At 47.6% G+C, this 70046-nt stretch overlaps 3 protein-coding genes and 1 long non-coding RNA gene across 20 annotated transcripts in view; 2 read left to right on the top strand and 2 right to left on the bottom strand.

Moving 5' to 3' along the window:
- Positions 1-506, top strand: part of SLC45A3 (solute carrier family 45 member 3) — a 21606-nt gene extending 21100 nt beyond the window's left edge. For all 16 annotated transcript variants that reach the window (XM_045536554.1, XM_045536544.1, XM_045536538.1 and 13 more), the window contains one exon: positions 1-506. This exon is cut by the window's left edge and continues 1266 nt beyond it. The gene's annotated coding sequence lies outside the window, so the exon portion shown is untranslated.
- Positions 507-9370: 8864 nt separating this feature from the next.
- Positions 9371-16147, bottom strand: LOC123627111. Of its 2 annotated transcripts, none has more exons than XR_006731140.1 (3): positions 15104-16147; positions 12293-12457; positions 9371-11898 (listed from the first exon to the last, which is right to left on the bottom strand). It is a non-coding gene; the product is annotated as an uncharacterized LOC123627111 (long non-coding RNA). The 2 variants fall into 2 exon arrangements; XR_006731141.1 differs by having other exon boundaries at positions 9371-10977.
- A 265-nt stretch (positions 16148-16412) lies between these two features.
- On the top strand, positions 16413-30247 carry ELK4 (ETS transcription factor ELK4). The gene is made up of 5 exons (XM_045536536.1): positions 16413-16583; positions 22405-22620; positions 23915-24790; positions 25551-25667; positions 27395-30247. The coding sequence occupies exons 2-5, from the start codon at positions 22414-22416 to the stop codon at positions 27491-27493; spliced, it is 1299 nt and encodes a 432-aa protein (XP_045392492.1). The 5' UTR covers positions 16413-16583; positions 22405-22413; the 3' UTR covers positions 27494-30247.
- Positions 30248-40428: 10181 nt separating this feature from the next.
- Positions 40429-69414, bottom strand: MFSD4A (major facilitator superfamily domain containing 4A). Its single transcript, XM_045536535.1, has 10 exons — positions 69092-69414; positions 58504-58702; positions 57510-57770; positions 54278-54446; positions 53734-53849; positions 52578-52751; positions 47631-47778; positions 43429-43499; positions 42112-42232; positions 40429-40692 (listed from the first exon to the last, which is right to left on the bottom strand). The coding sequence occupies exons 1-10, from the start codon at positions 69319-69321 to the stop codon at positions 40637-40639; spliced, it is 1545 nt and encodes a 514-aa protein (XP_045392491.1). The 5' UTR covers positions 69322-69414; the 3' UTR covers positions 40429-40636.
- Positions 69415-70046: the final 632 nt, after the last annotated feature.

Genomic DNA, 70046 nt, shown 5'->3' with positions numbered 1-70046 from the left:
AAATTGCCTAACCTAGGACCTTGGAAATTCTACGCATCCCACCTGATATGCCAAATGCTGTTACCCAAGGTTAGGGGTGTTGAGGGAAGGTGGAGGGTGGGGCTTCAGGTCTCACCAGCTTCCCTAACCTCCTCCCACTCCTCACTCCCCCTGCTGCCTCTAGGGCTGGGCAGATGGAGGCACTGCCCTTCGCCCGAGCCCCTGCCTTTCCCCACTGGCTCCACAACCCGCTGTTTGGGGCTATTGCAGGACCAGAAGCACAAAGTGTGGTTCCTCAAGCCTTTGTCCATCTCGGCCCCCGGGGATATCTGTGCTTGGGGAGTCTCACACGGAAACTCAGGAGCACCCCCTGCCTGAGCTAAGGAGGTCTTATCTCTGGGGGGTTTAAGTGCCGTTTGCAATACTGTCGTCTTATTTATTTAGCGGAGTAAATATTTTATACTGTTTGTGAGCAATCAGAGTATAATGTTTATGGTGATGAAATTAAAGGCTTCTTATATGTTTAATTGGCATGTGTTGTCTTTTCTGAGGCTGAAGAACCAGATCTCTCTAAAATCATTCTCAATTCCCAGTTCATGGGGACCTTTGGCTTTTCGCAGCTTCAGTTCCCAGTGCCACCAGCAGATGGAGCCATAGACCAGCACTCTGTGTGTCCACTGGGCGAGGCTGGCTGCACCCTGGATTGGGGAGTTGCTTTGGGAGTAGGGGAGGAGGGTCAAGAGAGTCTGAGGTGCGGGAGGATGGGGACGTTTTCCTTCTCAAAGGGCTCACTGTGTGGCTAAGGAGATGGAGCAAGCCCCCATCGACCACAACAGGGACTGTACCTGGCATGTGCGTGGCGAGAATTTTGACACCACTGTGCCTTGGTTCATGCCCCTTACGCTGGTTCACACCCTCTCCCGTTTCCTTCACCCTTCGTGCCAGGCTAGTACTCAGGTTATGGTCACTGACATGCACCAGAGATTCTTGAGAAATGGCTGAGTCCATGTCTGGGGCAGGAAACATCCAAGATGAACTTGAGCTACCTTGTCTTGCCTAAAAACAAGGAATATGAAAGGCTATTGGAGTCAAAGAACACAGGAAACACCTTGAAGGTGATCCCATTGGCCAAAGACGGCACAACTTGAGTCTCAACGAGAACACTGACTACAATGGATTGAAGCACAGATAGATACAATTCACAAATTTGTAATGATAGTAATAAAAAAAAACCTCATTGGTCACCTTTGGTGGTTGCTAGAGCACCATCTCGTTATTCCAAAAATTGGTAAGTGGTGGGAAAGGATTATCAAGTATTTATCATGCTTTTCTCATACACACCACATTTCAGCATAACCAAATAGCTAATGAGGAAGATTTTTTTCTTTATGGAAGAATACCTACCAAAGGAGTGACAGAACTAGAAAATTTTGCAATATCTGACAAAATAGGACCTGGTCAGTGATCATCAATGGCGTTGGTAAAAGATTGAGAAACGTTACAATGGATGGGTCAAGCTGACGCCACCTGAACATGCTGGTTAGCATCACTAGGAGTGGGACAGCAGGGCCTGTGTGCCTCATGAGATGATGTGTGGGGAGGACACAGCCACCTGTGAAGTGGTCTTACCAAAAAATAGAACAAAATCAGAATCTAATCAAGCCTCTAGATCTTATTAGCACCTGACACGGGGGAAAAAAGAGGACAAAGAAGAACATCTTAACCCTGAGGATACAGTCAGCCAAATACAGATTGAGGGCAATTCTATAGGAAAATGAATGGCATTGCAACTAAATGCAATTTGTTAACATCAGTTGGTTCCTGATTTAATCTAAACAACTAAAGAGACATTTTTGAGGCAACTGGAGAAAATTGCACATGGACTAGGCAATGATAAGGAATGATCATATACTTTGTTGGATATCACGGTATTGTGATCAAGTGGTTCAAAAGTCCTATTTCTTAGAGATACACACTGAAGTCCATACAAGTCAAGTGAAATTGGCACATGCTTTAAAAATATCCCAGGGGTCAGGCAAGGTGGCTCACGCCTATAATCCCAGCACTTTGAGAGGCTGATGCAGGAGGATTGCTTGAGACCAGGAGTTCAAGACCAGCTTAGACAACATAGCAAGTCTCCATCTCTTAAAAAAAAAAATCAGCTCAGCATGGTGGTGGGCACCTGTAGTCCTAGATACTCAGGAGGCTAAGGCAGGAGGATCACTTAAGCAGAGGAGTTTGAGGCTGCTGTGAGCTATGATTGGGTCACTGCACTCCAGCCTGAAAGAGTGAGACCCTGTCTCTAAAAAATAAGTGTCAAAAATAAATAAAACAAGCCCTTACAGAGGTATTAACAGTACTGAGCACTCTGGAATTTAAGGAACAGGAAGGCTGGTCAAGGTTGGCAGGGTCTGGGACATGGCAAGGCAGGGAAGACTCAGGCTGCTACTAAGTTGGTCATTTTTTTTAACAACACAAAAAGTTAAGTTCATGCCCAATATTTCTGAGTCAAATTAAATATTACAGGGTTTGTATTTACTTCATGTTATATCTGTATCAATCATTTTGAAATTTTCGGTTCCTTAGTAGTATTACCATAATTACTTACTTGCTTTATCCTTCAATCCACAGAAGTTTCAAACGTGACAATAGTAATATTGCTAACAGTAACGCTACTAAATGCAATTTAAGATTTCTTTGTGGTTGTTTTTGTCCTCAGGATATATCCAATTAGGGAAGTATAATCAAAATGCTGTTTTAAACTTTTTATCATGGAAAATGTTAAATACATACAAAAGCAGGGAAAGAATAATATAAAGAATTCCAGTGAACCCATCACCCAGGTCCAACAATTACCAGCTCACGGTCAACATTGTTTCATCAATTACCGCCCCCCACTCCTCCTACATAACTGAAACAAATCTCAGATATTTTATTAGAAAGTATTTCAGAATGTATCTCTAAAAGATAACGGATTTTTTAAAAACCACAAGGTCACACTACCATTGTGCCTAAAAATAATTCTTTAACATGAGCAAATATCCAGTCACTGCTTATATTCCGTCTCATTGTTTTTGTATAGTTTTTAAAGATTGGGACCTAAATTCCATACATTGCAATGGGTCTGTATCTCTTCAATCTCTTGTAATCCATACATACCACCTCAAGTTTTAAATTTTTCCTTGCAATTTATTTCATAAAGAAACTGTATGGTTCTTTAAACTATCTGCATTCCCATGGTGATATCTGACATGTTTTTATTGCCCCTATATTTTTGGTAAATTGGTAATTAAAATTAGAGACCAGATCCGATTTGGTTTGTTTTTGCAAGAATACTTAATAGATTTGTGTACTTCCATACGAGGTGGCAAGTATTGTCTGGTTGTCTTTTTCTTTTTTTTATGTCGGTCATTGATATCTTAGATCCATTGTTTCATAGGGGTTATAAAATGATGATCTATCTTTCTTCAACAAGCGCTTGATTCCTTCCCTGTATTTACCAGTTTTCAAAATAATTGATTCCCTGCATCACCTAATGGTGACAGAGATTTTTTCTGCCTTCGTGTCTTGATGTACTCACAGATTTAAATGGATTTGTTGTGTTTCAATCCTTTGCAGTTGTTCTTACTCATGTGCAAATTGTCCCCATCTTTGGCCAGTGGGAGCCTCTTCAAGTTGATTTGAGTCCTTTTGACACAATCTTAAATGGTTTTTGAAAGCTTCTTTGCTTTCTGGCATGACTAGATGTCCAGGCTTATCTTGTATTTTTCCTGCCACACACCTGGAATGAGCTATTTCTTCCAAGGGTCTTTGGTCACCTTTTGTGGAAATGGTATTTGGAGACCATAAACACCATGGGCATCAGTATTGTTTGTTGTTCTTGGGTTGGTCGTTGGTTTTAGGCCTTTTCAGTGGACAAAACTAGGAAATATTTTTTTATACATGTAAATACATTGTGAGTTTATACTGATAATTTTAAGTCAAGTCCAGAACTATGTATCTTGTACATATACGTGTATCTTCTCTAATTTCTCCCACATTGGAACAGAGCTGAAGGCCTGGCGCAGAGGCTTTTGGCATGTGGTGTATGTTGAGGGTGATGTGAGAAGTACAAGAGCCACCAGTGAATGTCAATGTCAGCCTGTCTGTGCCCCCAAAACACAGAACCTGGCCACGGGCACATTCGTCCTTTCTCCCTCAGGACAGTCACCTCCTCACTTTGCCAAGTGTTTGAGACTCAGCAGGGCACATAGGAGGAGACCGGGAAGCCTCAGGGAGCAGGAAGCTCAAGGGCACAGAGCGTTTCTAGCACAAGTCTTGGGACCAGCTAAACCAAGGGCATACTGGTATTTTCTCGAATTTAAATCACATTCCTCACAGAAACACCAAGAAGTACAGAAAGCAGGGAGAGAAGCAGGAAGAAGGGAGACTCTGGAAAGGAAGCTGCAAGTAGCCTCAAAAATGTCTTTTGAGTCCTCCATGTGAGGTCTCAGACAAGTGCAATCCAGCCCTTGCCCTTAAAGACCATCTAATTTACATGGAAAGGAGAAAGCACATGTGAACCAATGTGCATAGACGTATCAGGCAGGATGTAAGCAGAAAATGCAGAACGTGAACCACAGATACTAGTGGAGTTTGGAGGAGGGAAAAATATTTCCTGTGGGGAGAGGAGGAGGGAGCTGGCTGTCTCACAGCCCCGTCTGCCCTCATCATCCTGGGTCCTGCCCTTCTCCCGGGGTTCTGACTTGGGGTTTGATGGCAGAAATTAGAGAGAGTGGGGCTGGGGTGGGCTTAGGTGGACGGTGCCCTATCCTACCCTTCATGCATCCATGGATCTTCCTTTCTGGCCTGGGGTGTCCCTCCCTGCAGAACCAGATACAGTGAGTTGGATAGCATCCCCCAGGTAGCTTGGATCTCAGGTTACTTCTCGTACTGCTGGGGAGAAAGCCCTTGGTTTCCAGGGGCAGATTTGATTACAGTAGCCTGGCAGTTTTGTCACCATTGGTGGAAGGGCTGTTTAGAGCTGGGACTTTCTGACATCCAACACTGTCACTAGATCTCCACGCACACCAGGAAGCAGCTTGGTATACCCTGGCAACAGAAGCACTTGGCCCCAGTCTGCCCCTTACTGGCATTTGACCTTCAACAGTTTACTCTTCTGTGTGTACAAACGAGGGTATTAATAGGTCATCTCGCAGATGCAGCTGTAGAATTCCATGACTCCACAGTTCTGTGTCCCCTTCCCCCAATAGACTATTTACCATTTTAAAGTCCCTAATTAATGTGCTCTCCCTTTCATGAAATAACATCTGTCTCTTCCTTTCCTGTATGCTGGGGCCATGGGCAAAGGAAAGACACCCACTGGGGGCTCAGGTGGGGCTGTGAGGAGGCGGACTGGGGAGCAGCTGCCCACCCACCGAGGGACCTGGATCCTGGAGGGGATCTAGATGCAGGGGACACTGCACAGGCTGGCCTCCTCTCAGTGATGTTGTTACCAGTGCCCTGCGACTAGCAGGGAGGTGGCTGCTATATATAGACTGTGTCCACCCCCACTTATGTTGAAACTAACACCCAGCCAGTGTGATGGCAACCGGAGGTGGAGCCTTTGGGAGGTGATTAGGTCATGAGGGTGGAGCCCTTATCAATGGGATTAGTGCCCTATAAAAGGTATAAAAGAGGCCTCAGGGAGTTCCCTTGCTCCTCCTCTCGTGTGAGAACACGGTGAGAAGACAGCCTCTGAATCAGGAAGTGGGCTCTCATCAGACATCAAATCTGCCAGAGCCTTGATCTTGGACTTCTCAGTCTCCAGAACTGTAAGAAATAAATTTCTGATGTTTATAATCCACCCAGTCTATGGTATTTTGTTTTGGCAGCCTGAGCTAAGACAGCAGGGCAGACACTTCTTTCTTTCAGGGACACAAACAGGTCTGCTAAGATGATGTGACTTGCCCAGAGGTATACTGGTTCAGGGCTATTTTTTGTTCTACCATCACCAGTTTTAGAAGGTGGAGGTGAGGGGTGTATAAGCCTCTGCATTTTCTTTGCAGCTTTTATTTACATCTAATATCCTTCCAAAATAAAAAGATTAGGTTTTTTGTCTTTTAAAAGCAGAGAATTTTGACCCACCTCATCACCTTCTCATACACACCAACCAACCAACCAACCATTACGGTTTACTGAACACCTGGTAGGTCTAAGGCACCATGGTATATACAACTGTGGGCGGCGTATGAAGATGTGTAAAATGCAGTCCTTCCTCTCTGAGTTCTCAGTTCTCTCCATAGGAAAATGAGACATATTCAAGTAAAAAGTTATTTCTAATAGTACAAGGCAGTTTGACAAGTGCCAACAGTACACGGAAGTACAAAGTTGAGGGGAGTGGGGAGAAACAACCACTCAAGGATGTTTTTAAAATAGGGATAAAAATGATTTCCTTCTATTAAACAGGTTCAGAGTGTTTTTGACATAATGAACTCTTTCAGAAGACATAAGCACTTCAACTGATTGATAAAAGTTGAAGAAAACACATTAAATAGATAAATTGACAGACTGAATAAAGCAGATTGCCTTCCATAATGTGGGTTGCCCTCATTTAACCGGTAAAGGCCTGAATAGAACAAAAAGGCTGGTCCTTCTTTTGAGCAAGAGAGAATTCTTCCTGCCTGCCTGCCTTTAAACTGGGACGTTGACTTTTTGCTGCCTTTGGACTCGAACTGAAACATCCGCTCTTCCTGGGTCTCGAGCTGCTGGTCTTTGGACTGGAACCACCATAAGCTCCCCTGGGTCTCGAGCTGGCCGGCTCAGGCTGCAGATGTTGGACTGTCAGCCTTTGTAATCGCGTGAGCCAGTTCTGTATAGTAAATCTCTTTACATGTATATAACACACACACGCACACACACACACACACACACACATGTCCTATCTGTTCTGTTTCTCTAGACAATCCTAACACCACGTGACAGTGCTGCGATGGGGGCGTACACAGAGGGCCCCTGGGTTTATTTACTAACATCAAATAAATCACTGACCTCCGGATTCCAGAGCTGGGGACCAAACCATCCCCCTCAGTTTACAGATGAGGAAACTGAGGCCCAAGGTGGAAGGTTCGTCCCACTGCACAATCTGCCAATGTCACCTGTTGGCTGATGTTTAGAATCCCCTTAATTGGAGACCATAATTAGAAATAAGACTTAAAATGCAAATATCACTGGGAAAATAAGGCACTGACATGAATGCATATGAAAATATAAGCAACTGGATGAAATGTTTCCCTGAAGAGCAAATTTTGATGGAGGAAGGCAGGATAAAAAGATAAATGTAGTCCCTACCCTCTTGGGGATCCCTGATTAAGGAGTTTCAGAGATGTGCACAGCAAACTGCACAGTTAGCCTAGTTTGGTTCTTGGAAGTGAAGGAAAGAGGCATTTGGGACATGGGGGACAGTACAGCGGGGGCAGGGCAGGCCCACAGGCTTCTCTCCTCCTTGCTCTGTTGAGAGCTGACCCAGACCACCGTAGTCTGTTATGCTGGGAAGCTAAACCATACGCAACAGGGGGATGGATGGCTGGAGATGGCCCAATCCTTAATTTCAGTGAGCTTGTAGAAAATTTCTGAAAATACAGACTTCTAGCATTAGCACTGCATCTTTTTCACAGTGACATTTTTATGCATGCAGCTCCTTCCTGGCTGCACGGGGCTGTGTTGTGAGCAGAGTGGGTGGCAGGATGTGTAGGGTGGAGTGAGGCAACCAGCAGCCTATTTGCAAACTGATGTGTAACTTTCTTGCTTTTTGCTTATGTAAAGTTTATGACTGAGTTTTCATTTGGGGTCAAGGGTTTGTAAGAGAAAACCATGTTCTGCCTAATCCGGCCATTATTGTCATTGTGTTTCCTATTGAGAGCAAGGGCAACAGGCAAGATGGTAAAGGTACTTGGAATCCCATCACGGGAGGTGGGCATACGCCCAGCTTGGCAAAGAGACCTCCTGAGTAGCTGGGACTACAGGTGCGTGCCACCGTGCCTGGCTAATTTTTTAAAAATTTTTATAGAGATAGGATCTTGCTATGTTGCCCAGGCTGGTCTCAAACTCCTGGCCTCATGCAATCTTCCCACCTCGGCCTCTCAAAGTGCTGGGATTACAGGCGTGAGCCACCTCACCTAGACACATTTTTCTTTTTTTTTTTTTTTTTTTTTTTTTTTGAGACAGAGTCTCACTTTGTTACCCGGGCTAGAGTGAGTGCCGTGGCATCAGCCTAGCTCACAGCAACCTCAAACTCCTGGGCTTAAGCGATCCTACTGCCTCAGCCTCCCGAGTAGCTGGGACTACAGGCATGAGCCACCATGCCCGGCTAATTTTTTTGTATATATATTTTTAGTTGGCCAGATAATTTCTTTCTATTTTTAGTAGAGACGGGGTCTCACTCTTGCTCAGGCTGGTCTCGAACTCCTGACCTCGAGCGATCCACCCGCCTCGGCCTCCCAGAGCTAGGATTACAGGCGTGAGCCACCAGCGCCCGGCCGACACATTTTTCATTTTGATAAATCAATTGGCTTCCAAACCAGCAACAGTTTGTGAGAATGAGGGGGCTGGAAAAATGTCGACAGCAGGAATGGGAGTGGAGAACAAGGAAGGTGGTGGGTACTCAAGGGTCAGCTTCCTAGGGTGAAGGAGCTGCAAGAGCAGTGGTAAGAAGGCAGGAAGTCAACAGGCACATTTGAAGGACTGTGAAGCTGTCATCCCCAACACACTTGAGAATTAAATGCTAAAACTGGTACCTACTGGATGAGCTTATATAGAGGCAAACGCCTTCCAGGTTAGAAGTAGGACTAGGAAGAGGTGACAGAGTTTGACTGGAATCTAGGACACTGTTTTAAGATAGCTAAGGAGAAGGTGTCAGCAGAAAGGAGATGATCAGTAGCAAACAGGAAGAGGGGACTAGACAAGGAAGGTGTTGGGGGTGACCAACCCCACACTGTTCAGAAGGGGCTCTCTTGCCTGTGGCAGGCGCAGCCCCGTTGTGCAGCCTGCACACTGAGTTATCACACAACGTTTGACTTATCCCACCAGCTCCCTCCGCCTGCATGCCAAGTAGCCCGAGGGTCATGATTTGGCTTTTTACGTTAAATTTCTCTACAGGAAAGCTATGGGACAGAAGGATCCCTATCATAGCACTTATCTCAGTGTTATAATTATTTGTCAGTCTACTACCCTAGACTGAAAGTGTCCTATATTCCTCCCTCCTAGCACAATGCCTAGTATACAGCAGGAACTCATGAAATATTTGCTGAACAAACAGGAACATTCACATGGAAGGAACAATCATATCTAATTGGGGTGGAAGTGGGCAGTGGTCAGGGGAAGCACAGAAGAAATAACATTTGAGAGCTGGCCCTTCCTTGAAGTGGGAGTTCTTTATTCAGTATTTACTAAGTCCCTATTTTATCCCAGGCACTGCAGTGGCTAGAAGACACTGGGTATACAGAGATGGCAGACACAGTATTTGTCTTCCAGGAATTTCACGGGCGGGAGATGTTCCAGGCTGAGGCAGCTATATAAACAAAAGGCTGGAGTCCTGAAAGTACCTGATGCGTTTGAGGGGCTATAGTTTGTGAAGGTGGAGATTAGGCTGAAAAAGGGCTCGACAGTAAAAGGTCACTAATCAAAATAGGGAACAGCGGAAGGTGATATGGCCTTTAGACCTTGCCCTTTATGGGTCTGCCAAGCTAGAGTTTGGACTTTATCCTGCAAGCAGCAGAGAAATCAATCACTGGACACTCTTAAACAGTGACACAATCAAATGTGTACTTCAGAAATTCTCCTCGTGATAATGTGGAGGATGGGCTGGAATGCCTGGTTACTGGGAGACAAGTTAGAAGGCTACTGCAATGGTCCTAGCAAGAGATGATGAAAGCCCTGGGGACAAGCATGAGGAAGAGACAGATGTGAGATATTCTAGAGGTACCTATATCAGGCCATGGTAACCAATCATCTGTGGAGGAGGCAGAAAGGAATTGTTAGGGATGATCAAGGTGTTTAGGCAATGCTTTCAGCTGAAACTGGGAAAAGGGATCTGGTTTTGTGCAGCAGGTATAGGTCATGAATTCAAGCTGTGTGTTCTAAGATGGAGGACATTCAGGTGGAGAAATCCTGTGGGAAACTGGACCCAGAGTTCACAGGAGATGCCAGGGATAAAGGTGAGGGGTCATTAGCATTTGGGTGAAGAATGAAGGCTTGGAGAGAATGGGTCCCTCATGGGAAGTGTGTTGAGGGACAACAGACCAAAGATAGAACCCTGAAGCAAGGACAGAACCTTCTTCAGAGCTGGTGTAAGAGAAGCCCCCAAAGAGATTCAAAAAGTGGCCAGAGAGATCGGAGGCTCATGGAGGCCAAGAGAGGAGAGTGTCTCTGTGAGGCACCAGGAAGAGACATCTAAGCCTGCTTTGGAGGTCAGAGGATGTTCACCTAAGGAGGTTACATCTAAACTGGTCTTGAAAAAGAGTAGGAGGTGGCAAATGGGACAATGCCTAAAAAGGGGATGTCAGATTTGGCAGTTAGGATGGCTGTAGCCTTTGCTAGGGAAGAGACAGTCATGGGGACAGTAGACAGAGCCAGTAGGCTAAAGAGTGAGCAGGCGGTAAGAACATGTAGGTAGTAAGTACAACCCATTATTCTCATGAAGTTTGATACCGAAGGGAAGGAAAGAGGAAAAGACAGGCTGATACTTGAAGGGGAAAATTCTCTTAGAATGGGTGAGACTCAAGCATGTTTACCAGCAGAAGGAGAGGGAGGTGAAAGACCAAAGACGAGACAGGCAACCGTAGGTGAAGCAAGGCCCATGGGGAGGCAGAGGCAACAGGCTCAAGTTGCATCCATATGCACCTTTTTTCTAATTTTGTGCCTCTGAGCTTTGCCATGCCATTACCTTCACCTAGACGATCTCTTCATTCGGTAAGGCTTGACTGAACCACTCTTGGGGCAGGGATTGTTCTGGGAGCTGGGCTGCAAAGGAAAACAAGACCTGGACTCTCATCTCCAGAACTCAGTCCAAAGGCTTGAAGAAACAAACAAGAAATTTCAAGTTAGTGCAGACAGTGCTGCAAGAAGGGTCCGTACCGGACATGATGGGAGACACTGGAGGTCCCAAACCCAGTCTACAGGGTTGAGGGACTTCCTGGAGCAGGTAACATCTGAGCTGAGACCTAAAGTAGGAGACACCCTGGTGGGAGAGAGGAAAGGAGAAGGCATTCCTGGCTGAGTGTTTTCCCTACATCTGCCCTCGCAACTTTCTCTAAGTCCTAGATACCTGGAGTGCCCAGTATGTTCTCTGGCGGGAACGTGAAGATCTTCCTGATCCTCCTCCTCCCTACGCTCAATATATGTCATTTTTACCTCTACTGAACACCCCGTCCTATATGTGGTGGTTTTACTGCCTCATCTACTGCAAACTTATGAAGAGAGGAGCCTGGTCTTAGTCATCTTTGAATCTCCTAAAGTGTCCAGCACAGTGCTCAGCACATGGCTAATGCTCTAAAAATATTTTTTTGATATGAAATCTCAGGCCCACCATCATAATTAATAAATTCTCAGGGGGCCATTGGCAGGGTTAAGGCATAGATGTAAAAAGGAAAAGGAGAAAGTAGGCACAGGAAGAAAATTAAGGCTTAGAGAACAAGAGAAAGGGCCGGGAAGGGGAGGGGAGGAAGCAGAGATAAAGTGTACACACAGTGGGGATCCAATTACAAACGAAATCTAAGCAGAACTCTTTGCTCCATGAACCCTTCTGTTTGGATTCTTTTCCATCATGAGGAGAACCCCCCATTCTCCCTCTGCTTGACAGGTCTCCCACAGGAATGTGATTCGTAGATATATCTGATCAGTTGCATGCAGCACAGCTGTATCTTCTGAGAAGCAAGGGCGGAGCTGAGAGAAAGAAGGAAGGAAAAAACCTACCTAGCCAACAACTTTCCCATTTTACAGAGTGAGTCTAGACAGAACTCAAATTTTCTTCCCTTGAGAGTCAGAAGCAGGGACTGTGGGAAGTGGTGGCTGTGTCACACTCCTGAATTGGGTACACAACTTGCAAGCTAAGTTCTCTAGCACAGCAGAACTAATTTTGTTTTGCTACTGGATATATAAAGTAAGGAAGAAAAAAGGTGGCATTGCACATTTTTTAATTACCACCAAGTCTTTCAGACTCCACCTTTTCCAGGAAATGTTCCTTCATGCAGTGGGAGGTGGTTATTTCACCCTCTCTCCAATCCCTCACTTGCCTTCCCTCATGGCAACACTCAACCCTGTTTAGAGCTGCACTGACCTCTCCATTTGTCTGCCTGACTTTGCCTCTCACATCACCTCGGATCCTTAGCTGAATTCTTTGCCCAGGTCTGTAGGATCAAAGAACTCTGAAAACGATGGAAGTCGTGGGTAGTAATGATGGTCTCTGAGGGGGTCAGTGTTGGCAGTCCACGACTGAAAATTCCTAGAAAAAAGAAGAAATCCTCTTTGAGTTTCTTCTATAGTAACAGCATAACATTATATATCGGTGGTTCCTGAGTTACTTTTAATTAAAGGAGAAAGTTTTTTTTCCAGCCAGTGATTATAAAATATACAAGAGGAGAAGAAATCCTTCTTGCTTAAAATTCAGAGCAATCTGTATCCTGCCAGGAGTTGGTCCAACCATCAGAATCTTAAACAGTTACCCAAAAGGTGGATTTCATAAGCTTTTGTCAATTAAGGAACATCTTTTCCAAAGGGTAATTAGAAATAAAGTGATAAGTTCTCTTCTCTTTCTCTAGTACATATCACATATTAATTTTTACAAGCCCAGAAAAAGTACATTTACCAAAGACCAATAAAAATATTTCAGGTTAAAATATTAGTGGAGGAGGAAAGCAGACTGGCTGTAGAGACCAAAAATGAAAATCGTATGAAGTTAGTTTCTGAGCCCTGTCTGTGACAAGGCATTAAACATATTAGATAGTTGCCAAGCCCTAAGCATGTACCTGCAATACTCAGGTCTCGTCATGTCCTCTCTGGGAAAACAATGTATAGTGTGGAGATTACCTAGGGCTGAAAGATGTTGCCATGAGCTTACCTTGTAGTCTAGAGGCTACAAGTACCTTGTTCTAGGACCTTTTACTGGTGTTTTCTCTGGACTTTGAATACCCTCTGATTGTAAGTCTTATTATCAGGGGTGAAATTTCTTTGCCCAGAATAATAGTCTTGGTGTAAAGATATTTCTAATCATCATTTCACTGATTGTATTTGGTAAATTTTGGGGCCTTGACAAGTAGTGGCATTTGCAAATGCTGCCAGAGTCAATACACAACTAGCCGACATTTTATTTTCAAAGATAAATTCTCCTCTATCTAAGATTTCAGTCCACATAAATATAACAACTATAGGGTCATTTAACAAGAGGTCATAGTTTAATCAACTGCCTTTTTCTTTTACTCTACGCATCACAGACAAGAAGTGAAAAGTGTAAGTCTCTCTTATTTTTATTTTTATTTTTGAGACAGAGTCTCACTCTGTTGCTGGGGCTTGAGCGCCATGGCATCAGCCTAGCTCACAGCAACCTTAAACTCCTGGGCTCAAGCGATCCTCCTGCCTCAGCTTCCTTAGGAGCTGGGACTACAGGCACACACCACCACATCTGGCCAATTTTTCTATTTTTAGTAGAAACAGTATCTTGCTCTTGCTTAGGCTGGTCTTGAACTCCTGACCTCAAGCAATCCTCCCACCTCGGCCTCCCAGAGTGCTGGGATTACAGGCATGAGCCACCACACCTGGCCTCTCTTATTTTTAAAGATGTTGAAAGTGAGGCCCAGAAAGGATAAGTCATAAGGATTTTCGTAGGAGGACCAAGCCTCAAATTTAGGAAGATCCAAAGGCTAGAACCCAGAAATCCCTGATTTCTATTCTTACATCACAGTCATGCTGCAATTTGCTTCACACTTGTCCCCATCTGGGGTTGTTGGTGCTCCCTTTGACTTAAAGGATGTCTTATGTCACATGCTACAAGACATTGTCTGGGACATTAACAGGCAAGTGGATGGCTCCACGCTTATTCAGTCAGTCATAATCTAAGAAGTATTTCTTTAAGAAAAAGGATATTAGCTAGGGGTAATGATGAGGCACTGAAATAAAAGAGAGGGAAGGGGGCGTTGCCTTGAGAAAAAAAGGATGGTAACTAAGTGTTACTGGGATAGGAAATGTAATTAAATTAGGGGAATGTGGTGGCAGGGCTGGGCTAACTGTAATTACTAAGAAACACAATCTAGGGCAGGTCAGGCAGAAAACATATATTTAAACATTATAATAAAATTTACAAATTTTATTTGGGATAGCCCTAAGTAACTAAGGCTAAGACTGGGAATCCATTTATCTGGTGGAAAAATGACCAAACCAGATAACAAAAAAGCAGTCTTTTTGGTTGACCAACATAACCACTATGGAGTTTGCACAAAACAGAACCATCTGTTGTGTGAGGAATCATGGAGAGAGATTCTGTATTTATAGAATCCTGAGTGGGAAAACCAGGCACATTAATTAACATTACCCCCCTTCTCTAATTAGAAATCCACTTTTCTTCTATTTTCTCTGCTGTCAACATGTACTGCGTTTAAAAAAAATAAGTCAATTTAAAAGCAGACAGGCTCGCTATGACTAATTTAAGAACTCTTAAAGCAGGCTCTTTTCCAAAAATACATTGTAATTGACAATACTGTAAGCTCAGTCTAAAGGCGAGATGACACAACTACTGACCCTGAGGCTGAATCAGATGTTTACTGCTAGTTTGGGCACAGCAGGGTAGTCTACAGGAGATCTCCACAACGATTAACTGTTTTTGGTACGGGGTTTTGCAATTAAACTTCTCTTTAAACAAACGTTTCCAATGGGTGTATCTTAGCCTACTTTAATAATTCTTATTTTTCCTCTTAGTTTCTAAGATGGAAGTTGTTGCAAGGAAAATTTTATATTAGGGTCCAAGATTGCTAGTGCTTTTCAGATACTGCATCTTCAAGACACATATTTCTTAATAAAAATACATTTACATACTTTGGTACAATTATTTTTGAAAAGCTAACATCTTTGGTAGAGTTGCTTTTATAGGAATAGCTACCTGTGTATTATAGTTTCTCCGTATTATGGAGGAGGTTGGAAATCAAAGGAAGTGATGATTCTCTTCCAAAAACCTACAAAGAGATGATAGGATCACACTCCATTCAGTGAATTTAATTAATTTCACCATAAATTCAATTGTAGGGGTGGGGGGCCAGGCAAAAATAAATGACATCACCATTTACTGGGTGTCTACAACGTGCCGGATAATGCAAATAGAATACGTCATCTATTTCTTGGAGGTTTTGTTCAGCAGTCTCGGCTTATTGACTCTACATCCCTTCTGCCGCTAAATTGTTCAAGCAGCTTCTTGTACCAAGTGTGACCCGGTTCCTTAAGAATCACATTTAATGACAGCCTGAGCTAGAAACTCTGCTAGGTGATGTATGCACCTTATATCTCCTTTAGTCATTACAACGACTCTGAGAGACTGGGTTCCCTAACTCCACTTTACAGATGATGAAATTGTGTTTTGGAGAGGTTAAAGTTGCTTAAGGTCGCTGAGGGGTAGAGCCATAAATGGAGCCCAGGTCTCTGCCTCCGATGCCAGAGCAAACTTTTCCCGCCATGCCCGTGTTTCCATTGGTGAGCGGTCTCGGGCTGGAGAGCCACAGGGCCGATTTAATATTTATCAAGCGTTTGTAGTGTCCTGGGATGTGGCACTTCGTGAGAAAGCTGTGGCGGCACCAACTTCTCGGTTCACGCAGCGAGGGGTAAGGAAGAGGAGCGGCGCGGGAGGGAGCAGCCCCCACACTGGAGCGCCGGACAAGAGAAGTGGTCCCCCCGGCGGGCTGCTGGCCGGCGCCACCTCTTCCCTGGGACCGAGGAGAGCATGGAGGGGCCCCAGAGCCCAGGACACCCTGGGGAGTCCGAGGTCCCGACACAGGGGGCAGCTTTGGTGCTGCGCGTTCCGGACCGGGCCCTCCGGGAACTAGAAGCCACCGGGCCGAGTGCAGCGGGGAGTGGCCAGTGCAGAGCTGCAGGAAGCACCCTCGCCGCGCCCCGCACCGACCCGGGCCCCTCCAAAGCCGGGCTCGGGGTCGCGGCCCCGCCCCCTGCCCCCGGAAGTGACGCGCGGCGGCTACGGCGTCCGGGAGGGGCCCAGGCGCAGCCGGGGGGTTCGAGAGTGGCGGCGGCCGCCGAGCAAGTGGCAGGCCCGGCCGCGGCGAGGAACGCCCCGAGCGCGCGCCCGCCGGGTAGCGGCCCGACGACCCGCGCCGCCGCCGCCGCCGCCGCCGCGTGCGGGGGCGGAGAGGGCGGGGCGCGAGGCGCCGCGGCGGCTGTGAGGCGGCGGGCGATGCGGGCGGCGGCGGGCACCCGGCGGGCTCCCCTCGGCCGCTGCCGCCTTCTCCGGCTCCGCCGCGGGGGTCGCAGCGGCCGCCGCGCCGTCCTCGAGTTTCCCGCGTGAGGAGGAGGCTGCGGTCGGAGAGGCGCATCGTGGTCGAGGCAGACGCCGAGAGGGAGCCCCGCGCGCGGCCTCGGTGAGCGGCCGGCGCCGCGCGCCCCGTCGGGGTCTCGGGGCCGCCGCCCCGCGGGCCGGGGCCGGGGCGGGGGCCGAGGGGCTCGCGGCGCCACCGGAAGTGGGCGCGGGGGCGCGGAGTGCGGGCGCTCCCCCCGACCCGCCCCCGGCTCGCCCTGGCGCCGCGGCGCGCAGGTGGACGCGGGAGCGCCGCGCTCCGCTGTCGTCGTCCCTTATTTGGTGCCGCGCGGTCCCTTGGGCAAAGGGTGGCAGCGGTTTTTTTTGTTGTTGTGTTTTTTTTTTTTAGTGGGTGGGGAGGAGGGGAGCAATTCTGACTTACTATAGTGACAGGAAATTGGAAAATGAAAGTACAGTAATTCAGCGCCTACAAAGGCCGGGTGAGGTTGCGCCTCTTCCCCCGGACTTTGATCTCCGGGGTACGCGGCCACCCGTGTTTCTTCCTCTCCCCGAGCTCGCTATTCATCCGGTGTCGACTTTCATTTCTGTTGCTGCTTCTTTCCAGCAACCCTCCTCCTCCTTTGCTCTCCGCTTAATGTACAGCTGCGGCGATGCTGGTAGCCCCATCCCTAGGGAGGGGAATCGAAAACACTTTTTGAGGGCGGAATATTAACCGTCCTTGGAAGGAAATAAGAGATACCGTTGACCGAAGTAGTCAAAAGATGTACAGTTGGCTTTTTTCCAAGCGATTGCTATTTGAAGTTTAGAGCATTTAGATAAAGATTCTGGAGTTTTATTCCTCATCACAACGTTTTGCCCATCTGTTTGGTCGGTGGATCAGATCCTCCCTCCTCTTTTCGAACGGCTCACCTCCACGCCCTGCATGGAAAACTCGGTGCTTCAATATTTAGGGCTGGCAGTGGTGTTTTCCTTAAAATATAGTATGATTCAATATTTCCCCCTCAGGAACTCTCTTTGATTTTATTTAAACATTAAAACTGCATGAGTGGAGTCTGTTACATTCTTAAGAAAATATTCAAGTTTTATTGTAATGTAACATTCTTAAGGAAATATTCAAGTTTTATTGTAATGTAACAGTATACGTTTAATATTCTCTCTGTATAGTGTTCTGCACAGTTAGATACATCTGGTTACTTTTTGACTACAAGATTACTTTGATTCAGAACTAGGCTTGATACATTTCATAACTTGGTTTTGTTTTATTTAAGCAGCATGCTGAACAATTTGGAGACTTATTTATTTTTTTGGGTCTTAGCTACTGTCTCTGAAAAATAGTTGGGCTATGGGTCACCACAGCAACTGGACTATGTGTATCACAAACATGTTTAGGGTGGAAAAGGTTTCGTTTAATAAAGACTTCCTTTCCTTAATAAGTTATTTCAACATGTTCCATCTTTCATTTAGCAAAGGGATTGTTCTTCTATCTTTGAAGTGTTAAGATGGAATCAGTTATGTTTTCAGCATTTAACCTCTCAACAGATTCCTTCATTTGGAAGAAATGAAGCCACTGCACCTGGCTTCACCTATGTAATTTTTAATAACTGTCTTCTGGAATTTTTTTTTTCTTTTGGCTCTGTCATCCAGGCTGGAGTGCAGTGGCACAATCATAGCTCACTGCAGCTTTGAACTGGGCTCAAGTGATCCTCCTGCCTCAACCTCCCAAGTACCTGGGATTACAGGCACAAGCCGTAATTTTTTTCTTTAGTTTGGAATTTTTTTCTTTAGTTTGCTTTTAGGTCTGAGGAAATCATTGAAGTTCATAGTTAATACCACACTTTTAGGAACTAAAATGAAGAGTTTCAGTTTAGCTATATACCAAGAAGTTCGCCACCTTTTCAGTCAAAAGAATAATCTGATATCAAAATTAAGAAAATATTTCTTTTAAGTACCCATCGAAGATGTCCGTTTTATATCTTTGTTAGTTCTTCTCAAAACAATTCATTTCCAGTACTTCAGTCCAAAACCTTAGTGCCCTTTTTCTTTTACTCTCAGCAGCCTTCTATCCTAGATACACTGTAGTCTGCTGAAGAAACATCAGCATTAGGGTTAGGTTCTACCCTAAGGTGTCCAACAGCTCCACCCCACTGATAACCAAAGGGGAAGGTGGAAGTTAAACCTGTACGGCCTTGGGAACACCCGTGTTTTGGGGAATCTCCTTGGTTGCCATTGTAGGGACATTAATTTGTTATTTTTTGTTTTTTATTTTTATTTATTTATTTTTTAGCAATATGAAAATTAGGCCAATTAGTAACTTTACCATGACTGTTTTTTAGATGTGTAGCTCAAGTATCATAAACTTGTGGGGCTCAAAGATTATCTACATGGTAGGTACTAAGACTCCAGGATTTGGGTTTTGAATTTTTTTCAAAAACAAGTAGAATTATAGGCACCACATTTGTAGTAGGCTAGAGATTCCAGTTCTCTGCCTGTCTTCCTTTCTTTCTCGTGTCATCATCTCTTACACATGCATATTCACGCCCCTACCCCTATAAGCATTCTTGATATGAAGGCAGTGTCTGGAAATGTGGAAATTTAGTTCTTTGGTTAAACTAATATTTGCTAGGGAGTAGTTTTAACAGGCTTGCACTAGCAAATAATTGTTTGAATGGGAAAACTGTGTAGTGAAAAAGTAACTTGCCATGAATAGACTTCATTAGAAGAAAGATTTGTCTGGTAAGGTCAGAGAAATGACAGGGAACCCCTTGCCCCCTCCACTGTACTTAATGGATATAATATAAATCCACCATTTTAACTCAGCTTAAGTGAGGCTGTGGGAAACTGATTTCTAGTGGACATCGTTACTTAGCATTAAGGTAGCACTTGATATTCATGGATTATTATCATATCTAAAATGTAATATACTTCTTTACAGTCAACTGGCTATGTGAATGCGTTTATCCATCCTGGGAAGTAGTTTCCCTAATGAATAGAGTACATGCCTGTGTGAAAGAGACTTGGATTCATGGCCTCAGCTTTTCCATGAACTCTGTGGCTATGAGAGGCATCTCCCCCTTCCTGTTCCCTATTATTTTACCATCTCTACTTTTGGATGACTATCTTTGTACAACCTGCTTCAAATAATCCTGTGAGGATTATTGGAAGACATTTGAGTGTCTTAGAAAAGTTAGAGATACCAAGATATTTTCGATTCTCATTCCTTATCTCCACCCTTTTTCCCTTTTCAGAAGTACACGTAGTTGACCGTTAAGGATCCCATCCTCTGTGAGTTGTATGTTGTAGAATTAGTCTTCTCAGGCCTAACTTTTGTAATGTTTGTTGTGTTCGGTTTGCTTGTTTTAAACATCTTTGTTGAGATTAATCCACGTACCTAAAATTCACCTAGAGTGTACAATTCAGTGGTTTTTAGTATGTTCACAGACTTGTGCAATCATCACCACAGTCTAAGTTTAGAATATTTTTATCTCCTCCCTAAAAAAACCTGGAACCTATTAGCTGTCATTTGCCATTTTTCTCCCCCACCCACTTTAGCCCCCAGCCCTAAGTAAACATGGATGTATTTTCTGTATCTGTAGATTCGCCCAAATTTCATATAAGTGGAATCATATAATATGTGGTCTTTTGTGGCTGGCTTGTTTTGCTTGCATAATGTTTTCAAGATTTGTCCATGTTGTGTTTGCATTTCATTCCTTTTAATGGCTGAATGATATTCCCTTGTATGAATGTACCACATTTTATTTATCCATTCATCAGTTGATGGACACATAGGTTGTTTCTACTTTTTAGGTATTGTGAATAATACTGCTATGAATGTTCCAGTATAAGTTTTTATATGGACATTTATTTTTATTGCTCTTGGGTATATACCTAGGGGTGGAATTGCTGGGTCTATGGTAAACTTGTCCACAGTGGCTGTATCATTTTGCATTCCCACCAGCAATGTATGAAGGTTTCAATTCCTCCACATCCTTGCCAACATTTGTTATTATCTGTCTTTTTCATTACAGCCATGTTAGTAGGTATGAAATGGTTTCTTACGTGGTTTTGATTTTCATTTCTCTAATAACTAATGATGTTGAGCATCTTTTCATGTGTTTATTGGCTATTTGTATATCTTCTTTGAAGAAACGTCTTTTCAAATCCTTTGCCTATGTAAATTTTGTTTTTTAGTTGTAAGAGTCCTTTATGTATTGATAACCTTGGCTACAAGTTCCTTTTGTGATACATAGTTTGAAAATATTCTCCCATTTTGGGGTTTGTTATCTCACTTAATGACATTGTTTGTAGCACAACAGTTTTAAATTTGATGTAGTACAGTTTACCTGTTTTTGTAATTTTAATGGAATTGGTTTAATTTGTCTTCAAAATCTATTTTGACCCACTGAGATCTCATTCCTAGAGAAAGGAAGGGTTTTTGTTTTTGTGTGTGAAGATACTCAGTCATAGGTTTCTTAGAATAAGCTTGTATGTATTTGGCCAGTTTCTACCCTTAAGAATTCTTCCTAATAGACAAGATATTTTGCAATTCTACGAGGAAAATACCTTCGGGAGAGCATTTCCTTGCTGTTTGAATGCTTAAACCAACTATTATCAACCAGGATGACTTTGACCCCCCGGAGAAATGATTGTGTCAGTGGGGCAGGGATGCTGTTGAGCAAACTGTGATGCACTCACAGGACAGCTTCCCACAGCAAAGAGTTATCTGGCCCCAAATACCAATAGTGCCAAAATTGAGAAACTCTGGCTTAAACAGGAAGATCCTAAAACTTCAGATACTGAAGAATTTTCCTTTAATCCATGTCTTGGTAATCAAAGGTTGCTAATTAAATAAAAGGAGACTCTATGCAGATGGAATCCCTCTAGACAGAACAGCGACAGAACTTGTAAATTAAATGAGGGAACATTTTGCTGAATCCTCAGTGTTGCCAATTTGTATGTCAGTTGCATTTATTTTATTATTATTTTTTTTTTTTTTGAGACAGAGTCTCACATTGTTGCCCGGGCTAGAGTGAGTGCTGTGGCGTTAGCCTAGCTCACAGCAACCTCAAACTCCTGGGCTTAAGTGATCCTAGTGCCTCAGCCTTCCGAGTAGCTGGGACTACAGGCATGGGCCACCATGCCCGGCTAATTTTTTCTATATATACTTTTAGTTGTCCAAAAAAGTTGTCCAGATAATTTATTTCTATTTTTAGTAGAGATGGGGTCTCGCTCAGGCTGGTCTCGAACTCCTGACCTCGAGCGATCCACCCTCTCAGCCTCCCAGAGGGCTAGGATTACAGGCGTGAGCCACCGTGCCTGGCCTGTTGCATTTATGATAATGGAAACTATTTGAAGGAGAAATACCAGTTGGAACAGAAGTGTATTATTCCCTACACCTGAGCCTCTGGGCCACCCTAAGACACACACATAGACACTGACTGGTACACATACACCCTGGCAAATAAAGAAACTGGGTTGATTTAGATAGATTCTGAAATGGTATTCTTCTGAGAGAAAATGACAATGAGAGTTTAAGATAAAATTTAATAACAATGATACTCTAGTGATTGACAGTCATCGACCCGCTCCTGTAATTTATGGAACTAGCTTTATCCTCCTTGCAAGTTACTTGTTGCTTAAGACTTAAGCAGCGGGGTATGCTTAAGAGTTTGGACTCCGGATCGAAATTTCCTGGGCTTAAATCTCAGCTGTACCATTTACTTGTGTGACCTTGGACAAGTTACTTAACCCTGTCATGAATCACATTTTTCTTATGTAAAATGAGGATGCAGTAGTATCTATCTTGTACGAGTGTTGTGGGGATGAAATAAATTAATACACATAGAGCACTTAAAATAGTGCCTGACATAGTCTTAAATAAATGTTGGCTGTTAATACTATCACATATCTTATCCATATTCTTTCAGCTCATTGCTATGGACAGTGCTATCACCCTGTGGCAATTCCTCCTTCAGCTCCTGCAGGAGCCTCAGAACAAGCACATGATCTGCTGGACCTCTAATGATGGGGAGTTCAAGCTTTTGCAGGCAGAAGAGGTGGCTCGTCTCTGGGGGATTCGCAAGAACAAGCCTAACATGAATTATGACAAACTCAGCCGAGCCCTCAGATACTATTATGTGAAGGTAATACACTTCCTGGTCTCGATACTATCAGAGAACCTCAAGACAAGAATTATTCCTTCTTTTCTGTTGAGGTTATAAGTGCTAATGTCCCAGTTTATTTTAATCCAATTTATTTTATAGCTTCAGCAATTTGGAATTAGAATACAAGGTGTAAATGTTCTAGCTGTATTTCTACAAACCCTTATTCATTAGCCTACTCCCACTACACATATTTTATTCCTAATTCCATTTGTATTTAAAAGAGTAAGTACAGGATTGGAATATGAAAAGGGAAATTTGAGATTCTTTTTTTGTTTATAAGAGACAGGATCTTGCTACATTGCCCAGGCTGGACTCAAACTCCTCCTCCTTCAGCCTCCCAAGTAGCTGGGACTGTAGGCATGTACCACCACACCTGGCTTGTCTCCTTCACACACACACACACACACACACTTGTTTTTGTAGCTTAATTTTTAGTTTAACCCAGGGAACAAAAATTAACACCTTAAAGAATAGCTATTAACGCATAAAGTTGATTTCTTAGTTAAAATTATATTTTTTTGTTTAATATCTTATTATTTTGAATACATTCTTGGGGCACTGAGGTAAAATAAATGGCTCCAAAGGATAGAATTAGAATGAGAAGCTGAGAGATCCTAATTCCTTTCACCTTTAAGTGGTTGATCTTATCAGCTTTCTTGTATGGAGATAAGAGATAAGAAGGAAGTAGGAACCTTAGCAGGTGGAATATTCTAAATTCCTTTTTGTGTACTCAGGATGTATATGGTTTATACCTTTGGAATTGAGATTGCAGTTCATTAAGTCTGACTTACACGGATACTGGGTTGAGAGTGTTAAGCAATTAAAATCTTTGAGCTTTTATGTAACATATTAGTTTAGTTGTTAATAAAACATTTAAGTGTTCTTGCCTTAACTTCCCCTGAATAGTAGGGACTGTGTTTGGTATGGCTAGATGGATTTAGAGCAGGGGTTCCCAACCTATGGTGAGTTATATGATTATTTCATTGTATATTGCAATGTAATAATAATAGAAATAAAGTGCACAATAAATACAATGTGCTTGAATCATTCGAAAACCACCTCCCATCTCCCAGATCCATGGAAAAATTGTCTTCCATGAAAAGGATCCCTGGTGCCAAAAAGGTTGGGGACAGCTGATTTAGAGGATTTAGAAGATTTTAAATAAGCTATGCCTACTTCTTAAATAGAGAACCTTGTTGTGTCAGCTTTTTTATGAACTGTGGGTTGCAAGTTTATAAGAAAGTATAAGAATGCTTATTTTATTTACCTACAGAATATCATCAAAAAAGTGAATGGTCAGAAGTTTGTGTACAAGTTTGTTTCTTACCCAGAGATTTTGAACATGGATCCAATGACAGTGGGCAGGATTGAGGGGGACTGTGAAACTTTAAACTCTAGTGAAGTCAGCAGCAGTTCCAAAGATGTGGAGAATGGAGGGAAAGAGAAACCACCTCAGCCTGGTGCCAAGACCTCCAGCCGCAATGACTATATACACTCTGGCTTGTATTCTTCGTTTACTCTCAACTCCTTGAACTCCTCCAAGGCGAAGCTTTCCAAACCAATAAAGATTGAGAATCCAGCTGAGAAACTGGCAGAGAAAAAATCTCCTCAGGAACCGACATCATCTGTCATCAAATTTGTAACAACACCTTGCAAAAAGCCACCAGTTGATCCTCTTGCTGCTGCCATTTCAACTGGCCCAAGTATTTCTCCATCTTCAGAAGAAACCATCCAAGCATTGGAGACATTAGTTTCCCCAAAACCACCTTCCTTGGAGGCTCCAGCCTCTGCATCCAACATAACTGCCACTTTTTCTCCCACGCCTCCCGTTTCATCCATACCTGCTGCTTTGCAGGAGCCTCCTCGGACACCTTCACCACCACTGAGTCCTAACCCGGACATCGACACAGACATCGATTCAGTGGCTTCTCAGCCAATGGAACTCCCAGAGAACTTGCCACTGGAGCCTAAAGACCAGGATTCAGCTTTGCCAGAAAAGGACAAAACAAGTAATTCATCAAGATCCAAGAAACCCAAGGGGTTAGAACTGGCACCCACCCTGGTGATCACGGGCAGCGATCCAAGCCCCCTGGGAATACTGAGCCCGTCCCTCCCCACAGCCTCTCTTACACCAGCATATTTCTCACAGGTAGCTCACTGTTTCTTTTCAGTGCCACCATCGTTTGCCTTTATTCACCTTTTAAAACAAATCCAGAATTTATATTCTTAAGTTCACTTTCTGTTAACTTAGATAGGTTTTAGGTGACCCTGTGAAAGTAACCTAATTCCTCATCTCAATTATGATCGCCAAAATAAAAAGTTTGGAGTCTTCTCTTAAAAAAATTCATTGTTCTACAAGTAAATAAATATTTTGGTTTTTCCACTTCCTTTTCTTTCTCTCTGTTGGTCATATAAAACTGGTTGGTATCTTATAGAAAAACAGTGATAATATCAAGTTAGAAAACAATAGGGCTTGAGAACCTTACGAAAAATGACTGGTGTGATGTTGAGTAATAAGTTTGTACAGTTACATTGGGTATTTATTAACTCGCTCATCTCATAGAACATTTTAATAGACTATTCCCAGACCCTTTCATTATTAAGGAAGGAACATGTTGCTGACTTGGTTACCCATTATTCCTTTGTACCTGAATTCTGGTTGGTTTTTTTATTTGGGAAAGACTCTATAATAAAGTTGGATTAAAAAAATAGTTATTTTGACCTTTATCTTTCCTAGGTTGTAAAAATAATTTCTGAGTTTTTCATCATGATAAAATTTCAGACTTGGAGAAATTTTTTAGTGGAGAATAGGGCAATATTTGGGTTTGGGGTTATTTGTATGTGATTGCAAGGATAAAACATAGTCGTAGTAAGTCGTTTAGTGAATGTTTTTGTCTTGTGTGTTGCAGACACCCATCATACTGACTCCAAGCCCCTTGCTCTCCAGTATCCACTTTTGGAGTACTCTCAGCCCTGTTGCTCCCCTGAGTCCAGCCAGACTACAAGGTGCTAACACACTCTTCCAGGTAAATTTCATAAAAGTCTGTCTCTTGTGTTTGGAGCATGTTAAATGAAGAAATTGGCAAAAAGGCAGTGTCCCACTGCTCAGTTTATTCATTATGAAACTTTAACAGATACTCTTAAGGTTTACTGTTGAATTTCCAAATGTTAATTTTCCAGCCAGCAAACAGCTTAGATAAATATTCACAGCGAAGTTTCCTTTTCATTGTTTACTATTATGTACATTTGAGTTAGACCAAGAATTGTTCAACACTGTAGTTGATTTAGAGCCCACTCAAAGTTTTTGTCATTTTAAATGCTAGAAATTCTCTATTAAAAAATGTATATATTTGTATATACACACACACATATACAAATACGCATGCACACACACACACAGATAAGGCATATCTCTCCACATAGAGTCCCTCTTTTAATTAAGAATTCTTTTTTTAAAAAATAGAGAAAGGTCTTGAGAATGGCGTATCAAATATTCCCATTTCTCCTCATTCAAAATTAATATTTATAAACATTTTAAATATACATTTTTAAACATGAATATTATCCTTTACCAAGATGTTAGGAAAGGTCTTGTCCTTCCTAATGGGTTTAACCATTATTTCGCCCAAAACATCTAGACTTTATAACTTTTTTTTTGATCAGTTCATTTACTTATTCAGGGGTGACTATCCCTGAAAGATTTTCTTACATTTGTAATTCAACTTTTCATTTGTTCTTTTAGAAATGAAATGGTAAGGAAAAAGAAGAAAATTAAAAGTCTTTCCCCTTCTGCTTTTATTTTTTTGCAAAAATCCCTAAATTATTAAAGAGAGTGTTGAGAATTTTATGTATTTCATTTTTATGTTTCTTTGCCTCTCATCAGCAGGTAGTTGAGTTATAGAGTGATTGGAGACCTTAAGCAAAGTCATAATGCTCCTGTAGCTTCAGCCTGGAATCTTCCTATACAGTTGGCTTCAGACTTCTTGGTGGGGAACCCTTTTCTAGGATGAGCACCTTATAACTATTTGTACCTTTCTGGACCTCTTTTTGAGTGTTCGTGATTTACTTTATAATTGAATTACAGTCTACAGTGTATATTATCATTTACTGAACCATCTAAAACCTTCATTCAAGGTTAACTGTAAACCTGTGTACGTAGGCTATGAGGGAAGGTATAGGTTTGTTCTTTGTTTCCATTCCATCGAGGTAGGTTGGAGAGTGTTAATATTTAATATGTTAAGACAAACTTTTTAAAATTCTTATTTATTTGTTTGTTTGTTTGGAGATGGGGTCTCACTGTGTCGCCCAGGCTGGAGTGTGGTGACTTGATCATAGCTCACAGCAACCTCAAACTCGTGGGGCCTCGAGTGATCCTCCTGCCTCAGCCTCCTGAGTAGCTATGACTAAAGGCACCTGCTGCCACACCTTGCTCATTTTTTAAATTTTTTGTAGAGACTGATCTCACTGTGTTGCACAGGTTGGTCTCGAACTCCTAGCCTCAAGCAATCCTCCCACCTTGGCCTCCCAAAGTGCTGGGATTATGGACAGGCATGAGCCATCACACCCCACCGAACTTTTTTAGAAAAGGTTTTTGTTATGACATCATATTCTTTCGTGATAAACAGTTACTGCCTTTGTCCTGTGAGCCACTGCAGAAGGCTGTTGTGTTTCGCCTCAGGAAATATAGTAGGGACAGAAAGTGAGAGTTCGGGTTGAGGAATAGGATGATAATGTGTTTTATTTTCTTTCTCAGTTTCCTTCTGTACTGAACAGTCACGGGCCATTCACTCTGTCTGGCCTGGATGGACCTTCCACCCCTGGCCCATTTTCCCCAGACCTACAGAAGACATAACCTATGCACTTGTGGGATGAGAAAACTGAGGAACAAAGGAACAGAGAGACATTCAACATGATTGCATTTGAAGTGAGCAGTTGAAAGTTCTACAATGCTGATAATAGACTATTGTGATTTTTGCCATTCCCTATTGAAACGCCTTTTTAGGATTCCCTTTGAATAGGACTCAAGTTGGACTATGTATAAAAATGCCTTAATTGGAGTACAAACTCCACCTCTCTCTCTTTTTCCTTTCTTTTTTTTTTCCCCAGTTTAATATTTTGAGCTTTGTGCTAAAGAAATTTTTGGTGGCATTTAGCAGCCATACATTACAAGAGCAATTAAGAACAAAGTTACTCGTTTGGGAACTTTTGGCAAGGAAAAAAATTGTGCTGAGAGTCTGTTATTTAAAGAAATGTAAGTTAAATGAATTGGCATCTTTAGGACTAAGCGTCTCTTTTGAACTACTAGAAGTGAGCTGTTCATAAGCAGTAGAAGAAAAAGAAGAATCATTCCTATTCTTACAAAGTAAGATTGGAGCAGTACTATTGGGGAGATTCTGTTTTGCTGTGAACTGTAACATGTAAGCAACTCCACAAAAAGCCATCTTGTTTACATTTATTCAGGGTGGATCTCTTAGCTGTCTGTATGATCTTGTCTGAACCTGTCAGCAGGGCATGGAGCTAGTCTATTTCAACATAGGAAGATTTTTAAACCTAGGGTTTAAGACAGTTTTTGGAATATCCAGTGAGAATATGGGACCCCACATCTAGCATAGATATGTTGTCTGCTCTCTGAGTGGTATAGGATACAGCATGGTAAATGATGACTTTTAGGAGAATGAACTTGGATTTTGAAATTTGAGGCATCTATGAGTAAAAGATTGAATTGAATAACTTAACACATGGGGCTTTTCCCAGGTAGAAGATGGCAAAGTGAAGGACCTTTTCTCTTTCCTCTTTACCTCATTTTCTACTATATATTTATCATCTTTCCTTGTAAATTTAAGGTTGTTAGAAGTTGTGACAGTTTTAGAGATGTAATTAGGAAGGTGAAATGCAAAGTGAAGCCTCTCAATCAGTAGTGAGGTAAAGATGTGCTTATTTCTTTCAATTTTCTTTTAAATTAGGGAAGAACAGAGATCATTTGGGAATGCTCACACGTAGGTATTGGATTATTTATATTACTAGTGAAAAATGTAGGCCTTCATCTCTATATTACCAAATTTATAAAATATTACCATGTGGTAATCAATGCCAGGTGCAGACAGGTTTGTTGATTCACCAAACTGAGTCAGTACCATGAATATCACAGTGGAATCTTTTGACAAATTTGGCTTTAAATTCCAGGATGAAATGCTGCCACCATCCATCACCATCACCACCCTGCCCCACTCCAAACTAGCCGTTTAATCCTGTAATTGAATCACATGAATTAAATGGAATGAGGGAGTAAGGACTTGAGGGCTCAAAATGACTGATATAAACTAGCATCTTCCAGATGCACAATATTTAGTTTAAATTTGTTTATATACAGTGTAGAAAGCTCTTCTATAAGACATCAGTGCTAGCTAGTTCATTAGTAGTAGAAGGAACATAATTCAGTGAGCTGCCTTTATATGTGTCATGTTGGAGACCTGTTACTGGTTCGTTTGTGGTTATCAGCTGAAAGTTGTATTCCTGAGATGTGCAATAGTAGTGTTGACAGGTAGGGTTTAATAGTGATGGGGAACAGGCAGATTGGACTTTTTTCCCATAGTGAATTATTTAGTTTGCATGTCTGTTTGAAATTAGACCTCTCAGCAGCACTTTGGAATAGTTTTATTAGCTTAACATTTTGTACATTAAATAAGTAAATATTGATGGTTGATTTAAGTAGATGTTTTAAATTTTGAAAGCACAAAGGTATTTTATCTTTTCGAATTAAAGGAGAAAAGCCATTGGTTTGTTTTCACAGATGATATCTTTAATAATTAACTATCTCAGCACAAAGGTGCCTTGGCACCAAGGGCACCATTAAAACTCAGTCAAAGCATCTTCCTGGGAAACAGTTTTAGTGGGTCTTTTCTAGAAACCTATAGCTAAAGCCTCCGAGAGGTGTGAGGCCTTCACAGCGTGATGATGATGATCTGCTTTCTCTTTTGAGATCAACTAATTTGAGGAAGTGTGTGTGTCCGTGTCCATTTTTTAAGTCAAAGTTTACAACCTTAGTGCAAATGTATGAGGCAGACAGTTCTATTTGTAGACTACCTCCTTCTTGGAAGTCTCAGCTTCATATTCTTTTGAATATCCACAGAATTCTTGTTAGCGTCAAAAGGTAACATACCACTTAAGATCAGTTTTCACTGGAGAGACTTACAGTTGGTAGCTGTAGCTGGTGTCCATCACTCATCAGTAGCTGACATGAAAGAAGAGGAGCAGGTTGAATGGGGTTTTGAGACATCTGTGATCTCTTTGAATAGCTTTTTCTTCTGCTCTGGCCCCTACCCACTCAGTTGTGTGCTGCAAAATGACAGCCAGGATTCCTGAGGTGGGGTGTGGAGGGAGAACCCTGAGTTTGTAGCATTTGCTGATCTCTTTGCTGTAAGTTACTCCCCCTGTGGCTGATTTCAAGCCCCCACCTTGGGTTGGAGAAGGGTTGTATACATGGGCTCAGAGCCAGTGCCAGCAAACCACTGCATTACTCCACCCAAGGGTGGATTTTCATGTAATTTCTGAAATAACTTTTTCTGGTTCATATGCTGATTTTGTAAAATACAAAATTAAAACCATCATATCTGACTTCAGTAATCCTTTGGTTTCACTTTGTTGCCCAGGCTGGTCTTGAACTCCTGGGCTCAAGTGATGCTCCTGCCTCAGCCTCCCAAGTAGCTGGGACTACAGGCTTGTGCCGAGAGCCTGGCTTTGTAATCCTCGTTTTTTAATGGTTTGTCACAGTGCTTTTGTGATGTTATGTTCCTTGTGTCATATTTTGTGTTTGAACAAAGGTGGAAACTTCTATTGATATTTTTAAAAAAAATTTATACACAAAGAATCTAGATTCTGAGAATACTCTGTTAGGAAGAAAAGGAATGTAGAGGCCCTTAAAAGGTCAACCTTAAGCTTCTTAGAGTTAAAATTTAAGCTTAATTTTTCCCCACATATTGATAGTTAAAATATAGGTATGATTTTTTTTTCCTTCAAATTTTGATGGGGAAAGTAAGTCCACGAGCCTATATAGGGTACTGGATTTTTTATTTGTTTATTTTTTTTGAGACAAGGTCTCTCTCTGTCACCCCAGATAGAGTGTAGCGGCATCGTCATAGCTCACAGCAACCTCCAGCTCCTGGGCTCAAGCCATCCTCCTGCCTCAGCCTCCTGAGTAACTGGGACTATAGGTGTGTGCTACATCACCTGGCTAATTTTCCTATTTTTTGTAGAGACGGTGTCTCACTCTTGCTCAGGCTGGTCTTGAACTCCTGGCCTCAAGCCATCCTCCTGCCTCGGCCTCCCAGAGTGCTACGATTACAGGCGTGAGCCACTCCGCTCAGCCTGGAATTTTTTTTTGAACTGGAAATTTTCTTGAAGATAAACGTACTATATTAGAGATCAAAGAAGGCAAGACTGTTAAATAAATCAGAGGCTTGGAATTCTGGAGCTGTAACTCCAGTCTGTTTAACTCCAGGCTGTTGATGATATCACTTCTGTTCCATTCATACTGGGCATTGTATGATATCTAGTCTAACAACATTGTTTCATCCTGATCTCAGAATTTGTACTATGAGTCTAAATTTCTAAGAGATAGCTTTATATTTCTAGTGAATTTAAGCACAGTTAGAGATGCTTAGTGGTATTTCAGAGAATCAGTGCCCAGCCTTTTTGAACAGAAACCTTGATCAGTAGAAGTTATTTTTTTATTCTTTTTTTTTTTTTTGAGACAGAGTCTCACTTTGTTGCCCGGGCTAGAGTGTCACGGTGTCAGCCTAGCTCACAACAACCTCAAACTCCTGGGCTCAAGCGATCCTTCTGCCTCAGCCTCCTGAGTAGCTGGGACTACAGGCATGTGCCACCATGCTTGGCTAATTTTTTCTATATATTTTTAGTTGTCCAGCTAATTTCTTTCTATTTTTAGTAGAAACGGGGTGTCACTCTTGCTCAGGCTGTTCTTGAACTCCTGAGCTCAAACGATCCACTTGCCTCTGCCTCGCAGAGTGCTAGGATTACAGGCGTGAGCCACCATGCCCGGCCAGTAAAAGTTATTGAACACAAAAACCTTCCCTATTAAAAATTGATGCATTACAAAACATAAGAGAAATTAAAGATGGCATGAAAAGTAAATATTGAGTAGCAGTTCTAACATTTTCTTCCTACACCCCAGGAGATCGTTTTGCGCACCCTCCAGAAGCACACACTCTTCTTAAAGACCACTGACTCAGGACATCACTTCTGACTGTAATCTTGGGAAAAAAAAAAAATGTATACTTAGGATACATGGAGAAATCCTAGAAGAGACTTGGGATTTTTCAGGAGAGCTTGTCATGAACTTTTGAAGTTTCACATTAATTCTTTTTCGTAAATTGCCAAATAACCCATTACCAAATGTTTTCCAGAGCTTCCTGCATATTATTTTCAACAGCTTGTTGTCTCCTTTATCTTCATGTTAGGTATGACTCTGATTTATTTTTATTTTACTAGTCCCTTATGTTAATATTTTACCAACAAATTCAGAATTTTTTCAAGTTGTTTTATGCTAAAAATATATGCCAACTTCCATTTTCTTGCTGCATTGAGTTTTTGATTTTTAAAATTTGTGACATTTCAGCATCTAAGGAGTACTTTTCTTGATAGGTCTGTCCTATTCATCACTTTATTTGGAAAGTTAAAATGACTGCTCATGAGGTAGTGTGTTATCTGAGGGAATGATAGAATATATTATTTCTGAAAGAGGCTTGAGCAGTTGTTTAGTCCATATTTGTTTAAGTGAAGTGGGGAGGTCAGCCACGGTTGTCTTTCTTCAGCAGATGCTCTGACCAGAGACTGGGTTTTAGGGAAAGTATTTTGTTAATTATCTTCTTGGTTTGGGATCAACAAATAAATGTTGTGTTACTGTTTTTCTAATGCTGCTGGCCTTGTGTGAAGCAAGGTGTCCTGATATCCCTCTTATGTCATCTTAGAATCTAGAATTCTTGTGGGTGGTAGTGTGTTAAGCAAGAAAAGAAGGTGGTTTGATTTCACTTCTTGTACTTGGTGGAACTTGTTACTATAAAAGTCATATTTTGACCTGTAAACTGAGCAAATGTGGAAGGTGAATTGATGGTAGTATAACTGTTCCATTTGAAGCTGTCAGTTTCTTCAAACTACTTTTTTGAAAAAAAAAATTGTGTTAGATTGATAGCTTGCCAGAAAATAGCAATTTCTAGGGTGCTACCATTCACGTTTAGTCATTGTGAAAGGTGGAAACCTACGGTGGTTTGTGTGAGAGGGGAAATATTGGCTTTAAACAGAAACCAGGAAATTCATGCTGTTGTTAACATAATTTTAAATGAAACCTTTAACAAGAAACTTAAGAGGGACACAGTGAAATGTAGTAAATATCTTGAGTGCTAATCTTTTGGGTATAATACACATCAGAAGGTTTTATGAGGTTTAAAACTTTACTTTGAAATATTTAATTGGGAGGCTACAATATTTCTTTCCAAGACATTCTGATTTAGTGGCCGAGTATATATATGTGTGTGAGTATATATTGATGTATTGACTGAATATGTGTGTGTGTATAAATCTGTTTTTGAGAGGGAACATATATTATTCATTCTCTAGACTAGGATGGCTCCTAGTCTGTTTTATACTAAAACTAAAGAAAAAAAATTTTTTTTGCTGCACTTTGCAGTTGCCACTTTTTAAAGATTAATGCTTTGCACATATCAGTAGGCCTTAAAAACTAATTGCTTGCCAACATTTTAGAAATACAGTACTTAACATGTGACATACTCTAAACAAAGTCATTTTAAACTCTTCTCTTATGTTCATGTATTATTGAGCAAATAAGGATGTCTTTTCTTAAAATTTCTACATTACATTAGCTTTTGTATAAAATCTTTATTAGGTTGTATTGTTTCTCAGAGAGGAGGTTTATACTAGAAGCGATATTTCTAAAATACAGAGATTTGTCTATGAATTGGCATAATAATGGAGGAATTCTGGTATTGCGATCTAACTTATCCTTTTAAACTGTACATAATTAGCATTAGCAGAAGTATCCAAGTAGAGTATTTTGGGCTGAATGGTCTTCTCAACTTTGCCTGTTTCCCATCTCACAAAGGCCCACTCTGGTTCTTGTCCCTTCCAAGAATTATGAGCCATGCTCAGACAGGCCTGGGATCTTCTGGATGGGGTAGAGGTGGAGGCGGGGGTGCCCTGTGGCTGGACCAGAGATCTAGCCAGTGGAATCATTCAAGTATGCCTGCTTTCTGGTGGGACTGCCATAGACTGGTGTTAAATCACTTGGCACTTTCTTGGGCACCATTATTAGCACTGTTTTGTTTTTAATAACTGGAAGCATTTAGTGGTTATTTTGTTTGTTTAATTTCAACTTAAGGCTATTGAGGGTCAGGGAAGTCAGGTTTATTTCTCATTTATGTTTTCTGGAACTTTAAGGGGATTTGGAGAAGGGGTAAATGGATTACCTAATGAGCCATTCTTCTAGGCTCTGTAAGGTATGCTCTTTTGGCTAGGATGTTTTAAAATAATTTACAAGCTTTTAATATTGTGCTTTGTAGAAATTTATGATTTTTAAAAATGATTTACAGTTGATAGATTACACTTTTTGTGAAGTATTCAATTTTAAGGTGTTTTTCTGTTTAATCATTGTTGCTTATTGTCTGTCATGTGGGGGACAACAGTCCTTTCTAAGACATTTCAGTTTTTGTTTTTTGGGGGGCAGTGTTACCGGTGGCCGTTGTATGTACATTCATTGCTTACATTGATCGTTTATGCAACCGAGTAAGCATTTTTATAAACTCCCTGTTCAGTATTAGTGAAGTTAACTGAGATGCATATATGTAAAGGTAGAAATGAATACAGTTCTCACTCCTCAAAGCTATTTATTTGGTTTAGCCCTGGATCTGTTCTAATCACAGTCATACCTGTTTTTTCACTTTTGCCTTCTGGCAGTTTCATTTATCTTTGTGGATAGGAAAGATTAAATATTAAACCCAGTCCAGTCATTTTGCCACTGGTTAGCTTTGGTTTGAGGCAAATAAGATTTTTGATTAAAATTATTTGCTTAGAATTATGCCCTTTTTTCCAGATAATCAAATTGGCTAAAAAAAAAAAAAAAGAAACGTGTATAACTTTACATTTTGAAAAACAAACTAATAATTTTCCACGAGCCCTACTAAACCTTCTAAAAAAAATCCTCCTTAGAGACAATTAGGAATGAGTGCGATTATTGGGAAATAACTGTAAGATTATTTTAAATTCCATATGCCACGTGGTTTAACCACAATGGCACTGGCAGTTTATGGGCTACTAAGTCTGGACATCACTTAAAAGATGGTAAGTAATAAACTCTGGAGTTTCGTTCAGCCAGTCTTCAGTTGAGAAGAAGAGCTTGTCTGCCATGGGACTGTCGCGGTGCGTCTCCATCGTGTTAACACAGGAGAGAGGTATTACCTTGTGTGTATGTCTTGGTTTGCGATACGTGGTGATAAGAACTTGTCAGGGTGCTTTCCTCAAGCCTGTCAGCTCAACTGAGAAGACAGTTACTTCATTGTTTATTTTCTCCCTTATTTTATTGAAGTCTGTATATCACCTAATAGCTAGTAGCCACCACTTGGTATAAATAGGTACTTATATATAATGCAAGTGCACACTTACCCAAAGGAATGAATAACTGTTAAAGTGTTATTAATAACTTAACTAATTTCAATGTAATTTACACTAGGGAGACCTTCATAGTATTAAAATCATCTTTTTTCTTTTCTTTTTCCTAAAAGAGCAATGGAACATTTATAAAAATTCACATTAATTGTTTATACAGCTAGAGGGAAACTGCCATATCATCTAGCTAAGAGTCTGACTTACCTGTTGGGAAACAATGAGATGTTGTTGTTTTAGGTTGATGAGGGTGATTGTAGCTTCAGTCTTGAATTCTATCTGTATGCAACAAAGAAACTTCAGAGAGTTTAGGTAGGTGAGGAAAAGGGTGCGCTAGCACTTTGAGGGCTTTCTAATATGCTGCTTTTAAAAGAAAAAGTGTGGTTGCTACTCAGTGCGTCTCCAGACACGGCAAGGGGTTGCTCTGAATAACCAATCAGGTGATCGTTTTTTCTATCACTTTCCAGGTTTTATGCAAAAATTTTGTTAAATTCTATAATGGTGATGATGCATCTTTTAAGAAAGATGATACCTTTTTAAAAAATTATTTTATGTAAGAACTGACAGAGGAATTTGCTTTGTATAATGCAAGCTGGCTTTAAGAAAGCACTGTAGCAAAATTTACTACAAGTCTAAAATTACACAGATATGTTAATAGATATATGTGCAACTAGATATGGACAACAATTGTATTTTTTTAAATAAATATTTTTAACAAAATGATTTTCTGAATCGGTTATTCATTTTCCTTCTCTCACATCCATTGAGGTAGTCTCTGTGTACAGTCTTTGTGTTATATTTTCGTCCACGCTAACTGTGGGTAAGGAAAGACTTTTCTTAATGGTTATCATTAAAACCTGGCTTTCAACTATTCGATATCTATCTACATTAAAATATTTAAAGCCTAGATTGGGATAGGTGGCGAAGCAGGAGATTTATAAAATGATTGTTGACGTAAAAGGAATTAACGGAGAACTGACTGGCTAGAAAAGTTATTCACCATTTGAAATCTTTTTTACTTAAAAAATTTATTTGCATTTAAAAAGGGTTTTAAATAATTTAATCAGATGCTTTTATTCTAGCCTTTGTAAGGAGCAACTTTTGCTTATTTCTATTCTAGGCACCGTTTCTTCCTCTTGTTTTTGAGATAGGAACCTGGAGACTTGGTTCATTTAGCAAATGAAATTAGGCTTTTTCAGAACTGGGTCGAAATAATATACGTAGGAGAAGGTGGGGCTAATAGGTGGCAAAATCACATCAGAGAGAGCTGTTCCATATCTCTAGATGGAAATAAGGGGACAGAGTGACAGATTGTTGGGGGAACAGTTCATGAGCCCTGGTGAAATGTCGCGTCACATGGTGGGGCAGTCAGCACTGTTCAGCACAGTTGGGTGCAGCCACCTGAGAGGACTGTTAGACTCTCCCCAAACCACCTCAAAATGTGTTACTGAGAGCAGTAGTCCCGCGAGTTCCAGTAAGTTTGGGAAATGGCATCTTCACTTCTTGGAGAATCAAAATGTATTTGGCATTACCAAAAGCTCCAGGTCCTTCAGTTGAGAAGCCTGTTTAAGTCACCATTTTCTAAGCTTTCTGACTGTGAGCACATCCTCTTTTGAGAGGCATGCCTATTTTGCAAGCCCTTTGTGTGTTTTATTGATGCATCCAATGACAAACTATTAATAATACCCTAATATTGGGAAATTTTCCAGGGCTGGCATTATCAGGTAGGAGATAATCAATGGTCATAATATTTCACACTGATTGTCACTACAAAGCATTGCACTGACTGGAATACACTCTGTAACTGAAGGGAGTCCATGAAAGTGACTTCATTTGGATAACTCAAAAATAAGACAACAGTGTATAATATTGAAAAATGAAACAGGAGCGGCAATCCGTAACAGCGGTGCCAGCCGGTTGGCAAGCACTGGTGCTAAGGAGGTCGTTGGAGCATCAGAGTCCGTTTTATGACTCCCATGTTTGAATAACCACTGTCATTAACCAAAACCCCTCTCTCTCGTCAAGGTCACTTTCCATGTTGTCACATCCAGTGGTTGATGTTCAGTCCTCATTGGACCCCTTGGCAGCACTGACTAGTTCCTCCTTCTTGAGATACTCTTCAGGAAACTGCATTTTCTCCTGAACTTTCTCCTACCTCTCTGTCTTCTCTCATTGGCTCTGCAGGAATCTGTTCTTTTTCTGAACCTCTAGATGTTGAGGAGCAACTACAGGGCTCAATCTGAGGATCTCTCTTGACATGCACCCCCTAGGTGGTCTCATTTCTTTTTGGTGCTCTATTACCTCTGCCCCTGTGGCATGTTAGATATTTATGTTTGCTGTCTCTATCTCTTCACCTACAGTGCAATCCCTGTGAGGCAGGGACTTCTGTCTTACTGCTGTATCTCAGCACCTAGATGGGTTGCCTAAACATAGCAGGTACTCAGGAAGTCTGTTTTGAATGAATAAATGAATTCTCTCTAAAAGACTTCTGCCACTGTATCTTCCTTTAGTGAATCAGGTATGGTTGATGGGTTAGATTCCCATGTCCAAGTAGCAGAGGAAAATCTGGGAACAGGGTGACTCCACAGCACTCAGAGATGTCAAAATTCTTGAGAGTAGGAAGAAAGCCCTGCTTGCTCTGTAACTGCAAGTGTAGTGTAAGAACCTGTCTGCCTTCCCCTTATTCTGACCCTACGTAACAGGGAACAGTGGCTCTCAGCCCTCCTGAGAGTTTTGTTTCTTCCGAAATAGCCGTGTGAACCTACAGTATGAGAGCAATCTGTCTCTGGGGAACATCAGGCCATTTGTTTCTGAATCTCAACTGTCCTTCATAATGGATAACACACTTATTAAGTTTAAAATATTTTATTATAGGAAAGGTAGTCTTAGATTTGTTTCATCTTGTTTTCTATATTAACAAATTAATCATGATCAACTTAGATATAGCCATTGGTTCTTATTTTTAAATCTGTATAAAAGATGTTTTCTTGAAAAACCACAAGAAAAATACAACTGCTTTCTCTTTGCCCAAGTCAGTCACTCACTACAGTTAGACTGCGTATTCAAATTTGGCTGGCATCTAATACTTGTATTTACAAACATAGTTAAAATTATACTCCTAGACCACCAGCTTTCAAAAGAAGTTGGATTTGTTTGACTTGCAATAAATAGGTACCAAACATACGAGCAATTCTAAGCCGCTTAGGAGGAGGTGTTAAAAATTGCTAACATTTATTAAACAATTTCTATGTCAGGCATATAGTAAGTGCTTTAAACAAATTCACTTAATCCTTTCAGAATTCCTTTGAGGTAGGGTAGGTACTTTTAGAAATGCCACTTTACAGGTGAAAAAAGTGAGGTTGGAAGAGCCTCAGTCATCTGCCCAGGGCCACACACAGCTAGACGGCGTGGCCAGTGCTTCAGCCATGTTTCTCTCTCCAGCCAGATTCTCATCACTGCTGGGATGCTGGTGGTGAGAGCTGGCCAGCTTGACAATGCCCACAGATCCAGGAAAGACCCTTTCGTGCCACAGCACTTGGGACAGGTTACCGAGAACCGTGATCCACTTAATTTTTATATTTATACACGTACATTTGTATATACAGAGAGAAAGTGCAGGCAAGCCATGCCATAGCTACTGTAACAGCCACTTCACAACGGTCAGAAGTCTCAGCATCCTTATCCCTGTCTAAGCTGGTGAGTTTGCATTCTCCCTTTGTACTACTGCTGGATTTGTTCTGGGCAGGAGCTGAAACTCTTTGGCGGACACTGCACAGCTTGAATTGCTCAGTAGTCCCAGCTTTGTCTTCAAGAAAAGACCCAGACATGGTATAAAGAGTTTTTTTTCCTCTGTAAAAAATGTAAAATTTGAATTAGATATTTTTGGAAATTCTTTGTGCTGTTTTTATACCTTTTTTATGCTAGTCAATGTCAGTAGAGAAAAACAGAATATCCATCTCATTCTCCCAGGCAATTTCTGGACCAATTAACATTGATTATTAGCAGTGAGTATATTGGTAAATGTTTACCAACTGGCTCTCCAGGGGAAGAAAAAAGACATGATTTATAGCTTTTGCCAGTTTCCATGGTGTAAATACTTCCACTATGGCTGATCTCAAGCTACCAACATGCTGTCACAGAGAGAGGAACTGGGAAGAGATGTCCAGTAGCACACCATTACATAGTCATTCTACCACACAGATGCCTGGACATAAATAACCTCAGGAGCATCAATATAATAAAGTTAGGAAGTGTTCCTTTTTGACTATTTATTACCTTTGTTTTTAGTATAGTTTATGTAACATGTTTATATATTTTTATTTTAATAATGGCTGCATTTAACAAGCAGCTCTCAAAATGAAAATTTTATTTATTTATTTATTTTCAGAAACAGAGTCTCAGTCTGTCACCCAGGCTGGAGTGCAGTGGCACAATCATAGTTCACTGCAGCCTCGAACTCCTGGACTCAACCAGGAGCCTCAGCCTCCTGCGTAGCTGGGATTGTAGGCTTATGTAACCACGCCCGGCTAATTTTTTTTTATTTGTATTTTTTGATTTAGAGATGGGGTCTTGCTATGTTGCCCAGGCTGGTCTGGAACCAGTGCATTTCAGCACTCCTCCCATCTTGGCCTCCCAAGTTGCTGGGATTACAGGCGTGAGCCACTGCGCCCAGCTCAAAATGAAAATTTAATGGCTTTCCTAAGCTGGTTGAGCTAGCCCAGCACACCACTAAATTAGTGTCCCAAAGATAGCAAGATGCAACTTTTCCTTTTGATATTTTAGAATATAGGTAAACTATGGATATCTGCAGCAGGAATTTGAGGGACTTTGGACTATTAATAAGTGAAAAGCACATAAATCCTTTGAGCATGCCAGGGGTTTGTTTTGCTTCATTTCAATATATATCTATATATAGCAATGATCATCAAGCTTTACAATTTCAACTGATTTTTTTCAAACTTCAACTAAGAGTGATCTCAAGTCCATGCATGAGGCGGCAAATGGAGTGAAGCACGTGGCTGTCTTCTTCCTTCCCGTCTGGGGGTCCTGGACCGCTCTTGCCAAGTCTGAACCAGAGAAGAGGAGGGTATCTTGAATAGCCAGGCAAACTTCTAATGATTCTGATCCAGGTACCAGGATTCAATTTAATTTTTTCTACCCAACCAGGTATTTAGCAGAGAAGATTTGAAAAAGTCGTTGAGAGGTTGCTCCCACTGCCATCCCCAGCTTTCTTAAACAGTTTGGTGGCGTTGGTGCTCAAGAGGCTGGGAGGCTGGAAGTCTTCGCTTGCCTCCTTCACCCACTTTTACCTCTGGTAGCACTCAGAGCTTTCCGTTCCAAGTGATCTGTCTTGGGTAGGAACTACAAAGGAAAAAAAAAAAATACCCAAAACAGGTGCATGTTTTAGAAGTTCTGATTAGTCACAGCAGTGATTCGTTCTGAGAGCTTACCCAGGCTTTTTTTTTTTGAGACAAAGTCTCACTTTGTTGCCTGGGCTAGAGTGCCGAGGCGTCAGCCTAGCTCACAGCAACCTCAAACTCCTGGGCTCAAGGGATCCTCCTGCCTCAGCCTCCCAAGTAGCTGGGACTACAGGCATGCGTCACCATGCCTGGCTAATTTTTTCTATATATTTTTAGTTGTCCAGCTAATTTCTTTCTATTTTTTTTAGTAGAGATGGGGTCTTGCTCTTGCTCGGGCTGGTCTCGAACTCCTGAGCTCAAATGATCCACCCGCCTCGGCCTCCCAGAGTGCTAGGATTACAGGCGTGAGCCACTGCGCCCGGCCTTACCCAGGCTTTTTGTTTCTCTGCTACTCTATGGCCCTTTAGGGAGCAAAGTGAAAAGTCAGACCAACTCGTTCTGGCAATATGTTGGCGGAGGCAGTTTGTTGAGACTAGTGTTTAAGGCTTAGGGAATATGTTTTTTTTTTTTGTCCCCCATGAATAAGGAAGTGTTACTCATTTGATGTTCAACAAATATTAATTGAACGTGTGTCTTAAATGACACTCTGCAGAGTGCCAGGCTAGACGACAGCAGCACGGCCATCTCAGAAGCGAGGCTGTAGTGAGTGCTGCTTGCGGGACCCCTGTTCTTCTGTGCCTTTGTTCTGAGTGTTTAGAGGGGGCCAATATCTCCACCCAGTGAGAGAAGCTTTGGAAGCTCCGCACACAGCCAATCACACAGCCAATCCCGGTACTTTGAAAGCTCTGGGCGGAAGGGCAGGTGAGGGCTCAGCCTTATGAAAATAGCCTTGGGACTGCCCCTGCCTGGGGTCTCCAGCGGGGAGACTATTCTTAGGCGGTGTCTCTGCCCTGAAGGAGCCTTTCTTTGCCACTTGGCTTGAAGGACTTCTTTTTGAAAAAGAGATTTGGACAAGAGTCAAAATCCTGAACTGCAAAGAGATGGCCAATTAGGCCGCTGGGCCGAGTTCCAGCCAGGGAGTCAGGCTCTGCCTCTCAGGGCCCCGAACAGGCTGGGAGGGGACTCTGGGCCCCGGCTCCACCGCGTGGTGGATGCAGGAAGCCAAGCTCGCAGTGCAGGCCCCTCCGCTAACGAGGGACTGTGAGTCAGCGACCCGCTCCCGCCCGCCCTAGGAGCCCAGCACCGACAATGGCAGGGAGAGCAGGAAGAGGGGCAGAGGAAGCTGTAGAAAAATAAACACTTCCTTGCATTTTGCTTGGTACAGAACAGCATTTCTGGCACGTTAAGATCCACGGAACCTCCCCCCGCCTCCCCCTGCTCTGTGTTCCTCCTCTTGTGTCGAAGCGGATTCTTTCCTTACCTGAGGGGAGCCCAGGGTGCATCCTGTGGAAAAACAGCAGCAAGATGTAGAAGGTGAAAGCCAAGCAGCCAAAGATCACGCCACAGACCAGGAAACTATAGCTGCCCTGAGCCTGGAAGATCTGCCAAAGGGGAAACACAGAGAGGGGGCCGTCAAACCTCCGCGGGGAGACGAATTGTGGGGAGCGACCTTCCCGGCTCCTTGGCAGGGTTCTCGGTCAAGTCGAGGCCCATCACGCCGACAGAACCCAGGGAGGAGGCGGGTCTTGGCCTTGTTTCAAGGTTACGTGCCTGGAGGGGGCAGGAGTCCTGCTCTCAGGCAGGGGTTGGACCTGGTAACCTGCAGTCTCTTTCAGCTCTGAGTTCTGGAACCTTCTGAAAAATCTCCATATCATCACTGTAACTTCAACCCTACTAGGTGTTTCTAGATCCATGAGGCCTAACCAGAACTTTGCAGGGGATAATTTTTTTAACCTTTGATTATGAAAATTTAAAACATAACGTCAGAGTAGTACGCGGAGCTCCCGTGGATCCATCACTCAACTTCGGCAATTAGCACCGACTTGGTCTGTAGCCTTCCACCTCCCTGCACCCGCTGACACTAAAGCACGTGCCAGACATCGCGTCATTTCAGTGTGGAGGGCATCGTGAGACGAGCCTCTCCCTCCCCACCAGGCAGGGTAAGAGAGGAGAGGACAGTGTCACAGTGCTGAGGGGGAGTTTGGAGACGGAAAGACCTAGGTTTGATGTCACCTCTACCAGTTGCTAGAGGGGGGGGCTGACCTCAGGCTAGTTACCAAATTCATCCGAGTGTCAGTATCCTCTGTTGTAAACAGAGGAATGATACCTACATTACAGTTTTCAATAGAAACGCAGATGTTTTGTCCCCCCCCACCCCCGTGGACACATGAAACGTGGGTGTGTTTGCAGAGAACTAGGAGAGGAGGGCCCCGGTCAGGGCAGGGCGGCTGGGAGAGGCGGGGTGGGGAGGCTCGGCGAGAAGGGTGGAAAAAGCCCTGACTGCAGCTCAGACCCGTTCCCACGGGCCCCCGCTGGCCCCGCTCCCGGACGCGGCTCGTGTTTGCTTTGGACTTTTCCACGCGTCCTTCACGTCTCCAGATCGCATGTTTGGAGGCTCAGCTTTCACGGCTGGCTTGCAAACGGAAGCGGGTAACACCAGCACAGGGGGCCCCGCTCGCCCTGCAGCAGACTCAGGAAAGGGACAGTCTGGGTTCAGAAGGTGGCTGCCTGCGTCTTAGCACCTGCTCAGAGGAGGGCCCCCCGGCCGCTCCCCCCGCCCCGAGAGATCCCCACATACCGAACCGACCAGCATCTGCAGGACCATCTCGCCAATTCCTGCCCCGGTCACCAGCACGGTGGTCGCACAGCCTAACGAAAAGAGGAGGTTTGGTTTGGTAAAAGCAAGGCAAAGAGCCAGAAGTCAGCTGTCATAATCCAGGGTGTTTCTGGGAAACCTCTGGAAAATGGTATGGCGAAGAGGACTACTTTGGATTGCTAAGAGTTCTTGGACGTTAGCCTGGAACTGTGCTTTGGGAATGCCTAGGTCCTAGTATCATTATCTCCCTTCCTTGTTCTGAAACCTTCAGTTGCTCACAACTATCTCTGGGTAAATCCTAAATTGATCAGCCTGGCATTCAGGGCCCGGATTCCCCATCCGACCACCACCTACCTTTCCAGAAGGATTTCTTGATAGCCTCAGGCCAGCTCTCTGCTGCAGGCAAACTGGCCTCTCAGTGACCCGCCACACGCCCCTGATGAGTGGCAGCATGGCAGACCTTCTGAGCCCAAGCGTCAGAGTCAGACTTGGGTTCCAAGCCCAGCTGTGTCGCCTACTAGCCATGTGACCTTAGACAAGTTCTCTAACTTCTCTAGGCCTTGGTTTCCCTCTCTGTAAAATGGGCATCACAACAGCTTTCAGAGGACTGCCGTGTGGCTAACTCTGGTGTAAGACGTGCCGGGTGCCCAGCATAGTGCTGGCACGCGGTAACACGCGAGAGCAGGCTGGCGCTCTGCTCAAGCCCGTCAGCGCCACCTTCAGGATGAAGTCCAAGTGCTTTCACGGGGTTTGCAGGGCCCTGTAGCATCTGTCTCTGCCGATAGCTCAGGCTCATCGCTCACGCTACCTGCTCGCAATCCACCCTCCAGCCGGGATAAACCCTCTTGGGTTTCCTGACCTGTATTCTCATTCTCACCTCCAGCTCTAACACATGCTTTCGCTCCCTCCTGAACACCCCTTCTCCTCCTCTTTTCTGGAAAATTCCCATTCATCTTGTAGGTCCTGGTTTAGACTTCTGTAGCAATCTCCATCCCTGTCCCCACGACTGGATGGGTTGCTCCTCTCTGCTCCCTCACCACACTGCCTGTTGACTGGCCGGCCCACCCTGCTAGGCAGGAGGCCCAGGGAGGACAGCCGTAACTTGTCCTTTAGTTCATTGGCATATACCAGCTTGTTAGCACAGCAGCTAACGCATGGTAGACACTTACAGATCTTTCAATGCAATGGTCATCACCAGCCTCTACTCTGGGCTTCACATTCCTTCAGGCTCTTTCAGTCTCACTATGTTCAGACCTGTCTCTGTGTTTGTGCTCTCGTTCTGCTCGTGGCCCCGCCCCTCCCCAGGAATGCCTTCCCAGATCTGGGGCCAGCTCACGTCTCATCTCCTCCGTGAAGCTGTCTCTAAACTCAACACTGGCCACTCCCTTCTCTGAATTCCAGTGGCACCCAACTGTCTGTTCCACTCATTCATTCAAAAAGCTGGGGATCTTCTGTGCCTCGGGCATGTGCTAAACACTGAGGACAGGCAGACAAACACTAAGAGTTAACAGATTTCAAGCACCCATGAGTCAGCTTTGATGCTAAGTCAAGAGCTATACATTTTCTCTAATGCACAAAACAATCCTAAACAGTAGGTATTTGCATCCCCGATTTACAGATGAGGAAATCAAAACTCTGAGAAGGGAAGGAAATGGAATTGTCAAGGTCATAAAGCCAGTAAGTGTGAGGCAGGATTGGCACTCAGGTCTGCCGATGACTTCACAGCCCACATTCTTTCCCTCGTCCCTTGCTGGATTGTGTTGTCTGGGACAGGAGGCAGATAAAAGGTACAAAAAGCCTAGAGATGGGTGAAACACGAGAGACAGGTGCCACGTCAATGGGCACAGAGGAGGGGCACATCTTTCCAGTAGGAATCAGAGAAGCATCCTAGAGGGGGGAGAGGGAGAGACTCGAGTTGGGTCTGGAAGGACAAGCCAGAGGGGTGAGACATGGGAGGGCATTTCAGGCAGAAGGTGCTCCATGTGCCAAAACAGGGACAGGTTTTGTGCCATCAGAGAACAGCAAGTAACTCATGGCTAGAATGCAGGCGTGGAGGGGAAGCAGGGAGAACAGAGGCTGGAGGAGAAAGGTGCTCGGTAGGAAGTTCTGAAGGCTGCAGTCAGTCCTGTGTTCTACAGCAGCCCTCGGCAGCAGTGTGCAGCGTCGCTTGGTGCGTGGGCCTCACCTGGCTACGCGTCAGAACCAGCCAGCAGCTCCGGACCAATTGCACCAGACCAGGAGGGGAGGCCGAGTCCCTGGGTTTTGTTACAGGTGCTCAGGTGATTTTAATGTTTGGCTGCTGGGAGGGGCGGAGGCAAGGAGACCACCCAAGATCTATCATCAGGGATGGAGGTGATTAGAAACTGGGAAAAGCTGGGCACCATGAAATAGCCAAGCAGGTAAATGAAGACAAAGGTCTGAACTTAGGTAGGGACAATGAGAAATGAAAAGAAGAGGACGGATTTAAGAGATCCTTTGTAAGTAGAATTATCATTATTAAACTTATCATTATTAAACTCTAACATTTGTTGATCACCTAAAATTCTGTGGGATACACTGTGTGACATGTGATAGCAACAATGTTTCGTTAGTTCATTTACTCCCTTGAGGCTCAGTTATACACGATGTCTGAGGACGGAGTCTGAGCGCACCTAGGACCCCACCCTGGGAGCCGGGTGAACGGCTGTTGCTGTCTCTAGGATGAGCTTGGGGAGAGAGGTTGTTTCCTCAGGTGTGTCGCCTGGGACCCAGCGCTGCATCAGGAGTAGCAGGTGGGCTGGATGGACGATGACTGACTGGATGATGGGACTTCTGCCCTCAGTTTTCATCGGAGCCAGTCATGGTTCAATGGAACTTACACGGGGACTGCCCTGCCTCCTCAGTGGCTGGGACTACAGGCGCTCGCCACCATGCCTGGCTAATTTTTTTTTTTTGTTTCTATTTTTAGTTACTTGGCTAACTTTTTCTATTTTTAGTAGAGACCAGGGTCTCACTCTTGCTCAGGCTGGTCTTGAACTCCTGAGCTCAAGTGATTCTCCCACCCCAGCCTCCCAGAGTGCTGGGATTACAGGCGTCAGCCACCGCGCCCAGCCTGGTTGATTCATTCTATCACACGAATTGTTTTCCTTCGAAATTATAAACATTAAACAGTGTATTGTATGATCTCATATGCTCAGAAGGCATCTGGGAGGAAACAAACTGCCAAGAGTGTTATTGTCGCCTATTTTCACTTACTGCTTTAGAATATCCTCTATTGTTTTAACGTTTTTGCAGTGAGCATATACTACTTGTATAACAAAAAGATTTTCCATTTTGAAAACAAAAAAAAATGTGCAGGTTTATTGTAGAAACTATTTTATTCTTAACAACCAATGATGTTATGTGCTAAAATTACCTGGGGCTCATGCTTCAGTTGCAAGGATCCAGGCTGTCCACGGCCCCCACGACTGTGAATAACTGAGCCGGGTGCAGCTCTAATTGCCCTGACTCTGCCTCTGCAACAGTCTCCCCCACTCCTCTCTCAAGACATTGCTCATCTTAATGCTGGTTTTCCAGCCTCTAGGGCGTCTCTAGTTACTTCTAAGGGTAAAGTTAAATGTTCAAAACATAATTATTTTTAATTAACTCATTAAAAAAACTTTTTTTTTTGCTATATGCACTTGGGAGGGCAGGGAAAGGGGAGGGAGATTGGTCAAGAGAATTAGAGGTTTCTGACATCAAAGAACCTATGTCCCAACCTCAGACCAGGTGTGGAGTCATCGTTCCAGTCCTCTATAACAACACCCACAACAAGACAGGGAGGTACTATTACTGATAATTAAATTATAAGATGCCTTTCCAGTGTCATAACTTTTCCCATGCAACTTTGCCTTTCTTTGAAGTTGGCATTTCCAGCGCATGCGTGTTACACAAAATGTCAGCTGCAGGTCAGCAGACGTTAGTTACAAACGGGGAAAACCGCAAACGGGAAAGAGAAGCTTAAATCTTATCAGTACAGGTATAATATTGAATGGAGGGAGCCCAGTGCGTGTGAATCTGTTGCCACCAAAGTCAGGAGGGGCCACTCCTTTCTGTGAGAAGCTAGGGTAGAGGTCTGGCCTGGAAAACCGCAGAAGGACGGGGCGGGCGGCAGCGAGGGGCCCCAGCCGCGGGGAGCCGCCCGCGTGCTCCCGGCCCGGGCTCACCTCTGTACTCGAGCACGTCCTCCGTGTAGGCCAGCACGCTGGGGAAGGTGCTGCTGAGGAACAGGCCCAGGCTCGCTGTCCCCACGAACAGGAAGACGACGTTGTAGGAGAAAATAAGCAGCACCAGGAATGTCATCACCACGCCGACCTGTCGCCGCAGAGGTGGGGGCGGTCAGAATTCGGGGAAAGCCGGGCATCCGGGAGTCGGTCCCCTGACTTTGAGTTTTGGCTCCGGTCCCAGGCGCGGTGCTGTGTGACCGGCGCGCCGCCCTGTGGACTAGGCGGGAACTGCACCATTGCTAGGGGCGTTCCGGTACCCACGAAGGGCGCACAGAAAGGCGAGCCCACCCAGACGTCTGCACAAATGCCCCGCGACGCCCACACACGCTTGATAAGCCTTTGGTGAGTGAGTACTCCTGCCCCCAGGACTCATCTGTAACCACAAGGAATGCCACCCAAGCCGATGTCATCAGCTTTCTCTGCCCTGCTGGCCCCAGGGTGGGACTCGGGGGGTATGAGAGTCCTCCCCCACTTTAAAGAGGAGCTGCTTCTCCAACCAAAGCCAAGAGTTCATGACGCCAAGAGTGCACAGAGAGGAGGCCATGGATTGCAGGGGTGGTGGCTGCAGGGTCCCCACCCTCTGGGAATCCAAGCCAGACTCCCAGGGAGAGGGTCAGTGGCTGGGGCAACCAGCTTGGCTTCCCCCAGGTTTGGCGCAGATTCCCGCGGGCAGATGCTACCCATGGTTGGAGACCCCTGCGATGGGCTGACGGGCCTGGAAATCTTTCTAGTTCAGTTAGGGTCTGGGTCACATGGGCATATTTTTGTTAATACAACCCTATTTCTAAGTTCTTTAAACATGTTTTTATGCCAATATTGAGTAATTCTTATGCAAAATGCGTCTGGGAATAAACCCAGGCTGCATAGGATTTGGAGTAAGTCCCAGCTGTGTTTTAAACCAGCTGTGGAACCTTGAAGTAGTTGATCTGATTCTCAGCTTCCCAATCTGCAAAATGGGAAGAGTTAAACAAAGCTACACTAAAGGGTGGTAGTCATATAAACGAAGGGGCTCGGTAAAGTGGGACACTTTAGGCAAATATTAGTCCTAGTAATGTGTGGGCTTTTAAGTGTCACAGGAGATAAAGATCTTCTATAGAAGCCCACAGCTTTGAGGTAAAAATCTCCTAGGTGAGGACATCTGTTTCTAGAAAAAATAAGCATAGCACATAGAGCTAGAAGGTCTGCAAGAAATCACATCTAATCCAACCCCACCTTCTCCACTTTGTAGCTGAGGAACGGGGCATGCAGGAAGCAAGGGACTTCCAGAGTCACAAGTAGCTGCTGGGGGCTTTGCTCCAACTGGAGAAACAAAGCCAGCGACCCCATCAGGGGGCCCCTTTACTCTCCTCGGCCAACCCCTCAGTCTCTACCATGAGACCCCTGAGACAGACTTCCTGCCCTGGAGAGGGACCAGCCACACAACAGTGGCCGAAGGAAAGCAACACATTCTCTTCACACTGGAAATGCAAACACAGAAGACGTCCTTCGTGTAGAAAGAATGGGAAAGCAATGGACATATCTAGGGCTCCAAAGATGATGTCTTCCTTTGGCACAGAAGATGGTCCCGCAGCTCCATTTATTCTTTCTTCCGCCTCTGCTCATTTTCTCAACGCTGGAATAGCCCAGGATTCTATTCTGGCTTTTTTTTTTTTTTTTTTTTAACAGGGTCTTACTCTGTTGCCCAGGCTGGAGTGCAGTGGTATCACTGTAGCTCACTGTAGTCTCCTCCCACCTCAGCGTCCTGAGTAGGTGGGACTACAGGTGTGCCCTATCACACCCGGCTAATTTTTTTATTTTTCATAGAGACAGGGTCTCACTCTGTTGCCCAGGCTGCTCACGAACTCCTGGCCTCAAGTGATTCTCTCGCCTTGGCCTCCCAAAGTGCTCGGATGATAGCTGTGAGCTACCAGTCCCCGCCCCGGCTTTTCTTTACCCACAGTCCCCTCTCACCCAGCTCCACGGTTTCATCTCTATGCCAAGGACTCTGAAACCTACCCCTCTAGCCATGACCTGTGTCCAGCGCTCACCTTGCCTATGAACTTCCCCTTGGATAAAGCCAGTCTCTGGAAGACTAAGAATGTGGCCCAAACGGGACTTCTGCTTTCCTCTACCGACCCTCTCTTCCCTACATCGAGTAACAGCACCGCATCCACGTGGTTGCTCAGGCCCTACGTCTAAAGTCACCCTCGATTCCTCCTTCCTGCACCTCCCGCACTTGGGTCAGTGGCAAGTGCTGTCCACACCGCCTCAAAGGACATTTAGAATCTTTGTGTCTCTCCAGATCCACGCTGACTCGCGGCTGGACTGCGACAGCAGATGCCTCAGCAGCCCCCCTGCCGTTCTCCGGCCCCTACAGGCTGTTCTTCCGCAGAACGACTGGAGTACACTTCCGTCCTCTGCTTAAAACCTTCTATCGGCTTCCTGCCCACTTAGAATAAAATCTAAAACCTGGCTTACAACCTCTGCTTCCCCAGCCTGGTCCCTTTCTGCTGCCCTCGTCCCCTCCCACCATGCTCCCACCCCCAGTTAGTCCCCTCCTGGGGCCTTTGGCCAGCAGCGCCCTCTGCCAGGACCACTCCCCTTCGCCTTCTTGATATTCCACGTTGAACTTGGGGGCCTGGGGCAGATGCCAGGGCTGGCACACCGCTGCTCCCACTCCTCTCCCGCCAGCTGGCTACCCCCGTGCAAACCACACGAATGTCCGGGCAAGCCTCGGAGACAGGCACCTTGAAAATCTCCAAATCTGGGAAGTGTGAAAGACACTCGGCTGTCTTATTTTAGCCGTGGTGACAGAAGACTGAATATGCCCAGGGCGAACTATCAGCTCTGCCCGCCAACTCTCCTCCCGCGCAGTGTGGCCTCTGCCTCAGCCGGTGACTCAGCCGGGCTCTCGGCCTGCTCCGCTGCTGCCCGCCGCCCCCTCGCCCTCCCTCTGTGCCAGGGCGCACCCTCCTGCTCCCCTGGTCCCTGAAGGCAGGACCCGCTGCTCATAGAACCCGACACCCCTGCGGTCCCCAGCAGGTCCCTGTACACGGCACAGACACACGAAGTCAGGAGGTGCCGGTCAAGCCCAGGAGGATGCTGAGCACAGGGTGACCATTACCTAACCATGGGAGGGATCCACAGAAGTAGTGGTGACGATGACACAGTCACCTGCAGCTGCACGGGGAGGCTTGCTCCCGGCTATTCAGCTGCCCTGCCCAGCGGGGTGCCCAGCAGTGCACCTGGAAAGCTCTCCAAGGACCCAGAGGCCGGGCTGCCTGCTCCCTCCTGCAGCAGAGCCTCTGGGGCCAGGAACGGACCTTCTAAAAGCACCTCCGGTGAGTCTCATGGACTTGGGAGCCACTTGCTCGAGGACACAGTTTTCCTAAACTCGTTTGATGATATCAATCCCCGGAGGTGCTGGTTAAATACAGAGACTGCCAGGCCTCCCCCTGGATGCTCTGACTCACTCAGTCTGGGCTGGGCCCAGGAATCGGATTTTCTTTTTTAAACAGCAGCGACCTAGAGAAGTGTCTGTGGGCCGTGCCTAACACAGGTGGACCTCATTCTCCCCGACCAGATTCCCACCCCCTCTCTGTCTGAGCAACTGGCCTGTGTCCCGTCTTGAGGAGGAAGCCAGGCTGGCCACCTCTCCTGCCTGTGCCCTTCCTCTTCTCACCTCCCAGACTTCTAGAACCTTCCACCTCCCTGCACCCCCTCCACCCCAACTCCATGGACAGGGGCCTTCCTCCCTCCTGAGCTCACACTTCCGTCACTCCTGCTCTGCCCACCCCCCCACCGGGGCCCTCCTCTCTCAGTTTCTCTCCCGCGATGGCATTTTCACAGACTCCTCCTCCTTATGGGCTTCCTCCCTCTGTCCTCTGCCTACAGACGGGCTCGCGCCACCCTGGTCCTGTCAAACAGCTCCCTTCCACTCAGGCGTATTTGCAGAGAATCCTCCTCAGCCTCTTGAGCTTGGCTTCCACCCACCCACCTCCCATCGACACGGAACAGAAAGTTCTTTCCTGAAGGTCTTCAACCAGCACGAGGCCAAATGCACAGGCCTTTCTCAGGCCTCCGGATTTCTGTCTCTGTAGCCCCAGCGTCCCGTCCACACCCCTCTCTGTTAGCAACTCAGCCAAGGACGTGCTTTCATACAGCGCACTGGGCTTCCTGGAAAGGTGGCAAGTCCCTGTCACTGGAGGTGTTTAAGCAGAGACCGTGGGCCCCCTGGAACAGATGTAATAGAGGTGATTCAAGACTAGACAGCCCCATAGGGGGCTGTGGTCTGGACCCCTTTGTCACAGATGGTGACGTGGATGTGACCCAGGGCAAGTCTCTACCCATCGCTCCCACCCAGCCTTCTGCCGCCCACACAGACCAGCTCCTTGAAGTTCACCCTACATGCCAGTCTGGCGACTTAAGAATCACCTCGGAGGACTACAAAACGCAAGTTCCCAGGCCCCAGCCCAGGGGTGGTGGTCCTGAAGGCCGGGCCATCCCTGGGGTCCACAGCCTGCACTGGCCAGAATGCCCTGAGCAGCCGGACACCAGGGCGAACACAGAGGCCCAAGGCCGACACCTGCTTCCCTCAACTCTTGGCAGGTTGTCAGCTGGGCTGTGCTCCACGCTCCACAGTAACCACCTCCGAGAGCCCCTTCCTTTTGTGCTTTTAAGGGTATAAAATCAGAGGCCCAGAGAGGGAAGGGACTTTTGCATGGTCACACAGCAGGCTCCACCTCCCAGGTTTCCCTCCCTTCCTCACCAGTCTCCCCTCCCCTCCTCCCTCTCCTTCTACGTTCAGAGTCCAGCCCCGGGCAAAGGTCCCAGGGCAGTGTCAGGGCCAGGAGTAGATGGGTTCCTCTGGGTGTCTAAGAAGCGAAGGGCTGCCCCCGAGCCACTCACCACGTTGATGAGGACCATGGTGGCTGGCTTCATTCTGGAGGAGACGGGGATGGAGACCAGCCGGCCCAGGGTGATGAAGCCCCAGAAGAGGCTGGGCAGGTAACCAGCCACCTTGTGTCCAACAGACAGGGGCTTCTCCACGGCATAGCTGTACACAAAGGCAGAATATGCCCCCTGTGGAGAGACCAGGCCCCGCTGAGCACAGCCGCCCACCAGAGGCTGACCCCCCAAAAAACTGAGCTCATAGAAGTAGAGAGGCGTGGCGAGGGCTCAGGGAGGACCGTCCCGTTCCCGGAGCCCAGCCAGGGGCGGGCTTGGAGCCACGGCCATCCAGCACGCTCAGGCCTGCGCTAGGAACAGCATCCGGGGAGCCACCACCTACAGGATGCCCCTATGGAGACCTGCGATTACAGAGATGTACCCCTGGATCCCCACAGGGGTCCCCACGGGGCGGGGCAGACATAGGAGGGCGTCACTATGCCTCATTTATGAGGATTCCATGAAAGGATTTTTGTTGAAGGAAAGTGGCCACACACACACACACACAAAAGGCATGTGTGCAAACATCTCGTCTTACAGGTGAGAGAGCAGAGAGGAGGACTTGCCCAAGGTTACAGTGAGAGCTGGAAGTCAACCAGTATTGTCACAGGTACTTGCCACCAGGTCATCTAAGTTTTGGGGGGCCCTCTCTCTGGAGAGTCCCTTATATGGCAATCAGTTAATTAGCCACTCACGACTGTCCTGACCCAATCCTGACAGATTTCTGGAAAAAGGCACTAACTAAGGTAACACAGGTCACTAGTAGAACGAACGGCCGGGCCTAAATTCTGCCTGGAGCTTGTTTACGACACACGGGCTCTCGAAGCCCAGGTTTATAATGTATTCTAGGGAGCAAAGTGCCCCGGAGTCTGCATGGTGTGACCTCTAACTGGGGGAACAGGGCAGCACCCCTTTAAAAAAATGTGAGTAGCTGTGCTCGGTAACGAACCAAACAGGCCCCTGTCTACAGTGTTAGCAAAAATAAAACAAGAATAAAAACACCTGGCTGGGACAGAAGCTCATAGCAGCAAGGGGCTGTGAGCAGTCCTGGAGACAGTCAACTGCGGTCTCGGGTGGAGGGTCCCCCAGCAAGGGGCATGCGCCGGGGCAGGCTCACCGTCAAGCCATCTGTCATGAACAGGACCAGGGCGGCAGTGATGTGGATGGCGTAGAAGGAACACGGGGCTCCTCTGAAGTTCTTCCTCTGGCAGCAGCTGAACAGGTCCTCGTGCCCTGGGGGCGGCAGAGGAAGAGCAGGGGTGAGTCTCAGCTTCTGCTCCTGCTCTCTCCCCTGCATGCCCCAGGGACAGCTGGCAGCCAGAGGAGCCCTGGCAGGAGGGGGCCGCTTCCCTGTCATCCTCCCAGGCCACCACAGCCCCGACCATCTCCCAGTCCTGGTGGAACCAAGGCTCAGAGGTCAAGTAACTCGCCCAAGCTGGCACGGGCAGGGCTGGGCAGGAAGGAGGCTGGAGCCCGAAGTCTGCCTTCCCCACTCGCCCAGCCAGGCTGGTCGCTCCATCTCCTGCCTCTTGAGACCGTCAGGGCCGAGGTTTTTTCCTGACCATTATCACCTGGGATCTGGGTGCACGCTTTCCGGGGAGGGGTCACCAGGGAAGCCTCGACATGAGGCTGTGAGCACGAGAGTTCATCAGGGCTCCTACCTGGGTGTTGCTGAAACTTTGGGGGCAGCGAGGAGGCATCTTCCTTCTCGGGAGGCTGAGTCTCCAGGGCCAGCTCATCTGCGGACAGGAGCAGGGGTGTCCTCTGGGGGCAGCAGGTCAGCAGCCGCTCCTTGGACAGCAGAAACAGCACAGCCAGGGGCACTGGAAGCTGGGGAGCAGGCAGAGAGGGTCGGGCCCGCTGCACACGCCTCCGCATGGTGGTGCAGCACACACGGCAACCGCACGGTCCTGGGACAAGACTGGTCTCTTCCAAGGGTGCCCAGCTGAGAGCCGTCCCATCCCCACCGAATAAGCCAGGTGCCTTGACTGGAGGTGGGGGGGTGTTGGTGTAATTGCTGCCCCACCTTAATCACACCTGTTTCCCCCGAAAAGACAGACATTTGTCACACCAGGGGTCTGCCGGCCCAGGAGAGGTGCCAGGGGTAAACTCACTTCTAACGTCCTTATCCTGAGCAGTGCCTGAGCATGGCACTCATGCTCCTTCGTGCTGGCAGATCAGTTTTGGTTTTGTCCATCACAGCCCTACCAAATGTGCTGGGGGCATTATTATCCCCATTTTTCAGATGAGACAACTGAGGTTCACTGTTATCACTGAGTCATAACCTGGTAGAACTGGAAGAGACCTGAGAGGTAAACTAGGGACGCAGGGAGTAGAAGTGCCTGGTCACACGGCGCACTTGGGGCAGAGCCAGCCTGGAACCCGGCGTCCTGGTTCTTCCAGCCCCGGCTCCCTCAGGCCTGCCTGGGTGACGTTCTATCCTGGCAGGGTACAGAGGCTCCTCAGGGGCTTGGTGTCTAAACTTGAGGACACAGACGTGGACTCCTCTCCACTGAGAAATGCATGTTTACAAGCACCACTCACAGACAAGCCCAGTGTTCAGTTCACTGCTCTTTACGTGAAGCCACCTGGGTGTCACCTGAACTCCCCAGAGCAATGGGAAATGTCCCCTGCTTCTGATGTTGCCTGGAGAAGCCACCACCAGCTCCCGCAGGTGCGCCTGCCAGTGTCTAACCACCCTCGCTGCCAGCAAGCGCTTCATCAAGTCTAACTGCTGCCCTTCCTGCTGCGACTTCAGCCCAGTCCCCTTTGCTGAGGAAGGAGAGGAAGCCCAGGGAGCTGCGGAAGTCTCCCGGAGGCTGGTGAGAGGGCCCAGCCTCTTGGGGCTGGCAGGAGAAGCCAGGAGGGTAGGATGCCAGCGAGGAGACCGCCAGCACCCGCCTGGCGCTGCTCTGGGGGAGCCCCTTCCTCCTCTGCTAGAGGCAGGCTGGTCTCACCAGCGTTCTCCGCAGTCATGCGCCAGAGTGAAAGACAAATAACCACCCCTGTGACACCTTCCTGTGGTGACCTTGGGAGGCTTTCCGCACACTCAAAACATCAGTCCGGGTCAGACATGGCCCCTGCCAGCGGTAAGCCCACCCGTCGGGCCTGAAGGGAGAGACACAGCCCCTGCCCCAAGGGGGTCCCGGCCCGACGGGGGAGACGCAGCCCTCCCTCCAGTCTGCTGGGCAAACAGGAAAGCCGCACACGGAGGCTGCAGGGCAGAATGCCTGGGGGAAGGCCAAGGGGAAACAGCTGTAAAAGAGGTGTGATCACCCAGGTGCGGCTTTCGGGGCGGTGGGCGTGGGGAGGCCTTCACAGACGATTGGCTGGCATTGCTGCAGGAACACACCCGATTTTTATAAAAATCCCATTCAGGGAAGGCAGCCCCGCCTTAAAAGTCAGAAAAGGCCAGGTGGGGCGTGCACGTGTGTGCGTGCGTGTGTGCCCACAGCCATGCACAGCCCCCATCCGCTTCTGTGGTGGACTGTTTATTTTCAGACACAAACCAATAGAAAAAGTCCGGAAATCCTGTAGCAAACAAAGTCCCTCCAGTCTGCACCTCGTGGGCAAGAGAGAACAAACCTCAGGCTCAAGCCGGACCTTCTGGCTTCCCGGGTTGGAGTCCCAGCCTTGGCATTGTAGTGACAGTGCTCCTGCCCTTCGCGGGTCCCCCCAGGAAGGTGAGGCCCGAGGCTGCACGGTTCCCAAAACAGTCGATGGGCACAGGCCGAAAAAAGGGAAGGCGTGTTCTGAGAGCCCCCAGTGAAGACTCCAGAACAGGGAGAGGAAACTTACAAAGGAAACACGAGCAGCGATGCTGGGGTAGCAGGTGGGTGGTCTTGCTGGGAGCTGGGGCTTCCAGCCGGGCTCTGCCTCCAACTGGCCCCTTATGAGGGCCTTGAGCCAGCAATGGCATGACACCCACCCCCCACCGCTGCTGTGCTGCTTGTGGAACTGGGGGTCTCAAAGGCGCCCTTCAGTGCTACGTGTGTGGCATCACTCGGGCTCGGCAGCAGGTGGGCAGCTGCTGTGGCGCCTGAGTCCGCCTGCCCCTGCAGGGCTGACAAGTCCACCTGTGCAAAGAGAGGCTCTAAGCCACCGTGACAAGCAGCAGGGGGCCTCCATCCCACAGCCAGGCCAGTGGCCACCTGGAACACTCCCCGTCCCCAGCCCCACGCTGCGCCCAACCAAGCCGGGAGGCCAGGGCTGCTCTGGTGTTGCCAACAGTCCTTCCAAGCCAGGCTGGGCAGGGAAAGGGGGTCTCCCCACCTGGCCCTCTGGCTCCAGCCTGGGCTAATGCAGGGGAGCCCATCTTGGGCTGCAGAGCACCAGAGGCGGTTTCCAGCCGAGACCAGGGTCAGTGCTGACTTGGCACCAGGGCAAACAGAGGGGCCTCAGAATCAGACCCGTCACAGAGTGAGGTGGTCTCTCCGCTGCTCCCACCACAGGCTGCCTCGGCAGGCAGGGCCCCTCAGAGGTCATCTCGTCCATCCCCCCATCCTCCACAGGAGCCCCCCTGCAGCAGAACACAGGAGAATCCCACCAGCGAGCAGGAACCCGGAGAAGAGCCTAACATTTCCTGCCGTGGCCTGTTCGGGGGTCTACGGCATCTGGCCTTGGAGGGAAAGAGCTGGTTTCCCACGGGGCCTCGGATGACTTGAAAGTTGGCCTTGACTTTCACTGCGCTCAGCCTGCTCATTGCTTTCCCGTCCTTGAGAACTGCAATCACAGAGGTCACTGAAGGGCCTCAGAGGTGACCCCTGGGAGGGTCAGTTTGCCCATCCTTTGCCTGCGGGATGGTGCACCTCAGCCCCTGCACTGGGCGCTGGGTGGACTGGGATGTGAGGACTGTCCACTAGCTGCCCACCCAGCCTGCCCCGTGACACTCACATTGATGAGGGCCATGATCCAGAAGGCGTAGGACACTCGGGTCCCCACCCCGTCCTTTGGGGACAGCCCAGGGAGCGTCTGGTTGGACCAAAGCTTGGCCTCAGCGTGGTGCTGGCCCAGCACCCTGGAGGAGTGGAACAGGTGGCTTCTGGAGGTGACGTTGGCCGTGCTATTGGCAGGCAAGCAGTTGGCCTCAGACAGGAAGGGGTCAGCGATAAGCGGGCTCAGCAGAGCACCAAAGCCCACGAAGAAGTGGAGCACCTGGAGGAGAAGGGGGGCATGTGGCTCAGTCTTCAGTCCAAGGAAGCTGTGGCCTGGCCGCTGCCCACAGAGGGCCAGCTCCCCCAACCCCACCTCATGCCCCATCCGGGAGCCCCTGCCTGGCCCCAGAGTGGGGAGCAAAGGGGGCAAGAAGCTGGAGAGGTGGGGAAAGGTGACTGTCATCTAAGTCAACCACCCTCATGGCCTGAGATGACTTGGGTGACAGTGATCAGTTCCCTCCCTCCCTGTCTCTCTCCTTTCCCAATCTTCAGCCCCAACTAGGGCCGTTCCTCGTGTCAGCAGCTGCCAGCTGACTCCCCAAAGGGAAGGGCTGGGTGGGAATCCCGGATCCTGGGTGACTGGGGGAGAAGGAAGAAGAGAGAGAAGGAGAGAGGGGACGAGGGGAAGGAGACGGGGGGACACAGCCACCCCTGCCCCATCACACGCTTCCAGTTCACAAAGAACTTCCCCTCATGAGCACTTAGGCTCCCGCGACACCCTGCAATGCAGGCTGCTTGGAGGTGAGGAACCCCAAGTCCACAGGCATTGAGCGACCGCCCAGCATGGCCCGGCTGTGCGTGGTCAAGCCGGGCAGCCATGCGAGTGCTCTCTGTGAGTCACCACCCAGGCCCGGGGGCGGGGAATGCCTAGGGAGGGGGCTGGGATTGATGGATGGGCCCAGGGAGCTCCCGACGGCCTCCCCACCCAGCCCCACGCCTGCGGCCCGGCTCACCTGCAGGAAGATGGCCGAGTCCTTCTGGTACATCCTCACCAGCTGCATGTTGGCCACGGTGTCGATGCAGCCCATGGCCAGGCCTGCCAGCGCCATGACCAAGGCCAGCACCTTCACATCGCGGCAGAAGGGGATGACGGCGAACACCAGGGAGATGGCCAGAGACGAGGTGAAGAGCGCCCACAGCGACTGGGCCAGGCTGCAGCAGGGAGGGTGGCGTCAGGGGACGGGGCTGAGCCCTTCAAATGAAGCACCCCCTCCCTGTCCTCCATGCCGGTGGGCTCCGGAAGGCAGGACATTTCCCACCCCCTGGTGGGAACGGAAGGGAGCTGAGGACGAAGCTCGGTCACTTGTCAGCCACCGTGGGCAAGCTGTCGAAAGTGTCTGTCTTCTCCGATAACAATCTCTACGTCCCGGGTTGCTATGAGAACTCCAGGGACCCACGATCGGCACTTCACAGAGCCTGGCTACTTTTTATTATTGTACTTATAAATAATTTTATGTTGTTTACTTAAACCTTAAATTGTTTACTTATAAACGATTAAATGCAAACATATCTCCTATCCCTCCCAAGGAAGCTGCTCTGAGCCTGTCAAGAGAACTGTGCCATAGGCAGGTGGGACCCCAGACGGAACCTGAGCCCAGAAGCCCCTGAGCTGGGCACCTCCCCTCTCCCAGGGAGAGGTGAGGCAGCCACTTTCCCACAGGCACCCACCGGGCCCACAGCCCGGGTATTTGGGTAAATTGGCGACTCTTCTAGCAGGCGGAGGTTGCAGGCTTTGTGCCTGGCAAATGTCTGGAAGAGAGGCCTTGGGGCTGTCCCCACTGAGACGTGTTTGAGTGGTGACCCTGTCGCCTTCTTCAGACAATAAAAAAGCCCACAGAGGCCAGGCATGGTGGCTCATGCTTATAATCCCAGCTGTTTGGGAGGCCGAGGCAGGAGGATCACTTGAGGCTAGGAGTTTGAGAGCCACCTGGGCAACATAACAAGACCCTGTCTCTGCAAAAAATAAAAAAAATTAGCCAGGTGTGGTGGCGCATGCCTGTAGTCCCAGCTACACGGGAGGCTGAGGCAGGAAAACCGCTTGAGCCCAAGAATTCAAGGCTTCAGTGAGCTGTGATCCCACCACTGCACTCCAGCCTTGGTGACAGAGTGAGATCTTATCTTAAAAAAAAAAAAGCCCACAGAAGGCAGGCGGAGGGCCTGTCCCCCCGTGATTGGATGAATGAATGAGTGAATGGCGTATCTAAGGCCCCAGCAAGGTCTTTTTGGGACACTCTGCCAATAACCAGACTCTCAGAGAAAGGATTAAAGCCTTTTTTTTTTCTGGGACCAGTCTGAAAGGCTAATGTCAGGGAGAGGAGATTGGGCAGCACGAAGGTTCTGGAAGGTTCTGGAGGAACTTTCTCAGATTATGAAAAGTTGGAGAGCCCCCAGTCAGCCTCTAGTTTGGCTGCTGGACCTGGAGAGGTGGGTGGGGGGCAGAAAAAGACCTCTGAGTTCCCGGCACACAGAAGAGAAAAGGGAAGTCCCCAGTGGCCCCCAGGCTGTGTCTTTTCCGAGGGCTCTTTGCCTCTGACCCCCTTGGCCCTCAGCGTTGGCCTTCAGCCATCATATCTTGCTCCATCTTTGATTAAATCCTTTAACAAAATGGCTCTGCTGATAGCAGCAGTTCGTTATTTCCCTTTTCTTGTTTCCAGGCTGATCTGTCAGGGACATTACTGATCAAGACCCCTGTCTGCTTCCAGCTCAGAACTCGGTGTGTGTGGGGGGGGTTCACCCGCTGCAAGGCCAGCTAGTAGGGGGAAACCCAGGGAGGGCAGTGCTGCGGGGAGGCCTGCTCAGGTCCCTCCCGAGTCCTCTGGCTCTCCGGGGGTTCCTGCCCTGACAGTCCCCAGCAGCGAGAGCCCAGGCCCTGCTGCACCAGCCCTGCCCTGTGCTTCTGTGTCCTGCAGGTCGGCCGCCTCCTGCCCAGTGCCCAGCACAGAGGTGACGCCGACACACACTGCAGGTGGATAAAAACGGCAGACCGCTCATTATAGGTCCCTTTTCCCCCGTCCTTTCCCTGGACAAGACCGACTAGGCAGCCTCCTGGGTGGCTGACTTCAGGGACAGCAAGAGGGCCCCTATCTGCACATTGCAAATATCCCCCTACCGACCTCCGGGACCAGGACCGACATTTCCACTACCCCACTCACCACTCTGCAGTAAAGCAGGAACACCCCGGAAAACCAAATGCAAATACTCTGTTGGAGACTTAACTCATTATCATTATTGCCTTTAAAAACCTGGATGAAAGTGGCTCAGTAATCAGAGCCTGGACTGCAACCCAGGTCTCTTGCTGTTATATTCTCTATGTCATGCTTTTCCACGGAGAAGAGTGTCACATGCAAGTGCACGTATGTGGTTGGTGCCGGGCCACAGACCCAGCCAGGCTGGAGAGGGAAGCGCCAGCTGGGAACACGAGGCCGGATTCCGCAGAGCCTTGAGTTGCAGGGGTAGGACAACAATGAAGAGCAGCTCAGTCTCCAGAACATGTGCCTCCAACGGTCCCTCTGTGCCTGTTACCAGGGATCCAAATGTTTGCTATCCTAACTGCCAGCGTTGTCACCAGCCCCCAAGGCATGTACTGCAGCCTGTTCCATGTGGGACCCATGCCCGGCCCCATGCTTGGCCTTGAGTAGGCGCTCACCCTGGATGCTGCCAGGGGCAGGGTGCAACGCTTGAGGAAGGCCTGTCTGGCCGCCCCACATGAGCCTGGAGGAAGGGATTGCTGGGAAGCTGATATGGGAGTTTTGCTAGATTATCTGATGGCAGAGGCAGAGAGATAAAGAATAATGTGGGGATGGGTTGCCAGGAACATGCTGAGGGGACAGCAAGGGACACAGGAGAAGGGGAAGGGCTGGCAGCAGAGGGGCTGCCCTGTCCCTTGATCCCATGGGCTGTCCTTTGTCTCCTTTCACCTTGTCATTGTTGAGAAGGACACTAGATGCCCACGGGGGGAGTTTTTTTGTCCTAGGCCCAGGGACAGGCAGGAGGGAGGGGTAAAGAGAGAACAAACAGAAGAGGGAGGCCGGAGGGAACCAGGCCTGGGAAACCTCCTCCGGCCTCCTGCCAGACCCCGGGCTGTGAATTCTGTGACTCCCGCTTGACACCTCGCAGCAGCTGGGGCGGGAGGGCTGAGCCCACATCGGGCCGGGGGGCCCGGGGAAATGGAGAAGACCGGTTCCCGTAAATGGGGACATCTGTGCCCCAGGAAATCTGGGTTTGGGATCCCAGGCTGCGCACCCTCCCCAACTGCTCCAGCAGGGCTGTGCCTGAACATTCCAAACATCAGCCTGAACAAATTTCTTTAGAATGGTATGTTGTTGCCAAGAAAAAAAAAAAAAAGTCCCAGCTATATCCCAGAGCCAAACTGAAAGACATTTATTGCCTATTTTAAATGGCTTGGTCAATGGGCCCTTCCGGAAGGTGGGTAATTGAAAATTATGGAATAATAATGTCAAAATGGTTTTGGCATGGAGGATGTAGTGTCATTTGTAATCAGAAGACTGGGTTCTAGACCCACCCTGGCCATTTCCCAGCAGCATGGCTTGGGGCAAGCCACTTACACTTAGTCCCTCTGAGCCTCAGTTTCCTCGGCTATAAAATGGGAACAACAAGCTCTGCGTGAGGCTGAGGGTGCCGGGAGACGGTGTGATGTGACATTGGATCCTCCTTTGCTCACTCACCGGGCTTTCCCCATGGCCCCTGCAGCCCCTCCCAGGTGCTTACCCTGTGGCCCTGGGTCCGCCAAAGAGCATCACTGGACCCAGAGAACAGTGCTCCGCAGCAAGAGTGCAGAGATCAATCAGTGCCAGCTCCTGAACTTCCCCCAGGCCCACTTCTACTCCTGTGACACCCTCGGGACGACCCGGTGGCCCAGGAGCTGTCAAAGGGAGGCATCACCGCCCCTCCTTCCCAGACCGCCCTCCTCCCACCGCAGCATCCCAGCTAGAATGGCAGCAACGGCGTGAGTCCTGCGCTTCCTTTTACACATCAGGAAACTAAGGCCCAGGCAGCGGAAGAGAGAGGAGTAGAACCGAGCCAGCGTCCAGTGTCTCGACTCCCAATCCAGGCAAAGGCCAGCAGAGTGTCATCGATCTTCCTTCCCCTTGTCCTCAGTGCACAGGTTAATTCAGGCCAATCAGAGGAAGAGCCTCACTCCCTCAAGGCCTGGGGAGACCCAGGAAACAGCCTCGACAGTGTAGGAAACCTACTTCAGGAAGCCGAGAAATGACCAAGTTACTCATTAATGGCTCCACACAGAAGGTGCAAAGGGGGAAGGAAGAGGAGGGAGCCAGGGTCCTCTCTCCCCAGCCTCGTTGCCTGCCCAGCCACGTCTGCTGGGTCACCTTCAATACACTGCTGAACTCTCTCAGCCCCAGTGCTCTGCCTTACCCCGAGGGGGCACGTGATCCCCTTGACCTGGCCCTGTCCCAGGCACCTGCTCTTGCCCTCCCGGTTCCGTGACTAGAGCAGGGACTGCTTGGCTCCAAAACAGGGGAAAGGCCTGAGCAGTAAGGTGCCAGCCAGCCTGTGCCTGCCCTCCTCCCCCGGGGGCGGGGAAGAATGCTGCTGAGTCTCAGCCCCATGCCAGCCCGGAGTGACCCCAGGGTCTGGCAACCCTGACACTCTCCTTACGTTTTTTTGTTTGTTTGTTTGAGACAGAGTCTCACTCTGTTGCCCAGGCTAGAGTGTCATGGCGTCAGCCCAGCTCACAGCAACCTCAAACTCCTGGGCTCAAGCAATCCTCCTGCCTCAGCCTCCCGAGTAGCTGGGACTACAGGCATGTGCCACCATGCCCGGCTAATCTTTTCTATATATACTTTTAGCTGTCCAAATCATTTCTTTCTATTTTCTAGTAGAGATGGGGTCTCGCTCTTGCTCAGGCTGGTCTCGAACTCCTGACCTCGAGCGATCCTCCCACCTCGGCCTCCCAGAGTGCTAGGATTACAGGCGTGAGCCACTGTGCCCAGCCTCTCCTTACGTTTTTGCTCAGGACGTCTTCCTTCCCTCCCTCCCCTGCCCAGCCTCCATGATCTCCTTTCCTGAAGGACTGGGCCGGAGAAGCAGAGAGCAGAATCACAGACAGAGGCAGCTCAGCCCTATGCACCCCAAAACGGGCTGGGAGCCCAGAGTGAGACGGTGTGTGGGGACCCAGGACAAGAAACCAGGAGACAAGGCACCCCTGGGAGCTGGGTCAGGCTGGTGATTACCTGGAGCCAGGCTGAGGAAGGGGCAGCTCAGACTGAGGAAAGGACTGGGGAGAGGAGGCCCCCCCCAACTCAGTCACCCCGGCCTCCACACTCACACTCCAGGTGTTCAGGGTCCTGTGTCAAAGCTGGGGAGACCCCGCGGGAGGGGCACCCAAATCTGTCTTTCGGGAGATCCCAACCCAAGGCAGGACTGTGCTGTCAGACTCTGAGGTTGGGAGCTGCACCCCGTACATGACAGCATCCCCCGGGGCCCCCTGGGGTGCTGGCGATGCAAGGAGTGCTCCTTAGATGTTGGCTCAACTGGAACTTGCAGTCAGTCACCTGCAACACCCCTTCCCCACGGTGCACGCCTGGCTCTGTCCTGTCATTCAAGCTTCAGCTCTAATGTCACCTTCCCAGAGAGGCCTTCTCTGAGCACTAGGGAAGTAGCCCCCCAACTCTGCCACTCTCCACCCTACCCTGCTTCATGTCCTTCATGTCACCATCTAAAATTCTCCTCCAGAATGCAGGCTCCATGACAGCAGGGCCCTGACCTTGTCACGTTCCTCCCCCAAACAGGGTCTGACTTAAGAGAGAATTGTTGAGTGAATTAATGGGTGGGATGAGTTTTCAGAATTTTTTTAACTTAAAAAATTGATATACAATTTAAATACCATAAAATTCCCACATTTAAGTGTACAATTCTACAATTCAATGGTTTTTAGTATGTTGGGGTTGTGAAACTATCACTGCAATCTATGTTTGGAACATTTCTGTCAACCCAGAAAACAATCCTGTATCTCTCAGTAGTCAGTCATTCCCGATTCCTCCCTACACCCCACCCTCAGCCCTAGGCAATTACTAATCTACGTTCTGTATCTATAGATTTCCCTATTCTGGACTTTTATATAAATGGAATCACACAAGATATGGTCTTTTGTGTTTGGCTTCTTTCACTTAGCATGAGGTTTCCAAGGTTCATCTATGTTGTATTAATAGCATGTGTCAATATCTCATTCCTTTTTATGGCTGAGTGATATTCTATTGTATGGATATACTACATTTCTGTTTTGTTTACTACAGGGGTCTTGCTACATTGCCCAGGCTGGTCTCAAACTCCTGGGCTCAAGTGATCCTCCCTCCTCAGCCTCCCTGGTAGCTGGGACTACAGGCATGTACCACTGCATCCAGCTAAATGTACCACATTTTGTTTATCCATCTATCTGTTGATGGGCATTTGATTTGTTTCTACTTTTTGACTATCATGAATAATGCTCCTGTGAACATCTGTGTACAAATTTTTGTGTGGACTTATGTTTCCAGTTCTTTGGGGCATATACCTAGGAGTTGGGGTCATATGATAGCCCAGCGATGAAAGGGGTTTTTAAAACAAGATCCACGTCTGGTGCTGGACTCCCCGTAGGCTTTTGGCACAGGTTTGTTGTGTGCTGAAACGTGGACAAGGTGCTGGAGAGAGAGGCACAGGCTTTCTGGATGGGAGACCAACCAGAGCCCAGCTCAGAGGGAGGACCTGGCTTGTGTTGTGTTCCAGGGACTTCAGAGGGCCAGCAGGTCTGAGAACGGCGGGGTACCCAGCGTGTGGAAGATAGGGTTTGATGCAATGGGCAGGACGGTGTCATAGCTGGGTCTTGGGCAGGGCAAGACTTGCAGACTAGAAGAAATTTGAGGGGGGAAAAGGTAGAAAAGGAGAGAGTGAATAGGGCACAGAGGAAGAACTCCACAAACCTTCCGTTAAGAGGGTGCAGGCAGGGGAGAGGCCAAGGTGAGGCTGGGAAAAGGCTGAGGAGGCTCTGAAAGTCATTTAACTACCCCGATGCCTCGGAGATAAAGGGGTCTCCCGACTACCTGGGCTGGTTAGACAGGTCCCCGAGAAACCAGGAAGAAAACCTAATCTTTAATCTAAATACCCCCTCACCTTTCCTATCTGACAAAGTTCATACCTATACACCCTGCCAACCAGGTGGCTTTTTGTTTTTCTCTTCTCTGAAAGATTTCCTCCTTGTGATAAGCAAGATTTTTCCTAAGGAAGGTGTAGTCTAGATTCTTCCTCTCTCTTGCCTGCATGTGTTGGCCTCCTTCAAGATCTCTGTCTATGCTAGAAGCCGCAGAGGCAGAGGGAGAGAGAGCAGGAGTGTGCACATAGGCTGGTGCTGCCCAGAGCAGAGGCTGAAGTCCTCCCCTGCACCCACTCCAGCATTCAAGGCTCTCCACGCATGGTTCTTCCAACGCAAGTCCCTATGGAGGCGTCCAGAAGCCCTGTGCAGCCTGGGCCCCCAGTCTAGGCAGGACCTGAGTTAGGAGCCCTCTAGAAAGGCGCTGCCTGGACTCTCCTCTCCCACGTGTCATCCGTCACTCTCCCCCGAACCCCCGCAACAGCTGGCTTTAACAGATTTGTTAAACCAATCCCCCACTCACAAGTACTAGAGCTGCGCTAGCTGGTAATCACTTAAGCTGAAAAGCACTTACTTGCAAGGGTATTAGCATTTTAACTGAGACGTGGCAAGGCCCCCGTGGAATCAAGCTTTAGAGGTTGGTTTCTGGGCTGGTGACGTTCTGTTTGTTTGGGGGGATGGGGAACTGTGATGAGAGCTGCCCAGAGTTAGCTGGGTGGTGGCAGACTATCACCTATGCTCAAGGTGATGTCCCACTCCTGGGACATCTCTCCATTTCCACTGGAAGTCTGCTTTGCTCTTAATCAAAGGAAAGGGTTCTTTTTGACATTTTGTCTTGGAAGTGGGAGGACTGAAGTTCATAATTTAAACCTGAACCACTGATAGGACCTACCCCCCTCAAAGATCCCAGCAGGAAGCCCCAGAGGCCCACCATTGCCTTCCCAGGAGCTGTGAGAGCTCAGGAATACTCGGCCTCTGAATAGCTACAGGAATACACATCCCGTGCCCCTGATCTGAGGAGTTGAAGCTGACCACTCACAAAGCAAGAGGCAGAATATCTGATTCTAGAGACAAATGTCTGGGTTCAAATCCTGGCTATGTCTCTTCTTAACAACTGCATGATATGGGGCAAGTTTCTTAATCTTTCTGTGCCTCGGCTTCCTTCTGCACAAAATAGAGATACTAGTACTACTTCCCAGGGTGGTTGCAGAGGTTGAATGGGTTGATGCATGTAAAGTGCTATGAACAGTGCGTGGCACAAAGTAAGTGCAAAGGAAAGTTAGTTTCGACTGTTGCCGTTGTCGTTTTTCTTTTCCGTGAGCCAGTGTCCTGCTGTAGGACTGTCTCCACCAGTCAGAGCCGCCTGTTGATGAAGGAGCCCTGAAGGAGGCACAAAGCTGTCCAGGAAGAGATGGCCCAGTTGGGTGTGTGTCTCTGCCGGCTTCACAAAACCTGGCCTGCCAACCTGTCATTCAGAATTACCCTCACTCCCTTTCCCATTCTTTGCACTACACATGCTCTTAACAGTTCCAGGCAAGGGAGCTTTTGCCAGTTAAAATACGTTAAGAAACAACCTCTGATATTTGAAGGTACTTTATCTTCATTTCTAATTAAGCCTCTAGGCAGAATGGATCTTGAGCTCTTCCTTAAGACTTCTGAATCTCTTGTACAACCAGTCCTATACCAAACCCACAAAAACACTGGCACACACAAGTACACTTGCTTCTTCTTGTTTTTTTTTTTTTTTTTTTTTTTTTTTTGAGACAGAGGCTTGCTCTGCGGCCTGGGCTAGAGTGCCGTGGCGTCAGCCTAGCTCACAGCAACCTCAAAATCCTGGGCTCAAGCAATCCTTCTGCTTCAGCCTCCTGTGTAGCTGGGACTACAGGCATGCGCCACCATGCACGGCTAATTTTTTCTATACATTTTCAGTTGTCCAGCTAATTTCTTTCTATTTTTAGTAGAGACGGGGTCTCACTCTTGCTTAGGCTGGTCTTGAACTCCTGACCTTGAGCGATCCTCCAGCCTCAGCCTCCCAGAGTGCTAGGATTACAGGCGTGAGCCACCAAGCCGGGCTGTACACTTGCTTTCTTAAGGAGAGAATTCTTCAGTTTACAAGAGGATTTGGGGAAAATGGGGACAATCATACCCGAATTGCTCATGTTTTAAACTCTGTTCCATCTGTAGTGACACCTGTGCTTCTCTTCTTTGGCTGTTAATGAGGTGGACAGGAACACCCACCATCACGCATACTTCGAGGAGTGAGCAAAGGGCAAAAGCCCTTGGTCCAGAATGGTCCCTCCAGAGGTTTCTCGGGGATAGTCCAACTGTGATTTTGTTCCCACGCTAGCTGCTTGCTTGAGTCCGTGCAATTCAGAAGACCACTCAGCCAGGAGCTGGGCCAGGGAGATCATGCAGCAGCCTCTGGCTTGCAAGTCCTCTGTTCCCTATTCTATTCTATTCTATTCTGGGTCTCTGTTTTCCCAGCTGCACCAAGGGAGTGAATCCTGCTGCCTTTCCATAAGGGCCCTGCGGAGGTGGCCCTGTCCAATTTGAGCCAGAAGAATGAGGCTCTGCAAGGGTATCCAAAGGGGACATGCCAGGGAGAGACCAGAGCCCTGTCCTGGGGCATAGGCCAGGGAGTAGTGGCGTGGGGAGGAGGCGGGGAGCAGAGGGGAATCCTGGCACCAGGGATGGAATGTCACCCTACCAAGCTATGGGTGAGATGCCCTGGGCCTTCTACCTTGCAGTGTGGTGCCAAGTGTCTCAGAGGCGGCAGGGCTCCACCTCTAGGGGCTAATGCAGGAACTGTGTCCTGGCTCCCTCAGGAGCAAGACCGCACAGGACCCACTAGCCCCGTCGCTGGACGTGGGGAAGGGACAGCCTGTGTCAGCTGACGTGCAGCTGATTGTGAGCGGAGCCCGGCCCCGGGGGGCTCAGTCAAGCCGCAGGCTAGCTGACACCCGGCACTGCCACTGAGCCGGCCCTCCCACTGTCCTTCCACCTCACTTCCAATTCCGCCCCCGGCAGTGGCAGGCAGCGGGGCTACTGACAAACCTCAGAGCGCTGTGCAAGACAGGGACCCTCCCCACCTCTGCAAACTCCATCACTCCTTTCTGTCCCCGTGGGGCGGCGGGTGGGGGAAGGGGTGAGAACTGGTTTTACCCTCTCGCGCGGGTGAGTGAAGACAAATAAATAATCCAGAAGTCACCTTCAGTCTCTGGGGAGAGTTTTCCGGGGAGAGGAGGGGTGGGGGAGGGAGGCAACCCTTCCGCCCAGGCGGGGTGCCGCTGGCGGAGCCGGCGAGGTGGTCGCGGCCGACCAGGAGACGGGGGGCGACGGGCAGCCGGGCGCGGCTGGGGCGGGACCGGGTAGGGGGCGGGAGGGCAGGGTGGGCGCCCGGGGACCGCGGCGGGGACCGCGGCGGGGGCGGCACTCACGTCCTCTTGAAGACGCCCCCGAGGGCGCTGCCCAGCAGGAGGCAGAGCTGCTGCGAGAAGAAGACCCAGGAGATCTGGGGCAGCGAGCTGTGCGTCTGGCAGCGCAGGTCCAGCAGCGTGGGCCCCAGGAAGGCGATGCACAGGCCGAAGCTGAAGAAGACGCTCCAGTAGGTGAGCGTGGGCTGCAGATTGCGGCGCAGCAGCCCCGACACGCGGCCGTCGCAGCCCATGGCCCCGGCTGGCGGGCTCGCGGCTGTGGCTCCGAGCGAGCCCGGGGCCCGAGTGCCGCGCCGCCCGCGGGAGCGCCGGCCGGGCCGGGGAGGCCGGCGGCCGGGAGGGCGGGGCGGGGAGGGGCCGCCCCGGCGAGGGGCCCCGCCCTGGGGCCGGGGGAGCGGCGGGGGCGCCCGTGCGGCCGGCGGGCAGCGCGTCTGCTCCCGCGCCTTCCCGGAGCGCTGCCGGGCGCCGGCCTCGCGCGGCTTCCCCGGCGCACATGCTCGGCGCCCCCGGCGGCGGGAGACCAACCGCGAGCCGCGCCGCAGCCCGCCCCCGCCCGCCCGGCCGGCCCTCCCGCGGCCTCTCCGCGCAGCCCCGGGCGCCCATTCTAGAGCCCGGCCCACCGCGAGCCCGAGACGTCCTGCACCTGCAGGGAGAGGCCGGGGCCCTCCCCACGCCGGGACCTCGGCCGTGCCGGAGACCCGGACCCCTAACCCCTTGATCCCAGGGGCGTCCCACGTGGACTTCGAGGGTCTGGCGGCGCCCCGCCTTCCCCGATGGAAGGCAAAATCTCAATAAACGTTTTTTTCTCGGGAGAGTATTCATGATTTTCATCGGAACCTTCAGAGGTTAAGCACGTTGCCTTTTAGAAGGAACACCCTAAAAACCTGCCATCCTCTTCCCACCAAGCTCCCTGGAGGGGCCCGAGAGCCGGCCCTCCGCGGGCTTATCTTACCTGCGC

Source organism: Lemur catta, chromosome 23 (genome assembly GCF_020740605.2).
Source record: "Lemur catta isolate mLemCat1 chromosome 23, mLemCat1.pri, whole genome shotgun sequence".
Taxonomy (NCBI): domain Eukaryota; kingdom Metazoa; phylum Chordata; class Mammalia; order Primates; family Lemuridae; genus Lemur; species Lemur catta.
The sequence above is the reverse complement of the archived record's forward strand: the minus strand, read 5'-3'. Positions and strand labels throughout refer to the sequence as shown.

Bases quoted from the DNA above. Each gene is read 5' to 3' on its own strand.
- ELK4 (XM_045536536.1), top strand. From the start codon at position 22,414: ATGGACAGTGCTATCACCCTGTGGCAATTCCTCCTTCAGCTCCTGCAG. The intron at 22,621-23,914 runs GTAATACACTTC...ATTTACCTACAG, and splicing joins TCAGATACTATTATGTGAAG to AATATCATCAAAAAAGTGAA. The intron at 24,791-25,550 runs GTAGCTCACTGT...TGTGTGTTGCAG, and splicing joins CACCAGCATATTTCTCACAG to ACACCCATCATACTGACTCC.
- MFSD4A (XM_045536535.1), bottom strand. From the start codon at position 69,321: ATGGGCTGCGACGGCCGCGTGTCGGGGCTGCTGCGCCGCAATCTGCAG. The intron at 54,447-57,509 runs GTGAGTGTCACG...CCTGCTCCCCAG, and splicing joins GGATCATGGCCCTCATCAAT to CTTCCAGTGCCCCTGGCTGT. The intron at 40,693-42,111 runs GTAAGGAAAGAA...TTTCCTTTGTAG, and splicing joins GCACCCTGGGCTCCCCTCAG to TTCCTACCCAAGACAGATCA.